This window comes from Rhineura floridana, chromosome 3 (genome assembly GCF_030035675.1).
Source record: "Rhineura floridana isolate rRhiFlo1 chromosome 3, rRhiFlo1.hap2, whole genome shotgun sequence".
In the NCBI taxonomy this organism is placed as follows: Eukaryota; Metazoa; Chordata; class Lepidosauria; order Squamata; family Rhineuridae; genus Rhineura; species Rhineura floridana.
In genome coordinates, this window is record NC_084482.1 from 25,622,338 (window position 1) to 25,694,426 (window position 72,089).

Here is a 72,089-nt window from a genome sequence, read left to right on the forward strand (position 1 = left end):
TTGGCGGATGACAATGAAGACAGAGTATGGAGGGTGAGGTTGGAAAAGGGTCTGCCTGATGGGCTTCTTGTTTGTTTGCATTTATGCATTTATTTTCAAATCTTAACTGATCGTTTTTAGTTTGTTTGGTTTCCGAATCCATAGGAGTCGGCTATGGAGCAGATCGGAGGAGGGGGCGTCAGATCTACTCGCGTTACCAGACCCTGGAGCTGGAGAAAGAGTTCCATTTCAATCGCTACTTGACGCGACGGAGGAGGATTGAGATCGCCAACGCTCTTTGCCTAACTGAACGCCAGATCAAGATCTGGTTCCAAAACAGGAGGATGAAATGGAAAAAAGAAAGCAATTTGGGTTCCACCCTGTCTGGGGGAGGTGGCGCTGGAGCAGCTGCGGATAGCTTGGGCGCAAAGGACGAGAAAAGGGAAGAAACAGAGGAGGAAAAAGCGAAGGATTGAAAACACTGACGGTGCTGCCAGCTCCTTGTCCCCTTTTCCAGCGCGCGCACGCGCGCGAGCGCGCGCGCACACACACACACACGGTCCCCCTTTCTTTTCCTTCTCTCTTCCTCTGCCCCCCCCATTTCTCCTTTCCATTCTCTAGTACCACTGGCACAATTTATACATTTGGCTGCATATACGAGAGAGAGAGAGAGAGAGAGAGAGGCGACTGTAGACATGGAAGACCTCTCCTCCCCCATCTCTCCAGCACTGATGGACCCAGTTTCACAACTTTCTTCCTAAGCAGACCATCAGCCCTCCTCGCCTCCAGCCCCGCCGACCCACCCCTTCTTTCTTGCACCCAAGCCAAATTATCTACCTGTGCATAAAGACTGTGTTTCATGCAAACCCCACCACCGCCATTCCTTCTTCCCCCTAGACAGACTCTCGTTTGCAAAAGGTAGAGCCCTCTGCAGGGGTTGCTTTGGGTTGTGTTAGGATCAACCACGACCAAATGCACTCTATGCAGTTTTGCTTCCAAAATGATTATCATTATTGTGATGGTGGTGGTGGTGGTGGTGGTGGTGGTGATGAAGGGAAAAAAACCCACCACTGAATTGCCCATCCCTGTGAAAATACTTCCCTCTATACCTTCCGTCTCCCAAACCTCCAAGCTATGTCTACCTTAATATAGCATTTTCCAGAGTAAACTAATTGTATTTAAATACTACCTGGGGTCATTATGCATACTACAAACTGTGACAGTTTCTGTGTGAATATTTTTAGCTGTATTTGTGGTCTCTGTATTTATATTTATGTTTAGCACTGTAATGTTCAAACAGTATAAAGTGAATGGAATTCCTTAGCAAGTAGGAGGCAAAAATAAATAAATCTTGTGTTACACTCTCTAACATCATGTATAAAGGTCACGTCCAGAGGACTATGGTTGAGTATTTAATAAAAACTGGATATTATTTTTAAAAGTTACTGAATGATTTCTGAAATTCAATTGGGAAAGATCTCAAGTTGAGGACTTTTGCGTCAGACACCACAGATTTGGTGCATGTGAATGCTCCTTTTCTACGTGTCTGTATTCATGATCGCCTGTCAGCAGGGCTCTCAACACATTTACTCTGAAGTAAACAGGATGGCGGTTGGAAAATAATTTACTTCCAGTTAGGTATCTTTAGGATCGTTTTTAAAAAAATTCTCGCATATGAATATTTACATCCTACCTTGCTCCATTTCCTTCCCGTTATCTCACCCTGAAAACTGAGGAAAACCCAATCTTCGGGTGTTAAAAGCTCAACAGATTTTATTCCCTAATTTCTGAGGTCAAATGATTACTTAAGAACAAATGTTTTTATTTATTCTTAAATTGAAGGTGTCGAAGAGCACGAAGCTCCTAGGGCACCCCTTCCTAGACTGATTTATTTCGAGGGGGGCAGAAATATCTTTTGCTTGTTTTAGATGCTTAGATAGCTCAACAGCACAATTGACAATAGCCTAGTGTGCCCTGTGCACATTACATTGTGTCTTAGGCTCAGGAATTGCCCTATGTTTTTATGTTTAACTCAGAGGCATCTTTCAACCAGGTACAAACACAGGGGAGCGAAGTCCTAGCTCCTGGAGCCATACATTTGCTTGAGAGCCTTAGCTGCTCTTTAACATTTTGTACTAAACCACCAGGATCCAGCTAAACAAAGCAAAAGACAAGTAGAATCTCTGCAAGCTCATAGTTAACTGATTCCTTATCTTTGCTTGTCCAGTGGAGTAGGAAAGGTCTGAAAATATATCTATTTCTATATGCTACAAAAGACTAAAACATGCACTTGAGAGATCACATAAAATTTAAATGCCAACACTTGCAATATGAAGGAAGGGATTATATGTGACAATATTTAAAAGATTTGGTCTGGGATTTCCAAATGTCCCTCTGCCCTGAGAGAACTAAATATTAACGTAAGTATATAATACAAGCAAAGGGTGATATAAGGGCTTTTAAAAGAATCCATGGAATTGAAATTATAAGATTACGAGGTTTTTTAAAGCCCCCACACAAAGAAGACCACGTAAAATTGAGGTGATAGAAGATAAAAAGATATTTGTAAGCCACACAGGTCTTCCAATGTTAAAAAAAAAAAGCTGAATAAAGGAGAAGTGAAATCTTCTCTGTTTCCAATTGTTTCACTAAATATCCAGGCAAGTAAGAAGGGAATGTATTTCTTAAAAGAACCCCACAGAGTCAACCTCATGTTTGCAAACAGGGAATTGCAATGAGGAAGGGGAGCGCTGGCATATACCTTCACCTGCATGGTTTTCCCCCAACCCCAGCTTTTTAAAGAGGCTTCTCACGTGCCCACAGACATACAGACATGCACACACCAAAACCAAGGTGAATGTTTATTCATTCATCCAAAGTACAAGGTTGATTTATGAGAAGGCCGAGCTGATTCATAACGTTGAGTGAATACACACACACACACTTTGAATGATACTGCACTACACAAACACATAGGCACACACACACCGAATGTTAATACAATGTAGGTTTCCATCTGCTGCACATGTCTGAGCTTAAAAGCAGTTCCATGCACCAGTTATTCATGCATCCATGTCAACAGAGCAGATGTATGCACGTACATAAAGCACATGATCTGATTATCCATACAGCACACAGACTTTATTTCCTGCAACATATCCCGTGTACATGTACATACGTATTCTCGGTGTATTGAGCAAAGCTAACCAAGAGAATTCAAAACCAGCACTTTGCCACCCTGGTAGCATTCAGTGCAGATGTCATGTCAATTGTCTTAATTGAGACTGTCTATCTATACTGAATCAAGTGAGTAGGCTCATATGGAGCTGATGTGTGGGCACACACCCATGTTCAACACAATCTTACTTCAACTGTATAGCTTCATGGTATAGAAGGAAATATTATTAGGAAGGAAATATGCATCTCAAGGCCATATTTCACACTATCCCACATCAAAGGCAGAAAAATTCCTATGAATCGCCGTAGACGGGAAATTAGCTGTTGTATTCCATGCCCGCGAAGACTTTGGGGCATTTGTATGCGTTATTTCACACCCATAAGCCTCGAGCGTTAGCGAAGGGGTAGTATTTTATGAGACGTCATACCCCAGACCCAGCACCAGGTGACGCTATAGTCTCATTGTCTCGGTGTTTTGAGTGTGGGGCTTTTTTCCCCCGTTATGCCAACATATCGCATACGTTTCACGGGCTTCCATCAATAACCTCCTGGGGTCATCAAGCCAAATTTATGACTGGCCAACACCGTCACGTGATTCTATTTAAACATCCCATATTTGGGCAGCGCACATAGAATAAAGAAAAGAAGAATCTCCACCTATAAATTCTGCACTTTGGAGAACAAAAAACCCTGAACTTCAAAAGGGCCACAAATCAAGCCTAATCAAAGGGGTGTGAGAGGGAGAGAGGGACAGACAGACAGACAGAAGTGGGGAGAATTTTTTTTAATTCCTGACATGAGTTCCTACGTAGCCAATTCTTTCTATAAGCAAAATCAAAATGTTCCTGCCTATTCAATGCAAAGTTATGGGAATTATGGATCTGTGTCTGAGGTTCAGCCATCCAGGTATTGCTACAGTGGGCTGGATCTGAGCATTACATTCCCTTCATCTGGGGCTTCCAACTCTCTGAACGGTGTGGACATGTCTTCAACCCCCAGATCTAACCCCGAGCGACCTTCCTGTACAGTCATGGGATCTTCAGGGCACACTTTAGGCAGAGACGACCAGACCTCTCTAAACCCAGGAATTTACAGTCAGAAAGCTTGTGGCCCCACTACCAGCAACAACAACAGTACTCCGTTGGAAGATAGATCTAAGAGCAGTGGGGAAATCAAGAGTGAACCGGTGCAAACAGCCCAGCAAAGCGGGCAGCCAATGCACCAACAGCAGCAGCACCAACAGCAGCAGCAGCAGCAGCAGCACCAACAGCCACCTCAAATATATCCGTGGATGACCAAACTACACATGAGCCACGGTAAACTTTCGCTTCTCGATTTTGTTTCACAGGATTTGCCTTGGTTTTATAGGCCATACGGGGCAAATAATAAGGGGGGAAAAAACGTGGGGTCGTAAATTTTACGACTAAGGCATCAATTGCTCGTAAAACTGTCCACTAAAAGGCTTAGAGGCTATATACGCCCAAATTTATGACGGCATAATTGATTCATAGAAACAAAACGGGTATAAAGGCAATATTCCATTTTTGGTTGGGGGGAAAGAAGGAAAGATTTTTAGGGGGAGGAATAACTTGGAGAGGCGCACGTTCTTGAAGAGAAGGGCTTCTGGTTTTTTCAAACCTTAACCACATCATTCGACAAGCCCTGAGTTTTGCCTCCTTTCCTAACCTAGGGAAATGGACGAGTTGAAATAATTTTTCCTGCTTCTACGCACTTCCTCGTGGTTGAAGTAGAAAGCATTTCACTAGGGACCAACCTTAGCTTAAAACTTTAATGAGAAAGTGTTGGGAAAATGTCACTCATCAATTTACCATTCAAAATAGACATTTTTTTAAAAAAGTGTTCTGAGAAGAACCAAGAAATCTCTGTTTTTCCTTGTCTTTACCATTGAATATAGACATTTTTTTAAAGAAAGTGTTCTGAGAAGAACCAAGAAATCTGTTTGATCTTTCTTGTTCTTTCTCTCTTTCATACATTTTGCTTTTCCCTTCCCTTCCCTTCAATATTATTATTATTATTATTATTATTATTATTATTATTATAGCTTTTTTTTTTAATCCGGTGTCTTCTATCTTACAGAAGCAGATGGCAAACGTTCCAGAACCAGCTACACACGCTACCAAACTCTGGAACTAGAAAAAGAATTTCATTTTAACAGATATCTTACCCGCCGGAGGCGCATAGAGATTGCCAACAACCTGTGTTTGAATGAGAGGCAAATCAAAATATGGTTTCAAAATCGGAGGATGAAATGGAAGAAAGATTCCAAATTGAAAAGCAAAGAGTCTCTCTAGGTAGAAGCCTGGGCTCAGGGTGGGGTGGGGAAGTCAGTTCATATTGACCCGGGTGGCTGTAGTTGTTGTAACCTACCTTGAGAAAAGTTTTCTTTGGGAGGTGGGGAGAGAAAAGGGGCGGGTGGGGGGAAGCGTGGCAGACTGGACTGAACTACATACGCTGGCAAATCTATTAGACAAAGGCGTTCTCATATTAGTATGCAAACAGACCCTTTAGCTTTCAAGCTAGAATTCAGTGTAAAGCTCTCCGGAGTTTTCAGCACACCCCTATCATCTAACCTGCGTCCCTTTACGTTGGGAGGAAATAACGTTGGTGTAATGAAAATCAAGCCTAGAGTCAATGGGCGACATTCGACAAGTCCTTTAAAAAAAAGATTACAATGAATATAGGAATTATCAGCTTAGGGAAAGAACTCGAAGCCCAACCTATGCAAAAAACAAAAAAAAACAGGGGATCATCAGTACTTTTTGCAACTCCTAAGGCCCCGATCCTAAACGCCAGTCTTGGAATGCGTGGTAGTTTATGTCTATGTCCAATGCGGTTGACGCTATAAACATGTGAGTACTTATTTGTGAGCAAGTCCCACTGAAGTCAATGGGTACTTCCTTCCGAGTAAACGTGCACAGAATCGGGCTGCACGATCTAGGTGTGTGAGAATGTTTACTTCTTGTGTGGATTGTGAATTTCCACACAACGTAGTTTCCTAGATGCACTTAACCTGAAATGTGGGAGGGAAATATGCTCGTTATGAGATGTGTTCTTCTCGGGAGGGGTTGTTTCATTGTATTATTCAACCCCCCTCCTCCCCATTGACTTATTTTTGTATTATTTGCATATGAAAGAAAGTGAATGGACTATGAGCAAATCTGCATTACCATCTCTCCTGTGAGATATTTGTGCAAAAATATTAAAGCACTGTTGGGTTGGGGGAGGGGGGGAAGTGTGGATTCTTCTGACTTAAATATTCCTGTGTATTTATTGGTTGCGTAATTAATGTAGCTTTGCAAAATAATAATAATAATAATAATAATAATAATAACTCTGAACTCTTATACAAATGTACACTTTTTGTTTACATGTAGTCCATTTTAGACACCTTTCCCCTTCCTTCCCCAAGATGTTGTATTCCACATATTTATTGGTTGTAATATCATATGTGAAAGGCCATGGAACATATATATTTTGTCATATTGAATAAACGCAAAAAAAAAAAAAACACCCTTCAGCAACTAAGGCCAATTTTGGATTGTGGGGCTGGGGGGGGGAGGAAAACGTATTTGAGGTGCCTTTTCTTCAATGCTATCCAAACTTCACTTCTAGCTCCCCACCCCTGTCAATTGCTTGTTAGTTTCCAAATTTATACAAGCAGAACAAATCCTGCTAAACTTTAGGCAGGATCTATTCAAAGTTCAGCATTTGTGAAGTCCTGCTGATTTCAGTGGGAGAGTTAAGCACAAATTTCTCCCACTGAAATAAATGGGACCTCAAAGTGCTAAATTATGGATGGAACAAGTCTTTAAAGTGAAGCCTAGAGTCCCATTCAAACCAAAGGGATTTATTTCAAACGCAAGTTGGAGGCAAGCCCCACTGATTGCAAGGGAATAATCTCAAGTAAGGGTCACAGTGGAAATCGCTCAAACCCTACTATTTTACCTCAAATGGACTAAGGTTTGGGATTTTATGTATCTTATGTTGCCCCTGCTGCGTCCCCAAGAAAAGAACTTTGGGTGATGTGTACTTGATTGCAGGTCTCTTCACAAGCTCTCTTGCATGAATGCCTTTTTCTGAACTGTTGAACAATTCTTGACTTGTCCTGGTATTTGCACAACATAGAGTATAGATCTTCAAAAGTCCTCCAAAGGTCTTCATATGTTTGCTTCATTTCCCTTCCTGATAGTTCCTTCCCTACCCATAGTTTACAAGAACTTAATAGTCCAGATACAAGCAAGACTGCATTTCTCAAGTACCTATTGATTACCTTTTAAATCCAGTTGCACAGAATCACTGGGACAGGCTCCCTCCTCCCCTTTCAGATAACTTTCCATCGACATTAAGTGAAAGTTAGGCAGAAACTGGGTGATTTGTGAAGGCAATAGATCTTTTTGAGATCCTCTGTATGAATGTGTGATTACTAGAACAAGTATGATCAGATCGAAGAGAATGGTACGATTTAATTCTAGGGTGGGTGAAACTTTAGTCTGGGTGGTTTTGGGACATTTCTCTGGTTAAGGTGTAATATAAGAAAGGAAATAGTCATCCACACTTTTGGAAACCTGTATATCTTTCTCAGTGTGTTTGAAGACATCCCTCTGTGCTGCTTCTTCTTCTTCTTCTTCTTCTTCTTCTTCTCCTCCTCCTCCTCCTCCTCCTCCTTATATGGTGGTGTTTTTGGATTCAATAGTGTAGAAGTTTGGGGCTATGCATATGCAGGCCTATGGAAATTTGATAGGGACAAAACTGTGCATATATGTTTCATGTAAGTGAGTGTTTCACCAGACATACACCAACCTTCTCTCTCTCTCTCTCTCTCTCTCTCTCACACACACACACACACACACACACGCACACGCGCGCGCGCGCGCACGCACACACACCGGAGGTCATGCCTGAGGTGTTTTCTGAGCTATTTACAGTACAAACGCTTGGGAGAGACCCTCAATGGCTCAATAAACCTTTACAGTATTTCCTTTACACATTTCAAACAATGGAGCAGTTTCCTGAACCTAGAAACAAAAAATATTTTTAACGATAGTGGAAGCTTTTAAGGGTAAACTGGCTCTGCCTCCTAAGGTTCCTAGCTTGGCGTGGAGCCTCTCCGACTTAAATAATGCTCTGTTCCTGTAGTTTATTGATATTATATTGTTGTAATTATTATTGAAAGTACTCTTTGATAAGATCAAATAATACTGTCAGTAAGGCGGTGACAATTTATGTTATGGCAATTTTACAGTCCACTTGAAAGTCCCCTTTTCCTCCCCTTTCCTCGCTTAACTTGTCATCTGATTTGATTTTACGCAAATATCAGTCAAATCACCTAAAGGAGATCAAAGTGCTGGGTTTTCTCCATTTCCTTTCTGTTTGATCTAAGTGGTGCTGTTTTTTATTGTCTTGTGGTGGCTTTGCAAATCACGCGTGGCTTCCAGAGAGGAATAACAACAGCAACAAACAAAAACCTGGAACATTCTATAGAAAGAAAGAGGGTTGATTTTTGAAAATAATTAGCTATCCGGTGCAAATCTATGGAGTGGTCACTGAGTCACCGAAACAGACTTGGAAGATCTGAGTAACTGTGCTATTAAACCGAAGGGGGTTGTTATTACATCTGCTTCATTCTTTCTGGTCTTAAGCTTTTCTGCTAAACCCTAAACCCTGGTGTTTCCTTTCTCTTTAATCGGGAGTCTGCCAAGGAATGATTGGGCTTGACAGGTTGGGGTTAACAAAATCAGATGCACTTTTGTTTTATCTTAAAAGAGGGGTGGAGGGAGGGAGGGAGAGAGAGAGAGAGAGAAGCCTTTACGCACATAGCAGTCCAAAACTTTTCCATTACCATAACGCGAACCAGCCGGGTATATATGCAGACTTATGATTAATTATTCGTTTATCCAGCGAACAACGTGGGTCTATTTGGGCCTCTTCCCTGTCTTTTTAAAAAGTAATTTTTCAGGACTGATTAATATTTGGTTGTTGGGCTTGTCGTTGACTTTTGCTATTCAATACCTAACAGCCCCCCCTTCCTCTTTTCAGTCCCTTCCTATACAGCTCTTGCAAAAACCAAGAAGGAAATGAAACATCGCTTACCTTTCACTGTCATCCGTGTCAACACAGTGGGGACTTTAAAAAGGCCTCCAAACAAGAAAGGAAGGGAGAGGGAAGGGGGAAAAAATGACAGACCCAAAGTTCCTCTGCGTGTCTGTGAGCTTTCAAAGAGAAGATGAAAATAATAATAATAATCCAGGAAATAAAAATAATAATCCAGGACTTTTTGAGCCAAAGCTTTTACTTTCCCTGAGAACATTAGCAGAAATACCCATGGCTTCTAAGTGAATTTAGTACTGTAGTTTAAAACTTTTGAAGGTTATTTATGTGGATAGCCCAAAGCAAAAGCCCTGAATGGCTCTCGGTGAGCACGTGATGTCATTAAACTAAGTTTTATGGTTTGGGGGAGCTGACATACCCACAATATATTTACATCATATATAATCTTAACTGTCCACCATCGCAGCTGCTAGAGCTGTTTAATGCTGGGACAGTGGGACAAGGCAGTTAGTGCGGATTACGACGTCTCGGGCTGCTGTTAGGGAAGGTACATCTTCCCAAATGGATCCCTGGCGAGATCAGTAAGTTCATTTCTTTCTTTCTTTCTTTCTTTCTTTCTTTCTTTCTTTCTTTCTTTCTTTCTTTCTTTCTTTCTTTCTTTCTTTCTTTCTTTCTTTCTTTCTTTTGCGCCTCCCCCACGCCACCCCTCCCCGCTTCTAACACAGTCTCTAGCTTTCTCGTGGAGGGGGCGGAGGGGAAGAGTAGGAATTCAGTTGCACCTTGGCTACAGAGTTTGGGGGAGGGGGGAGTGTGTTGTGCATAAGGCTTCCCCCCTCTGGTGTGGTGATGGTGGGGGAGCTTTCTGAGTGGGACGCCGAGTGGCGGTGATCAGGCAGCAAGATCAGAGCTTTGTTCCCCTTCCTGACTTCCTCGGGGCTTGGTGGAACGTCAGATAAGGACCCACACCTTCCTCGACTATTAGGCAGAGATTGGTTTGCTCCCTTCTCCTCCCACCCCCTTTCTACACCTCTCTGCAGACATTCAAGACTTGATGGGGGGCGGCGGGGTGGGTGGGTTCCCGGGTGGGTTCCCCCGTCTAAAGCAGAAACTGGTGTCAAGAAGTTTCAGCCGCGGATTGCTGTTGGATTGAGAGATACTGTTAAATGTCCCCATGTACATGAGTAGCTCCAAATGCAGAGGTAGAAGAAACAAAGAAGTGGGTGGGAGTAAGGTGCATGCGTGTTGGAGATAGGCTGGGAGGTCTCGGTGGTTTTGGCAGGTGGGGGTACAGGAAGGCAATAGGGAAAGGTTGGAGCTAGGCCGGAAAGTCTCGCCAGATCTGTGTGCTGGGGATAAACAAATGGAGAGAAAGTTGGGGGGGGGAGAGAGAGAGAGGAGGTGTCCCATCAGCATTGTATAAATCCGTGTTCAGAAGCTGGCCTCTATCTTCTCTTCTGTCTTGGCATCCTTCCCACGACCTCTGTTTGCCCAGGCGAAATATATGTATTATATATTGTGTGCTCGTGTGTGGGTCTCTTTAATGCAACTGCCACTGAGATTCAAGCGGCAGTTTTTTTACCCAGGGGTGTGTGTGCGTGTGTGTGTGTGTGTGTGCGTGTGTATGTGATGAATTGGCTGAGCTTGGAACTAGGATGATCGGGTTCATATCTGGCCTCTGTCAGAAACTACCTCGGTGGCCTTAGGTGAGGCACTATATCTCCCACTTCACCTGGGGGTAATAACGGATGCCTGAGATAATTCGAATGAAGCGCTTTGCACGCTCAGAAAGCGCCGTGGAAATGCTGTTATAATAATTTGATATATCCTTGCATTTGTCCTCAGTTTATTCCTGCATTTGTCCTTTCTCAGTTCCCTTGAGGCATTGATGGGATTCACTTAGGATGATACCCAGGAAAGCTCATCAAAATAAACCAATTATTCTCTTCAGAGTGCTACAGAACTTTGGATGGTTCACCATAATTCCACACTGAAAGGCCAGATTTTGCTGGGACTGTGTCTTTATGTATGGATTTGCTGGGAAAGTGCTAGCTTATATTGATAGCTCCTGAAGTGAGAATCAATTGCAAGTTGCTTAGGCCAGAGCCAGAGCGTGCAAGTGTCCTGCTCCTTTCCTACCCTTGCTTATTTGGACACCAAGTGTGAAACAGCTGCTCCTTGTGATCTGCTTCCCAAAGAACTATGCTTAAAATTCAGGCGCAACTGACACATTGATGCCATCCTCAGTGAGTGGAGAAATTACGGTAGGGATATCAACCAACCGATCCTTCCTCTGCCCCAACTACCATAGCACTGAAGGTAAAGGCAACAATTAGGGTAGGGCTGCGTATTCTTGTGTTTGGCGTCTTTGGCTCGTTGGTACGTGAGAGTCTGTCCCAGTTATTCCAACAACTTGAGACCAGTCAGAAGGCATCCTGCATTTTGTTTTGGTCGCCTTGCTTGGTTTCCAAAGGATTGGCATTGGTGACAGTCACCCGCAAAAGTTGATTTGGGAACAGGAATAGGAGGTTCAATTGGATGAGAGGAAGGTCAGAAAATGGGGGGAAGCGGTTTGCAAGATTCCATGACAGCTGAGGCTTGAGGACTTGAAAACAAGCTACCCAAAAGAACTTCATTGTCTTTCACTTAGGTAGTTGGCTGTAGCAACCTTCAGTAGGTTCAGTAGATTAGTGGGTAGACCTTCAGAAATGACTCTCAGAGGTTCTCAGTAGAAATATTCAAGGACATCGCCTTCTTCGCCTTCCAAATACATCTTTAGAGCAATGGGGAAGAAAGTATCTTCTGAACACATGAACTCTTGGGAATGAAAAAAGAAAATATCCCCTCCCCCTTTATTCGTTTTCCCATACAAACAAAAGAAGGACGTCCCAATTTCCTTAATTGGAAAAACAGCTATTTCTAAAATATCTCCCCGCGCCCCCCTTCAGTTTCCATCCTCCATCTTTCTTTAGGAAAGTGTGGAGATCAAATTTCACTCAGAAAGGTGCCCAATAGGATGTTGTTGAAGCGTTTACCTAAAGAGGACAGCTGTATTTTGTATAGGCCTACACTTCCCTCAAGAAAAGCTGGGCGGCGGGAAGGGAGGGCGGTGATAATCTAAAGGGATAAGATTCTGCTTTCCAGAAATATCATTGACAGCCTGGTTCTGATGATGGCTTTCTGGTGACTTTCTCAGATGGAAAAGTCCGACAGTAGCTGATTTTCCTTTCTTTGTGATTCTTCTAACTGAGGGGAGAGCAGTTTTTATGCTGGATTGATCTACTGTGGGGGGTTTTACTAGGAGCTCAGGATCCACCACCCAGAGCCAGATGCAAAATGTGCTCTTAACCATTAAGGACCAAGGTGCCTCTGAGCACATGCTCAATCCAAGTTTTTGCATTCAGGACCAGAACTGACCTTTCACACAGGAATCCATTCCTGGTTCCTCCCTTCTAAGCTTTCCATTTCAGCAACCTAATTTCGGGTTTTTTTTTTAAAAAAATGTTATTGTTAAACCATTGGGACTCAAAAATTCTTGCCGGTCTACTGCAAATCATCCTGGGATCCACCCACAGATCCTGAATTACCTCCTGCCTAACCCTGTTCTAACCAACTGATCTTCACCATGACCCCCTGGAAGATCCTCCCCATTCCAGTCTCCACCGTGTGCTTGCAATCTGGATAGGCTGGCTGGGAGAAATCAGAAAAGGGGAAGTTAGCACAAGTGTCCATATAAGCAGGCATAAGAGAGGGTCATTTTTAAAAATCAACTAACCCTTTGTTGGGTTCCCAAAGCCTCCATATTCTTCCATCAGTCTTAAGCACTTCCCTAGTCTTCAGTGACAGAGGTTTGGAATACCCACCATCATGAAATATCCTGCTTATTCTTGGGCCTAGGGAAAAGACAAGCACAAGGAGACCAATCAACATTTCAGAAGTTGCCCTGTTTGAGTTTAAAGGGACACAGTCCCGCTTCAGGGCATGGCTCTAAGGTTGCAAGTTCCAGGATATGTCTTTGGAAGGGAAACCCACTGAAATGAACAAGAGGGACTCGTGAATAAACACGTTTATTGGGATGTAAAGCTGTGTAAAAGCAATCACTTAAATGATACAAGGTTGTGGCCTAGGCTGATAGTAAAGGGGCAATAGTGTCCGAAAACAGAGCCATGGTCCAGATGAAGACTTAACATACCTCCCCCACTCCCATTCTTTCTCCAGCATTTTCTCAATGCAAAATCAGGCACACATTCTTTTTCTACACCTCCCCCTTTCTCATTCGCACACGTGCCTTTTGCCTTCAATCAGTCCGATGGAAATTCTACCTGCAGACTTTCTGGCTGACTCAGATGCACACACACCTCTCCTGGGGGCTAAATTCCGTTCTTGTTTCCACCGGATTTGATTTCCATTCCTTAGAGCAGGAGTGTGTGTGGGGGGGAAACCCACACGGGGATTCTCAGCATTGTGCAGCCATGCCTTCATAGCAAAAATATTGTCTGGTGACACCTTCAAGAATTAGGAGCCCTGGTTATTGGGACACCACTGGGATCAATGGGAACATAGGATCAGAGGCTGGAGCCCTTTTAGCCAGAAACCCAACGTTTTCTAAAGTGCCAAAAGACTCTTTGTTCCCCATGTTGCTTCTATATTGTTATCATTTATGGGTGTGCAGTGCCTTTCTTTTGGTGTGGCCATACATGGGCATGGGTGACCATGTTGCCTTCCACTATACAGGTCTGCAGGTTCTTGCATTTTAGTGTGGATATATGTGATCTCCTGTTGGCACAAAGTAGGTCTGTTCAAGGAACATCAAAGCTGATTATTTGCCCATCCAGTCCAGCATCGTCTATTCTGGCAGCAGCTCTCCAGGATCCCAGGCAGAGATCTTTCCCATTAATTGCTACTTGATCCCTTTCACTGAAGATACCAGAGACTGAAGCTGGGATAGTCTGCATACAACAATATGCATTGCCATTGACCTAGACTTCATTCTGTGAAAAAGGACATTAAGATTTCCAGGCAGGGGCTTCTACGGGGAAGAATTGGGTTCAATGTTGTTGGGTTGTTTTTTGCATATTGTGTATTGTGCAATCATAGAATTCAATAGAGCTAAATATTAGGACTTTCACTGGCTTATTATGTGGGGATCATTCCTTTATATATCAGTGGGATGATGTGCATAGGCCCATCCACTACTCTTACTCAGTATTTAGCCAGGGGAACCAAGGCAATTTTTTATTGCATCCAGATAAGCTAAACCTTCTGAAAGATCCTTTATAATTGCAATGGTTCTGTCTTGTGAAAGGAAAGCAGATTATTCCTCTTTAGAAACCTTTCAATCACCTAAGAAAAAGTGAAAGGTACCAAAATAAAAATAAAAATAAAAATTCTAGCTTAGTAGTTCCAGCCTTTACCAGTTTGGACCATACTAGCCACAGGGGGCACTCTTATCATCCTGACCTTCCACAATATCAGAGAGTAGTGATACTGGAAACAGAGATTTCTGAGTGAGCCTATATGTGTGTTTGAATCTTTGCTAAAGATTATACCTTCCCTGCAAATTAGTCTGACAGAGACTATTTTATTCTGGAAGTACATACTTGATAGGAAAGAGTCCTATATCTAACTAACTAGCTAAGTTGGAGCTGCAAACACGAGGCCTAGTGTTTGCCCTCATGCTTGGAGGAGAAGGAGAGACAAAGGGAATATGTCTGCTCTCCCTCACAAGAGAAAGAAGTAAGGAGGAGGGAAGGAATTGTGATCAACATCCTTTGCATATTAGTCTAGCAGGAAGGAAGAGACAGCAGGAGATCAAAGGACAGGTATAGCCTAGCAACCAGGAGGTTTCCTCTCTAGCTACCCTTTTTAACCCCATGCAGCTTCAACGCACAAGTTGGAGTTGAATCACATATTCCAACACCCCTTCTCAATGAGAACTTGGTTCATTCTACAAGGTGCATCTTGCCTCATAGTTTTTGGTGTCGGACTTTGCCCAATGGCTTGATCAAAGCATCAGCTGTCATCTCTTCTGTTGGACAGTAGATCACCTCTAGAAGTCCTTTCTCCCTTATGTGCTTTAGGTAGTGGAACTTCACATCAATGTGCTTCATTCAAGAACTTTGTCCTTCTGATTCTGTGAGTCTTATGCAAGCTTGATTGTCCTCAAATATTCTGATAGGCTCTGGTTCAGATATGCTCAAGTCTCGTAGAAGCTTGAGTAGCCACAGCATTTCCTTTCATGCCTCATCAGCTGATATGTACTCTGCCTCAGTAGATGAGTGTGCTACAGTCTCTTGCTTTTGACTTGTCCAGCAGATAAGTGACTGCCCATAGTAGAGCAAGTTTCCACTGGTTGACTTACGATCTTTGGTGTCTCCAGCCCAGTCAGCATCATTATATCCTAGAAGCTTAGGCTCTTGAGTAGCTGATAGCTTTGGTTTTAAGTTTGCAGTGCCTTTCAGATATCTTGCCACTCTCTTGACTGCTTCCCAGTCTTTCTTGTTTGGCAAGCTGGTTTTTCTGCATAGATATCCCACTACTACCACCACGTCTGGTCTGGTTATTGTGCTGATGTATAGGAGTTTCCCTATAGCTTGTCTGTACCTTTCATTGTCTTCCCAGGGTTGATTGTTCTGGTCTGGTTTCAAGTATCCTACTTCCATTGGTGTAGGTGCTGGATGTGCATCCTTCAGTCCTAGACTCTCAAGTAGGTCTTGAATCTTTTGTTTTTGATTTAGAAGAAAGGATCCATCGCCCTCTCTTTCAATTTGTACTCCAAGGTAGTATGTGATGTCGCCTAGACAATTCACTTCAACTTCCTCGTTTAGATTATTTACTAACTCTTGTTTGTCTTGTGGACTCTCATAAGTCAGTAGTAAATCATCTACATAAATCAAAATATAAGTCCATTTGTTGTTCTTGAATCTGCTGTACAGGCATTTGTCTGCTTCGCCTCTTTTATAGCCTTGTTTCAAGAGCATTTGGTTCAGTTTGTCATCCCATGCTCTTGCAGCTTGTTTCAGTCCATAGATGCTCTTTTGCAGTTTGCATACTAGAGTTTCCTTTCCTGGTATTCCAAAACCTGGTGGTTGTTGCATGTAGATTTCCTCTTCTATTTCTCCATACAAGAACGCTGTTTTTATATCCATGTGTTCCACCTGCATTTTCTTGTTAGCAGCGACACTCAGGAGTGTCCTGATTGTTGTATGCTTGACTACAGGAGCAAAAGTTTCATAGTAGTCTTGTCCATACTTTTGAGAGTATCCTTTGGCCACTAGTCTTGCCTTGTATCTCTCAATGTTTCCTTCAGCATTTGGCTTTTTCTTGAATACCCACTTGCAACCTACATCTTTCCTTCTTTGAGGAAGCTTGGTAAGTGTCCAAGTTTTGTTCTTGTGTAGAGCTTCCAGCTCTTCATTGGCTGGCTGCCTCCACCTCTCAGCTTCAGCTTTGGGTAAGGCTTCAATATCTTTCCAGGTCTCTGGCTCTGGAAGTTCATCAGCTCTTGCAAGGTAGGACAGTCTCAGTGGAGGTACACCTCTGTTGGTGCGGTTAGAGCGTCTTGGTACAGGATTCTCTGCTGCCCCTTCTGGCTGTGCAGGTTCCCCTTCTTGCTCTGATTCCTCACAGTCCTCCAGCGCTGGCATGTTGCTGTAATCTGTAGTACTGTATGGTATTTCTACTTTATCTTCTTCACCGTTGTGGTCTTGGAATGGTGCCCCTTCTGGTTGGAATGCACCTTGACCTTCATCAAAGTAGACAACTCTTTGGATTTCAATCCTTTCTGTTTTGGGATTTAGGATTCTGTATCCCTTTTGTTTTGAAGAATATCCAACGAAGATTCCTTCCTTTGTAGTGTTGTCCAATTTGGTTATCTTCTGGTGTGGAATGTGACCGTACACTTTTGATCCAAACACCTTTATATGAGCCAAACTGGGTATGTGTCCATACCATAATTTGAATGGAGTCTTGTTGCCATTCACCTTTGTTGGCAAATAATTCTGTAGATAGGTTGCCACTGCCTCTCCCCAATGTTTCTGTGGGAGATTGGCATCTTCTAGCATTGATCTCACCATCTCAATAAGAGTTCTGAATTTTCTCTCCGAGATGCCATTCTGTTCTGGGTTGTGGGGTACAGTGGTCTGATGTTCAATCCCATGTTCACGCAGAAACTACTGGGTAGCATGAGACATGTATTCCCCTCCATTGTCAGAACGTAGAATTTGTGGCTTTCTCTAAAATTTAGTGGTCACCATTGCAACATATTCTTTGGCTTTCTGAAGCATTTGCCCCTTCTCCTTCAGCATATAGATTACAGTGAATCTTGAATAGTCATCAATAAAACTGACAATGTATTTATTTCCACCATTTGAAGGAATTGGCATTTCACTAATGTCTCTGTGAATCAACTCTAGGGGGTGCTTAGTCTTCCTTTCACTCTGCTTAGGAAAACTTGGTCTTGTCCCTTTAGCCTTCTCACAGCATGTACATCTCCCCTTTTCTTGGCAGGGTTCAATTTTCATGCCTCTTACTAAATTATTATTTTGAAGAGTATTAATCTTTGCAATATCTTTGTGCCCAAGCCTTATGTGCCACAGGTGCAAACATGACTTGCTACAGCAGTCCTTTACAACATTAGCTTCTGGACTTTGCTGATCAATTTCATACATTCCCTTTCTCTTAGTAGCTGTTCATATAATTACACCATCTCAAGAAATTGCACAGGAATCTTGTTCAAATAGCACTGAACATTCTTTATTGGTTGCTTCACTGACTGAGATCAAATTATTAGAAATTCCTGGAGTCCAGAGTACATTTTTAAGGTAACTCTCTTTAGCGCCGCTTGGCATCTGGCAGACCAGCTTTGCATCCCCTTCGCCCTTTATGGGCACTTCCCGTGAGTCAGCAACTTTGACTGAGCCTCCACGTGGGGTTAGAGTTTCAAATAGGGTCTTTGCATTTATCAGATGATCACTTGCTCCTGAATCTACATAGACTTTATTATTACAACATTTTTCAACATGTATTACTTGTACACTGTTGGCATCTTTCTTGTCTGTCTTTTTAAATCCTTTATTTTGTCCCTCAGACTTCCCTTTCTGGTTGCACTGATTTTTAAGGTGGGTTTCTGAACCACATAAATAGCAGTGTTTAGATCTAGCATCTTTTTATTGCCTCTTTTGTTCTCCAAATCTTCATATGACTGGCAGTCGGCCAGGAGTTTGTTTACTAAGGAAAGAGGAGATGCAGCTCTTTCACTCTCTTGAAAGAATTGTTCCCTCACTTCTGATATAATTTCATTTAAAGTCATTTGCTGTTGTTGCAATATGAGGCAGAAAGTATTCATGGATTTTGGGAGGGAATCTAGAAACAAAGCAATCTGTATGGGCTGGTCCAGCCTCGTCCAGGCTTCTTCTATTCCCTGAATTAACACCATAAATTAGTGAGGTGTTCTTCAAATGAATCATCCCTCATTTGTAAGTTAATAAGACTTTGTAACATTGAAATTAAATGTCCTTGGCTTTTTGGCTGGTGGTTAGACTCCAGTGCAATCCACATCTCTCTGGCATTCTTGCAATTTATGATCAAAGGGATTTGTGAGTTACTCACACATTTGACTATGAGGTCCTGAGCTTTTTCGTCTTTCTCTGTCCAAACTCTCTTTACTTCCTGAGAGGCATCTGGTCCCGGTTCCGCATCTCTGATCACTTCCATTAACTTCTGTTGCTTTAAGTGACATCCCATCTGAAACTTCCAGTTTCCAGGTGAAAGCTTGTTGAGGCTTAGCTGTTGTTCCACAGTAGACATCCTTAAGAAAAAGGCTTAACTCTTTACTGACTAATCTCTGAAGGTCTTTACTAGCTTCTTTGATTCAAAACACAAAAGCTCCTTTAATTACTCAGATCTCCTTTTTGCATGCTTGGGCCACATAACCTGTCGGAGAGTAGCGATACTGGGAACAGAGATTTCTGAGTGAGCATATATGTGTGTTTGAATCTTTGCTAAAGATTATATCTTCTCTGCCAATTAGTCAGACAGAGACTTTAAGCTTTAAAATAAGAAATAACTACTTTATTCTGGAAGTACATACTTGATAGGAAAGAGTCCTATATCTAACTAACTAGCTAAGTTGGAGCTGCAAACACGAGGCCTAGTGTTTGCCCTCATGCTTGGAGGAGAAGGAGAGACAAAGGGAATATGTCTGCTCTCCCTCACAAGAGAAAGAAGTGAGGAGGAGGGAAGGAATTGTGATCAACATCCTTTGCATATTAGTCTAGCAGGAAAGAAGAGACAGCAGGAGATCAAAGGACAGGTATAGCCTAGCAATCTGGAGGTGTCCTCTCTAGCTACCCTTTTTAACCCCATGCAGCCTCAACCCACAAGTTGGAGTTGAACCACATATTCCAACACACAGTGCCTATGGGAAGCCTAGTCTGCTCTGCAGACATTGAGGTCTTCTTCTGAAGGGGGAATAGAGTGACTGATGTGGGCCTCTTTACCTTTCCTTCACCTGTGAGCAACATTGCATCATATCTGGCAACAGGAGAGTGAAGATGGAAACCTCTTAGGAAAAAGTTGACTGTAGAAGTAGCCTCCTGGAGAAAGACCACACACAACCTGAGTGACTCAGTGGAATGAGACTTGGATGCAAAAAAGAAAGAATGAATGAACGGGAAAAAAGAAAAAGGCAGGAAGGCAGGAAGGCAGGAAGGCAGGAAGGCAGGAAGGCAGGAAGGCAAGGAGGGAGGGAGGGAGGGAGGGAAGGAAGGAAGGAAGGAAGGAAGGAAACTAATATGGTTGTAGTAGAACATTCTGTCTCAAAATATTATTCCTTTGGAAGGAGTCCATTGGATGTTGGCCCTTCCTGAGATGTGCCTATACAGAAAAATGCTTCTTTAAATGGGGGCGGAGGTCTAAGACAGCAGCAGCAGTAGTAGTGGAGAAGAAGGAGAATGAGCCATAGTAGTAGTAGTAGTAGTAGTTGTTGTGCTGTGTGTAGTTGTGTTGCTTAATTTCATTTAAAAGCAGCACCACAGCAGCAGAGAGTAACAGCAGATGTTGAAATGTGAGTGTGCCAGCGTGTGTGTGCATTTGCCTAAGAAAGCAGGCTTTTACCCTGCATCAGCATCACTGAGACTGGAGACTTAGTAAAATAAGAAAAGCTACTTTATTTAGAGAAATACATAGTAGATAGAAAAGGCATACCTAGTTCTAACTAACTAGCTAAGTTGGAGGCATAACTCCCACGTGTAGGAGTCAGCCCCATGCTTAGAGAGAGAGAGACAAAGGGAGTCTCCTCTCTCCTGGACAGCCGGAGGACAAAGGAGTGGAAAGGGTGGAAGGAGGAGCGGCAGGTAAGCTTCCCTAAAGGTGTCACAGTCTAGCTACAGTAGGAAGCCAGTCAGAGCATCACAGGTAAAAGGTAAACAAGCCTATCCATCTGGAGGACCCTAGCCCTATCTTCCCTCTGGAGCTTAAACAAAAGAACAAAACAGGAGTTGCTCTTGCCCCACTTCCAACGGTGGTAGTAGTAGTAGTAGTAGTAGTAGTAGTAGTAGTAGTAGTTTGGTACTTTTCAGCTCTTTGGCACAAGAACTTGGAGGAGATGATAGCAAAAACAGCTCATTGGAGAATCAAATGGTTCCCATTTGAGGGTAACTAGTTAAAAACAAAGCAAAAGGGCTTGGCATTCCAAACATGCACAGCTGAAGGGTTGGAAATCTGCCTCAAGTCATGGAGCTCTTGTGCAAAGGAACTCCAGCACTGCCCCAGGGCACTTACATAGGCAACAGATTGCCACTCTGGGCTCCTGCTGGGAGGAAGGGCAGGATATAACTCAAATAATAAACAAATAAACAAATAAATTAAAATATAAAAACAGATGAGCTCCTTGAACATTAGTTGAACTGGGCATTTCTCCTATTTGATATGGTGCTATTAGGAGATGTGCAAAGCTCCCCCCCACACACACTTTATCTCTAGACTGAATACAAAAAGAGATGGTTGCTGGTGCCCTGTTGTCTCATGTCCAGCCATATCTGAAGAATGATGCAGCATTTGGGCATCCCACAATCGCTGTTCTTCAATCTTGGGTCCCCAGATGTTGATGGACTACAACTCCCATCAACCACAGGCAGTTTAGCCAATGGCCAAGGATTATGGGAATTGTAGTCCAACAACATCTGGGGAGCCAAGGTGGAAGAACAGTGCACACACCTGGACCTTCAACACAGTTTTCTCCCATACTCCCTTAAGAACTATATGGGATGCACACATGTAGGTGAGGAAAGATGTTTGCTGTTGCCAGTTGATAGAAAGCTTGTGCTGCAAAGGGAGTTTCTTACCTGGGAGGGGAGAAATCAGACAGTTGCAAGAGGTCAGCCTAAGGTTTAGATTGCAGTCAGAGCTTTGTCACAGTTTATTTTCCCACAGCTTTAAACTATGTCTTCCTTTGGCAAAACCATGAGGAAAAACTCTGGTCCCAATAAATAATGAGATATAATTGGACTGGATTCTCGTTCTCACTCATAGGCAGGGTGTGGCATTCACTTCTGCCAGAAGATGTAGTGGTAATGGTTACTCTTTTAGACTGCTTTTTAGAGGAATTCAGTTCATTCAGGAGAGAGATCTGTTGATTGCTCTTAGCTACTATTGCTAAATGGTACCTCCATGGACACTGGTAAGTGTACCTCCCTCAGCCCCAAGTACTGGACAGCAAACTGCAGGAGATAACCATAGCCTCTGTCCAATGCTTATGCTGCTGCCACTGTTGGAAACAGGATGGTGACCTACATAGGCATTGGTCAGATCCATTAAGAAAGGGATGAGGAGCATGTGGCCTTCCAGACATTCTTGGAATACAACTCCCATCAGCCAGAGTTGTTGGGACAATTCCCATCAGCTTCAGCTAGCATGGCCAATGGCCTGGAATAATGGGTGTTGTAGTCGAATGATGTCTGAAGGGCCACAGGTTCACCATCCTTGGATAATTATTATGTTATAATATATTATTGTTGACTGACAGACAGACAGACAGACAGACAGACAGACAGACAGACAGACACCTGTATATTAGATTTATTTATCATATTTATATCCTGTCTTGCCTCCAAGGAGCTCAAGGTGGCATTTATTGTTCACCCCCTTGATCGTTCAAAGCTAGGCTGAGAGTTGGTGACTGGCTCAAAGTCTCCGTGTCAGTTTCAAGGCCCTGTGGGGATTAGAACATGGCTCTCTGCCCTGTCCAACACTTATACCACTAAACAGATATGCTGTCTACATCCATATTTATCTGTAATTACAGACTTTCAGTTTGGATTCCAATTCATATATCTAAATTATTGTTATACTGTAATATACCTGGATCTTCTCACCTCTGCACCTACAGAAAAGTGAGGGTGAAGGAGAGAGAGAGAAGTTCAACACCCCAACTCAGAGAAGCATTCACAAAGTACTTCATCTATATAATGGGGGAATTAGAGTTATGATTACAGAAAGCCATCTCCATCAATTCCCTTGTTTCTTTCCTGGTTTTGTTTTCTTTCCCCATAATTGATATTTAGGGGTGGCTGATACTTTCAAGCAGACCTTTCTACTCCTGAAAGATGGAAAGGTAGCTAGAAGATTTGTTCCCTTCTGTGAAATCAAAACTATTTCCAGAATGACAAGGAGCATACCTGGTATGGGAGCACGTGATTCCTGCTCTCCATTCAAGAAGAGGAAATAACACATAGGTGATTATATGTGTGTGAAAGCGAAACAGAAGAAAGCATATTGTGACTGACAGAGGCAATGTGACATTCACACATGCCTGCCACATTCCCATTCTTTCTTCCTTTCTCTCTCCCGTCTTCCCCCACCACTACTTCCAGTAATTCAGTCAAACTTCACTAGTCAGAGCTTTATATTTTATTTTGAGTCAGAAATTATGTTTCATTGTGGGAACTTTTTTAAAAAGAATATAAATATAAGTATAGACCATGTTCTCCCACAGGTAGAGAGGATAGATCACAAATGCTTAACTATTAATCTTGGGCCCTCTCATTTGAAAATAGTTGTAACTCATGGGTATTCACCTTGATATTCTTTCTGAATGACTGGGAATAAAAATTGAACTCCATAGAAAATGACCTTTAAAAAAAACCTCTTGAGTTTGTGCTGTATGCAATAAAATAAAGGTTGGAATGATCTGGGAGGAGGGAGGTGCTATTGTTAGAACCATAGAGATGTCCTACACTGGGATGGACTAGGCACCTTTTTCTTTTCTTTTTTAATGGGGACGCTTTCTCTGTCTACTATGAGTCTCAGCCAGGACACCTTATGATTTGATTTGAAAGAAAGAAAGAAAGAAAGAAAGAAAGAAAGAAAGAAAGAAAGAAAGAAAGAAAGAAAGAAAGAAAGAAAGAAAGAAAGGGAGGGAGGGAGGGAGGGAGGGATTATTAATTTGTTTAGACAGGTATCTCTCCGTATCCCATGGCCTCAGGTCGAGGCACACTGTCAGTCAAAGACTAGACTGCAATTAGAAGCCAAGGCCCCTGGAGTTTCCTTGCAAGCTGACTTGCGGAAATACAACCCTATGTCGATGTCTGAATAGCTGAGCAAAGCTGGCCGGGGAGGGATCAGCGGACTGTGTCCAGTTTGTAAGGCTGGAGGTCTTCCTAAATGCTTATTCTGAGGGTCCCAATAAGGAAATGATGGCGGGGTTCAGCACCTAGCCAAAAGTGTCAGAAAGACCTAGCAGAACGCAGCTTTCAGGCCACCATAGTGAAAAAGATGGGCGGGGGGAGTAACAATCAGAAGATAAAGGACATTGACCAGATAGAGGGTTTGCTTTGACAAGGCATCCAGAAGGTTGAAACGTCACGTTTTAGCAACAAGGACAGCCCGGTTCCATTCCCCCACCTCCTTCCCAGATGTACGCAAGTGTGTAGGAAGAATAACAATTCTCAGGGTTTAGAAGGGAAGCGAATTCCCAGCGAAACCCAATAGGATCCACTTGGGTGTGAATAAATCAGACAATGCAGTCCTATGCGTGTCTTCTCAGAAAGTAAACCGCATTGAGTTCAATGAGACCTACTCCTAGGTCCGTGTGTGCATAGGACTTCAGCCCTAGTATCTTTGCTTTAAAAGTGGGGGGGGGGAGTTTTGCAAACATACTGCCAGCACATCCCGTGCAAATATTTGCATGGAACAAAGTTTTAGTTCCATCTCCATTTCTTAAAGGGTTCTCCCGCTCATTCGCGAAAAGAGTACCTAGATGAATTTTCTTGCCTTCGGATGCTTATCCATAATGGGGACTTGCATGTAGTTCTTTCGTTTGGACATTATTCGTCACACCCACGTACTCCGTTTATCGCCACTTCCCCTCCTCTCCCGTCAAGCCTTTGGTTTCAATCTGAGGGTATTGTGAATGGAGTTATAGTTATATATCTCCCATGGGTGCTTTGTAAATTAGAACCCTTTAAAGCGGCTAACAGCAAAGAACAAGAAACCCATCGAGAATATTAATTAATCTGAGGGAGAGTGCTTGGGAAAAATATATATTCTCTTTGAGAATATTGCAATACCTTGAGCAATCCAGCAGAGAGGTGGGGGTGGGGCTTTGTAGTCTTCAGGAAAGTATTCCGAATATAGGGCTTCTGCTGACAAGACATGCTCCCTAAAGTTCCCTCGCTTCAGTCAGTTCGGCATTACCTACGGTGTGCGTGCTTGCTGCGCGCAGGGTGGGGGAGGCTGTTGAATAAATTATCATTTTGTGTTTGTCGCCCTCATATATTTTTTAAAAAAAATAAATGAAAGCGAGAAAGCGTCTATCTTGCGTCCATGCAAATAGCATTGATTGACTGATTTGTTGCTTGTATTGATTTATGATCTGGTTCTGAAAGAGCTTTCCTATCAAATGGCGTATTCATTCGGTCAAGAGTTGAATTCCCAGTTATCGATTTTTGTGTGCGATTGTGGTTTGCTTGCCTTGCAATTCCTGTCTTTCCTGCCAGTTACCCATATTAGCCGACACCTTATACTCCGGCATGATGGCAAATACCATTTTGTCGCTGTCGCGGTTGTAGTCAGTGTGGTGTGGGTGGGTTGATCTCCGTTTCAGAGAGTAAAATCCTTCCCCATGAAAAGGAATATGAACAATCCAGCGCTTACACAATACCCAACAGTACAAACAACAGAACGGAGATTTGTGAAGTTTTGATAAGGATAGATGAGGATCTATTTGTCTGTCCTTCTACATCTCTATCTAAAGTCCCTGGTTGTTGTTTTTGGGGGAGCCTAGAAAACAGGAAACAGTAACTTGCAGCAGCCAAACACTAACAACCGATATCCAGTTCATTATCGTTTGTTCTGCAATGTTTCTTCACATTTAGCCATCTATTAACATTCATATTATATTATGTTATACTATATTACATTATGTAAAGCCATGCATAAACATCATCGTCATGCACCCACAGGAACACGTGTGGATAACATCTACACCTTACACACACACACAAACATACACGCGCGCACACACAACATGTAGATGTGGACAGAAGTAGATTCATATAGCTATTAATCTGTCTCTGCATGGAATTTCTTGACAAATACAGATTTCTCCTGAGTCGTGACCCAAAAGGTGGAACAATCACCTGAGGAGAAGGGAGGAAAGCGAATTACTACTGTTGACCTTTCTATTTATTTTCTGTCCAAAGCAGGATTAGAGTTTGCTTGAGTCTGTAACATAAACAGTCACAGTAACATGAACTGTAATGTAATCTGTAAGCATTTGCAGGAGATTTGCGAAGCCTTTCAAGCAGCATGCCTGCGGTTAAAAAAAAAAAAAAAAAGCTCCTCTTTGCTGTATCAGTCTTCTGAAAGCAGGAAAATTTCTTTTCCTTTCTTCTCTCTCTTCTTCATGGCAAAAGATGGAGAGAGAGACCTATTAAGTAGAAGAACCCTTATTTCAACCTCAACAATTGCAGCGGTCTCTCTGCCACCACCTTGCCTCACCAGGTGGCCTAGAATAATATATACAACCCCTCCTCCTCTCAAAGAAAAACAATGTGTGGCTAGACTTTTATTACAGGACCCTTTTCCACTCAGGAAAGGGAGGGGGTCGTAAACGCAGGTAGGTGTCCGGTTTGATCTGCCTATTCACAGGAAGTGGGGGCTGAGAGATGGGTGACTTCGAAGCTGTAAATCCCACCGATCTGCCAGCCCCTTTGCTTTCCCTTCCTTCCTCAGAGGTGCCTGTGAAAAGATGAAACGAGCAACCAGGACGGCAGGGCGGGGGTGGGTGCAATAAACCCCCTCTTAACTCTGGCGCAGGGGAGATGATATACACCCAACGCAACGGAACGCCTTCTTCCTCTTTGCAACAGCGTTTAAAACAAACACTTGTATCTCCTGCCTGGGATCCCAGACAAGTTATTTGTAGTTTTGACTTCTCTTAAGGCGACGGGTAATAAGGTTTAAGACCGTCGGTAGTTAAGATGGATGCGCTATGGAGCTCTGCAGGCACTGGAGCTCTCCCTTGGATGGGAACTTCATTTGCGCTAAACAGGGCGCATCAAGCGGAGAGACAGTAAAGCAGAGCCTTTAAAACAAGTGGTCAGACTAATACCTCCTGCGGGAGCAGAAAGCGCCTCCCAAGCACGAGGCATCGCTTGAAATAGTACCCTCCCCCTTTTCCTAGGCTGAGGTGCACGATATAGCCTACTGAGGTGAACATCGAGGAAGGGCTCTCCAGCTTCCCGCTCCTCTTCTTCTCAGTGGCAGTGAAGAGGTTCCCAACCCGGGGGAGGAGGGGGGGCGTAAAGACCATACTTTACCAAAACGACTTTGAATCCAGACCTTACGAGGTTCGCTGCCATCAGAATAACCCCCCTTCTCTTTCATGTATGTACGCATGCAGGCATGCACGCACACACTACACACGCAGGCTTCGTGCGTATCAGCTTCCTGCCTGGGGATGCTGGGAGCCAAACCTCCATGGGCGCGTGCTCCGAAAAGAGCGGAGGCTGTTGATGAAGGGCTATTAGCTCACCTGATTAGAACGCTTTAAAGGAAGAAAACAAAGAGATGAAAGGAATCTCCTTTATTCAGGACTACTGATTTATGGGCGTGGGTGGTGGACTGCTCTGTGTGGTAGGAAGCAACCTCTTTCTATGAACCTTGACTGCCTTCTAGTAGATAGCTAATATCTATCCTTATTCCATCCATCCATCCATCCATCCAATCAAATCAACTAGCTAGGTGGCCTGATAACAATAACAACAACCCCCCCCCCCGGATAAAATATCATCCCCATATATTTGGGAGGATGCTCCTCTTAACAGCTTTTGAACAAAAGGCACAAAATACCAGTGCCTCAGTAACGGTAGGATATGACTTAGTCCCTGACAGGCATTTCCAGACTATGGTGACAGGAAATAACAACAGTTTTATATCCTGTTGTTGTGTTGCTGCTGCTGTTCCTGCCACTTAAAAGACCCTCCCTGGTAAATATATGGAAATATGAGTTCCCTGTCACCAACACCCTGGTACTTTACATCTGGGTTTGTTAGTTTCGTAGGATGATGGTCTGCCAAATGAATTCCCCAGTGAGGCTGCTGAGAAATGTGAAGGGGTGGAGGATCCTAGGCCATTCTCAAAGTTGCTGGGTCATCCTTACCCGGAGAAATGTAGTATGAACTATCTTGTTAGATTCCTACCAGAATGCAATGCCACTCAAAACTGCAGAGAATATATGCGTGTATGAATGTATGTATGCATGTAGTATACATGTGGATATATAAATATATATACTCTGTGTGTTTTAAGGAGAAACAATAAAGTTGACTGTTATTAGAAGTACCTGCTGTCCTATTTATCCTTCCACTCAACAACAATTCTTCTTTTTCTTCTTCTGTTCCCACCCATCACTGTTGTCCCATAACTGATGCATCTTGATATGCTGGGTACCTATATTTCCCAATTCACTAGAAAAGACCACAATGCTGGGGAAAACAGAAGGGAGTAGAAAAAGAGGAAGACCAAACAAGAGATGGATTGATTCCATACAGAAAGCCACAGACCTGAACTTACAAGATCTGAACAGGGTGGTTTATAACAGATGCTATTGGAGGTCACTGATTCATAGGGTCGCCATAACTCATAATCCACTTGGAGGCACATAGCAACAACAACAAATATTTTCCAAGATTGCCCATTCAGACCAAAGTTGGGGCTGCCCTTGTATTTGGAGAAGCCCAAAATTCATGACATTTGATGGGAACGAGAATATGAAGGTGCTGAGTATTTCTTCTTCTCTCTTCCACACCCCCAAATAAGGCAGCCGATTATTTTTCTTTTCCTTAAATCAGGTCTGAACTGATGCTTCAGAGGCCTGGTTGTGTATATCATTCCTGAGATTTCTCTTGTCCTACTCCACAGTAGCTTCTGTAGGCTTGACTAATGACAGCTGCAATTGACAAAGCCTGCAGAATTATAATCGCCAGCCTCAGCTGGGAGATAGTTATAGACCCTCCTACATTTATTTAACAACAAAACATATCTCCAACCCCTATCAGCCCAAGTTTCTCTTAAGTTCCGCCGGCTGCGCTGTACTTACAGTTTACAGCCTTCTCTGAATTGCAGGAACTAATAAACGTTTTATTAAAAGGTTTTGATGGATTCACCTTTGGGATTAACTAAGATAATAGTTTATTACACTGTGAAAGATTAAACTGAGAGTACCCTGGTGGGAGAAAAATAAACATTACAAATAACAAAGCTCCTCTTCAAGCATAATGCACCATTGTTGCCAGACTCAAAACATAACTCACAAGATTATTTTTCCCCAAGACTTCAAATAGCATTTGATATTAAATGGTGATTAGAGATTCTTCCTATACAGCTTTTATATATGTATGTATATATGTATATATAATATATGCAGAAAAATCATGGATGGTCTTCCTGTACATGGAAAGGGGAAGGTTAATAGACTAAAGGGATCCTAGAGTGATTTTTCTGTAAAAGGGTTCAATTTCTCCCTTGCAAAGTAGATTCTCTCACACATCCAGTTCTCCAAACACTTGCACGTCTATAGATCTCGATAGAACCTATTCCCCTACAATTAGGTGGAGGAAAGTAGCCTGGATCTCCTTAAAACACGCATAGACACATTTGTATGTACGGTCAGATTTTTCTCTCTCTCTTTCTTTCATGCTGTCCATACTATCAGAAATAATTAGAAAATTTGAACTTAACCAGTAAAATCTGATGTGAGAAATACGTTTACACTAATCTCTACCAAAACATCTGGAGCCTTAAGTTGATGTTTTTTTGATGTTATTTTGTAAGTGCCTAAATATACATATTTTCAAAACTGCATAAGTGTGCATGTACAGTCTATGCATTCAATACATTTAAATCTATAGCCCTTTCCAGTGTGTACACACACACACACACACACAGAGAGAGAGAGAGAGAGAGAGTAATTGTATACGTATCCATCCCGGAAAGTACCCTATGGCACTAAATGTACCCTATGTGTCTAAACTGGAAAACGCATGAAATCAGACAACAGCCATGCATAAGCATTACAGAGTATTAATCTGAAGAAGATAGGTGCCTACTTTCTTGAGGAAAGTAGCATTCCTTAAGGAAACAGAAATCATAGGTTTTTAGTAGGGGGTGGAGATCCAATCCACCCCTAACTTCAGAGCAAAGTCCTGAAGGTCCTGCCCATTTAGACTGTGCACGCCCACACAGGTTTGCAGAAGACCATCGGGGTCTAACATTTTCTCTGACCTTTAATTGCGGGGAAGTGACCAGTGCCCATCGGCCCCTATCCCTGCGTGATTTCCTCCAGCACCACCCGCCCATCATACCTTATTGCTGGGTACTTACTAAAGGGTATCAATGACCATGCAGTTCCCAGATATTTCTATATCTTTCTAATCAGAATGAGCTAAGTGGAGACTATACCTTAGTTTCCTGTTTGTATAGACACCATCACACTCCCAAGTGGAACAAAGTGGCCTATATACCACCACCCCAGTCACACTGGGTTCTTTATGTTCTTTGGAGAGAAAAGTCTGTATGATGAGTTCTACCCCTACCACGACACACACAGGACAACGCTTAAAGGAAGATCAGATAGCATTAAAAGGCCCCAGACATTGACATCAAGGTTATGGTAGAATCTGGGTGAGGTGGAGATTCTGAATTTTATTTTCTTACATTTATATTCTGCTTTTCTTCTGCCATGAAACTGATGGCAGCATGGCATACATGTGGTTTTCAGGAGGTCACCCATCCAAGCACAGACCAGACCCAGACTGCTTGGCTTCAGCAAGCTGGTGGCCTCAAGTGTCTTCACAATATATACCCTGTAATTACTGTCAGGCCACAGCCAGAGAGTTGTTTTCTCCAAAGACTGCCTCTCGTGTAGGTCCTGGTGAGCCCATAAATGGATGTTCAGCACTGGACAACTGCAGCATCAGGAGATGATTTGCATAGACCAACTGAGACCAAGCTCTAGAGACAGAGTTTTCATATCATCTGCCAGTGTCTTAGAAAACGCAATACGTTTTCGATGGAGGCAGTGCAGGCGTGCAGATGCAGTTCATCGCAACAGGAGACAGGGAATGAGGTGCATGCCTGAATGAATCAGCTTCAAGTCTTCTCCAGCAACATAAAGTAGAGACCCTCGAATTCCACTTTCCAGCATCCCTTAACATGTAAGAAAACACTACTTTACAGTGCAATCCTATCCATGCCTACTCAGAAGTAAGTCACGTTGTGTCCAATGGGACTTACTCCCAGGTAACTGAGTGTAGGATTGCATTGTTATTCTTTGTGCTGCTCTTACTGCTACCATTTTCCCACCACCATTAGTGCTATTATATGTTCATTTAGTACCAGCATTGCGCTGGATAGATATCACCAACCTATCACTCTAAGCATTTTTTAAAGTAGCAAATATTCTATTTATTTTTAAAAAAACAACCTACAGTGTGTTGAGCCTTAGACCTTGTAAAACAAAGTTCTCTTTCCCACCCCCACCCATGAATATTATAGCTGAGCCAAGAAACAAAGAATTCTAAATCCCGACAAGTTAATTTATTAAAGCTATTCACAGCATCATACATAGCAAGAACAGCCTAAAATTGTTTATGTTTACACAATAGAGGTCAGCTCCCACAATGATTTTTTTAATGGACAACTAAGAAGTCCTTTCCTTTCCTCTCCTCTTCTTTTAAGAGCACTGTTTCCCTTATAAGCTACTCTGCAGGTCTTGCAACAGGGTGATAAGATATGCAATCACAGGTATTTATCAGGAAGAAATAAGGGAATTCACTGTTTCTATAATAGCTCGGTTTTGAAATCCTTATTTCAGTTCTCAAAAGAAAAATCCCTCCCAGGTTTTCATTCTCCAGTGGTTAGGGGATCATCCACCAGAACTACCAGAACCTACTACATACTATGGAACTTCAAATTTGGACTAAAAGTTAATATTTTTTCAATGATATAAAACCAACAAACAGCTCCTAAAGGAGGTTCAGACTGCAATCTTGTACCCATTTACCTGGGAGTAATTATCACTGAATTCAATGGCACTTACTTCCGAGTAAACATGTGCAGTCTTGCTCTGCTAAGTTATCGACAGAAATGCAAACTATTCACAGCGAAAGTGTACAACACAGAAAAATTAAAGTATCCAATCTCTTTCTTAGTTTCTTTAAAATCCCCCTCCCAGTGATAACCCTAACATTAACATTTGAATATATGTGGATGAATTGCCCAATATTTTATGTAAAAGATGGAATCATGAGGAATTTGGTGCCCCCTTTGCTTTTTTAAAAAATCGCTCATCAGGCTTAACTGGATAAAACGTTCTGCTAACTATATGTATGGCTTATAAAATTCTTACTAAAAACAATCAACCAACCAAAAAATTCTCCCCAGCCAATAAAGCAAATATGATTCCTACCTAGCTGAAAAGTATTGTTTGGACTCTCGAGGTCAGTCTTGAAGAGTTCATGAACAGAGGCTCCTCGGTTAGCCCCCAAATAAATAAATAAATAAATAAATAAATAAATAAATAAATGGATTTGCAATATAGATTCGGATCTGGCTTCAACTACAAGGGTGATGGGGGGGGGAGAGAAGGCGGGTGGGGCGACGCTTTCACCCAAATCAGATTTTGTTGTTGTTTTGAGTGGGTGAAAATGGTGGCGTGGCGTGGCGAGTAAGGAAGAGGAAGAAAAACCAACAATTTCTCCAGCATAAAAATGAAACCTCATATTCGTTTGCCTTTGGGCTTCATTTTTCCCCTTCTACATTATAACTAGTTATTGAACTCGCTAGAAGATCTAAAGGCCATTTGCGAGGAGATAGATTTCAATGGTGGTTCCCCATCAATAACTCCTTGGCAGTGACCTATTGGATCAAGTCAAACAGTTGAGGTGAAATTCAGGTCACGCCGTCTAAGCAATATTAAAATGCGTCCACTTTTTAAAAAGCCACTTTCAACGAGATTTGAAGAAAATTGAATTCCTGGGAGAGGGAGGGAGGGGGCAAACGGAGGTTGGGGTGCTTGGGGAAGAGAGAAAGAGAACATGGTTTGCATAGATGTGCTTTTTTGGAACAAACAGGAAGAGTTCGTCTTTAAGGTTTTAAAACGGAGGAATAAATATTTACACGGCCTTTCCTTGTTGGAGAACTTAAAGGGTGGTGGTGGCGATGTGTACGTGCTTTTTTTTTTTAACTTCTGGTGACATGCTTTGGTTATTCAAATCGGTTTGCACCGACTCATTACTTTTAGTGACAACAGATTTAAAGAAAAATCAATTGAACATTTGCATATTTCTTTGCATACATTAGACCTGTCTCTTCGTATTGCGGGGAAAGGGGGGTGGAGAACACGGATCGATTTCGTGGCACTTGCTGCTTACACTAAGTGTTTTTTTAAGAAAGTGTAATGAATTTTTTAGTGATACCTAGTGTCGTAAGACTAACTTTATAGATATTTCCCCCTCTCCCCAGGAAAAAAAATATATAGCTGTCTTTTGACTCCCTTTTCCAAATACACACTTTTCAAATCCACTCTTTGAACTTCTTAGAGGATGGCAATCTTTTCTAGGAGAGGGCACAATTCACTCATTTAAGTCAATGGTAAAATTCCTTCTTAATTTAGAGGGAGCCCAATTTCAGGTTGGGGGGGAGGGGAGGAAGTGTCCAAAGCAGAAAATTCATTCTTGGACCTGGATCTTTAGTGAGAGGAGAATACATCTTCGGATACATCACCCTCCTCCTCCAGCAGCTGTATTTTAAGATAACTTTTTTAAAAAAGCTTTATAATAAACCAAATTATGTGAGTAATACAAGTGGTCTGAAACACTGGGGTGAGGGCCACCCTCGCTGCATGGCCCCAATGAATTTTAGCAGGTCTGCAGTTGATTTTTAGAACTGATCATTGTGTATGTATCTCCAATTGGGAGGGGCCGGTTGTGTGTCTAACCTTAACTAGGATATGGCTTTCATGGCAATGGGCTTTGTATGATGATTATTAGCAGTATTATGATTATTACGATTACTAAACGATGAAATAGCAAACCTCAGTGGCTAGGCTCTCGCTCTCTCTGCCCCCCCCGCCCCTACAAGATGCACAGATTGCAAATGGCTAGAGGTGTAGGTTACCAAGCGGTCAGTATGGTAATGGCTTGCACAATGAATCCGCGGGGACAATGAACACTTATTTTTCTTCAGTACTGTCAAGGAGGTGCTTTGTACTCAGAAATGGTCCTGAAAATGTTAACCAGATAGATACACGTTCTGCAGCCCGATTCCTGGGTAGGATAGGAATTAATTGCCAGGGATTATTTAATCGAGGTGTTATATTTCTCTTAGTTGTTGTCACTCAAAATAACAATAACAATACGGTTTTGCCGACATTGTTCTGCCGGTTGGGAGAAACTGAGGCCAATGTGAGAGGAGTGGGAGGGGTGCTATAGAGACAAAAGAGGTTTGTGCCCCACTAATTTTTTTCCCTCCACACATCTTTGGAGCCTTCTTTGATAAAGACAATAAAAAGGAAACTCTTCTAAACAGTTAAGAAAGCAAGGCTTTTTTTAAAAAAGCTTATAGAAAAATATAAACTTAAGGGACTAAAGCATATCTTAACAAGGAAAACCGGGTGTCGATTTAAAAAAAGAGATGGAAATGAAGTGAAATGACCAAGAAAGTGCAGCAATCATGCTCATTTGGGGAAAATAAACAACTAGGAAACTGTATGATTAAAAATGCAATCCTATGTTTGCTTACTTGGGAGTAAACCCTGGGGGGTTTACTCCCGAGTAAACATGCAGAAGATCTGGATGCATTCTTCCTCTGGATGTACATTTGTTCGGAAATAAGCTTCACGGAGTTCAAAGAGACTTACTCCCGAGTAACTGTGCATATATCCTACAGCCTGTTCTATACATATTTTCTTACTCGAGAGATAAGTGTCACTGCATCAGATTGCTGTGCGAGTTGGAAGGAAGGGAATTCCATTGATATTAAAGGCTACTTAACTTGCAAAGGATAGTATTCAGGAATGGAGAAGTTGCCCTTCCATTCATGGGCATCAAAAAGAATAATTCAAAATGCAATCATCAGAATGTAGGTTTGTGGCTGGCAGATGTTTATTAGGATGACCCACAAAACCCAGAAATGTTGAAATACATGAGAAGCTGATTGTTCCAATTTTCTAGCACATTCTTACAGTAGGCAATAAGGCTGCCTTCTCCGGATCCCTTTTGAGTTCAGTGGGAAGTAAGAGCCAATGGGGTTGGCTCCCTAGTAAGTGTGCCTCTCCTTGTAGATCTTTCCCTTTTCCTCCCTTTCTTCTTCTCATAGAATTTAAATTCTGCTAATATTCATAAGGGGCACAATCCTTCCAATGTCCAGGACTTTTAAGTCCCACCTAATTTAATTGCAGAGAGCGAAGTAGATGCTTAAGTGAGATAACGAACCTACCGAAAGAGTGTATGCAAAGTGCTTTGACTTCTCAGGGAAAGGCTGTATCAATGCTACCCACTGCTGCTGCCATTGCTGCTGCTGCTACTACAGCTATTACCAGCAGTAGTAACAACACCAGAGCAACACAAGGGGAGCTCATGTTAATAAAATCACGGCTATACCTTTCATGGAATGAAGAAATAGCAGCTATGGCAAAACAATCTCTCTCTCTCTCTCTCTCTCTCTCTCTCACACACACACACACACACACACACACACACAGAGTCCAGAGTTGAGTGGTAGTAGTAGTTATAGTAGTAGCAGTAGTATTTGCAGCAGCCAGCAGGACATTCTGCGTACTGTTGGAAACAATTAGTGCTATCATTTTCCTGAACTCTGCAAAATGATTTTTTAAAGGCAAAACAGAAAAAGAAAGGAAACTGCTTCAGATATCCACTCTCTTTAGTCAGTATTATTCCTGTTAAATATGCATGCCAGTTTAGACTACACCACTACCCCCAAGTCAAAATTTCTCCCCCTACGCAGAATGAGTGGAATGGTCAGAGCTAGGTCAACAGAGATAACATGGACAGAAGTTGTAGATCTTGTCTGGAAAATGCCAAAAGAATACATTGTCATGCATTTCTCTAGTCTTGGACAGAACCATCCTCTTCCTCTTCAGGGATCAAATGATCAGTAAGCAAGCAGGTTGGCAGTTCCCCATAGATGGACTGAACGCTATCCATGTATTGTCTTTATCTAGTGATTGGAGGTGGGCAGAATAAAGCAGTAAGGATGGACTTGTCCATGTACTTAGCTGAAGGCACTAAAAATAACAACACAGCCAACAGAAACTATCCATGTTAAGTAGTCATCAAAACAGAAAGTTGAAGGATGTCTTCCATGGCGATGAAAGCGTGGGTCCCACATCATGATAAAGTAGAGATCCCTCAGAAATATGCATGCCCCACCTGGAAACAGCTCAACTTGCTAAACGATTTTTTAGAAAGTCTTGACAGCTGTTCTCTTCTCCCTCACACAACATCCATAAAAAAAAGACAATCTGGAAGATGTCACTGGGGGAGGGGAATACCCTCTCCATGTTCTCACAGAACCACAAAGGCCACCTTCTCCAGTCTTTCAAATGTACCCTGTAGAATTGAAGTTGTGTGAGCACCTCAATCACAAATTCGTCTCTAGGGGAGTATAGGGACGATGCCAGAGCCTTATCAATGTCCTGTTTCTTTTATTTCCCCTTAATTGCAAGAGTTGTAATTAAAATCTCAGCTATCTAGGGTAATGTGTGTCTGAGCTTCTTTAAAATGCACGTGCATTTTGAGGAAGGACAGACAGATCCAGCGGGGGACCTTGTTAAAGCTAGAGCTTGACTATATAGTTAAAATCACAGGGAAGGTAAAGCATCCTCCTGATAATAAAAACCACAATTCTTCTTCTTCTTTTTCTTGGAAAGAAGGAACAGCCGTCACCGCAAACACAAGCTCACACAAGCTCTTGCGAGAGAGAGAGAGAGACCTAACCATTTCAAGTGACTGATTTATGGCGTTTTACAGCCCCATAAAAACTGTTACAACCAGCCCAGAGCCTCCGACACCGCTGGCACATTTAGTCTAATAAATAAAACATAAACAGTTAACTTTATGTGTCACTTTTATTGTTATCAAGTAAAATATTGCAATGCCCTGCAAGCTATGATTTTCAACTATAATTGTTATCAAGCCGTACAAGGGATTAATCCAACTCTCTGTGCCCCGTCTTCTAATGTAAGCTATAGATAAAGCCCTTAACTGTAATAACTGCACTCTTTAAAATGTTTGCATCACGGCTTAGATTCTTTAACCTACCCAGGGGTCTATTTATATATTGGCACGTTGGGAGAGGGAGGGGATTTAATCGTGCCCTACTTTTTTTCTGTTCACCACCCCAGCTCCACAAGGAAGTCAGGTGTTTTGAATGGACTTTACGTGCTTTCCCATTCATCTGGATTTAGGAAGGGGAAGTTATACCTACATCTTGTGTAGGGATACAGAACCATATTCCTACCTTCTTACCTACTTATCTACCTATCTTCAGACGGGATGGGAAAGTTCGTGTGTGTGTGTGTGTGTGTGTGTGTGTGTGTGTGTGTGTGTGTGTGTGTGTGTGTGTGTGTGTGTGTGTGTGTGTGTGTGTGTGTGTGTGTGTGTGTGTGTGTGTGTGTGTGTGTGTGTGTGTGTGTGTGTGTGTGTGTGTGTGTGTTCTTTGCTATAATTATAACAAAGCAGAGCCCTGCAGTACTTAAAACCTCGCAGAAATTTAAAATCACATCTCTACTAGCTTCCCCACCGCCATCTATGAAACTGTTGTCCTCCCCAAAATGGCCAGCCTTGGGTGGCTGGTGGTCCTGCCATCTGGACGGCTGGAACTTCTCCTTCCTTCAGTTCACAGGCATATCATTTTCCCTTGCAACCAAACCAAATCGCCCTAAAGCAAAGGTTGATGAGCCTTTCTAGAGAACTCCAAATGACGCAAAGATGATTTGCATATTCCCTCCCCCATCTCCTTCCCTCCCAGGTAACCTGCCTCCTCCTTTGTGTCTCTTCTACAAACAATTGGATTACAAATATTGAACTACCTTCTAGTTTTCGAGTTGTGTGTAACGTGTAGTGTGGGGGTGGGGAGAACATATCTGCAGACAATGACACTAACCAAGTCCTGGGGGGGGAGGGAGGTGGGGGCACCTTTCTTCCCCATAGCTTTTCTATAAGGTGAAGCAAGGAGAAGAATTTCGAGCCTGCTTCAATCTCTGCAGTGTAAAATGTTAGTTGCTCTTCCCGATTAAGGCTCATTTAGTTCTTGGATCCCTACAAGAGAGGACTTGCTGTGTACCTGGAAAAAAGGGGCTGGGCGGAGAATAATACAGAAGCTTTTCCTGCACACTGTCTCTCTGCCAAATAAATGAGTTTACTTCCATTATTATTCCATTCATTTGCGTTGCCTTTTTAAGAAAAAAACATTGTTTGACTGCAATATCACTCCCCTTCCTCTCTCTCTCTCTCTCTCTCTCTCTCTCTCTCTCTCTCTCTCTCTCACACACACACACACACACACACACACACACACACACACACACACACACACATCTTTTGCCCTGAGCTTAAGGGGACCACACAAACAACAACAAGAACACACACACAGAGGCACACACACTCGCGCACACACAAATTGGATACATTTTGAATAAGCTTTTGGTTCCTTATCCGGGGACTAGCGCGGCTGGCGTGATTGGCGCAAATAGTCACATGGTGAAACTAACTTTACGGGGTCGCCAGCTAGTAGGAGGGTTTTATGGAGCAGAAAAACGACAAAGCGAGAAAAATTATTTTCCACTCCAGAAATTAATGATCATGAGCTCGTATTTGATGGACTCTAACTACATCGATCCGAAATTTCCTCCATGCGAAGAATATTCGCAAAATAATTACATCCCAGACCACAGTCCGGAATATTACACCCGGACTAGGGAGTCCAGTTTTCAGCATCATCACCAGGAATTGTACCCTCCACCTCCTCCACAGCGACCCAGCTACCCCGAGCGGCAGTACAGCTGTGCCAGCCTCCAAGGTCCCGGCAACCCCCCAGCGCATCCCAGGGGCCATGGACCACCACCCGGAGGCCACCATCTCCCCGAGAAACCACAGCAGCTCTGTGACCAAACGGCTCTCTCCAGCGCAGCCACCTCGCCAGCCCCGGCCCCTCCAGCCTGCAATCAGCAAAACCCCGAGCATCCCAGCAGCACGGCCACTAAGCAGCCCATAGTCTATCCATGGATGAAAAAAATCCACGTCAGTACTGGTAGGCAACTTTTTTTTCTCCTGTCCTCCCTTTCTCTCTGATGTGTGTGTGTGTGAGAGAGAGAGAGTGAGAGTGTGTTTTTCTCCCCTTCTCACCATGCTTGCGAGCTCTCTCTCTCCTCTCTCACTCACTCACTCTTCTCTCGCTCCTTTCCCACCCATCTCCTCCTTTGCCTTCGACGAGAGTCTTTGGGTTAGCACAATTGAGCTGGATTTACGACTCCGAGTGGGTAATTACACCCACCATAAATTTTATAGCCAAGCTAGTCTGGGCAGCCCCAGCCATGTGGTTCGTTCTGTTATGTATGTGTGAAACTCCAAAGGCTTTGCGAGGGGTGCATAAATAATTCAGGCTCTTTCCAAGCCAGGGAAACCCCTTCTTATTAGAAGAGAAAGTCTTGGGTTCTTTATAACCCATTTAGCTGATGACTTTTCCCTCTCTACCCTCCCCCCCCTCTCTGGCGTTCTCTATCTCCCCCTCTCTTTCCCCTGAGCCACTGGAGATCTGACTGTCTCTCTTCCTGCATCTCTCCCCGCTCTCCTTCTCTTGCCTTTCTCTCTTCCCCACACTGCATTCATGCTCATCTTTGGTTTTTCCAGTGAACCCCAATTACAATGGAGGCGAGCCCAAGCGATCCAGGACTGCCTACACCAGACAGCAGGTCTTGGAATTAGAAAAAGAGTTCCACTATAATAGATACCTGACAAGGCGGAGGCGCATCGAGATCGCCCACTCCCTGTGTCTCTCGGAGAGACAGATCAAGATCTGGTTTCAGAACAGGCGGATGAAATGGAAAAAAGACCACAGGCTGCCCAATACCAAAGTGAGATCTACGGCTCCTACCAATTCTTCCACCAGCTCCATTCCTGCTTCTGCCAACGCGGTTGCTAGCGAAGAACATTCGCAAACCTCATCTCAGGACCAACGAGCAGAGGATATTACAAGGTTATAAACTAAACTAAACAAACAAAACAAACAAACAAACAAATACTCCCCATAAAAATGACTCTGATTATTTATAGAATCTAATATATATCTATATATTTTGGTTCTTTCCCCCCCTCGTAGTTTTTCCCGTGCTTATATATATATTAAGTAATAAAAAAGAGGAAAAAAATAACCCCCACACACACAAAAGAATGAGGTCTTCTGTCAGACCTCAGGCTTTAGGTGCATGTATTATTAGCATGAGAGGTCAGGTGAAATACCTGCTGGATTTTTTTTTAAAAAAGCCATTTTCAGGGTTTTAATTTATTTTTTAAAAAGGGAAGGAGTGGAAGGATGGGCTATGTGTGTGTCTGTGCGCGTGTGTTGGGGTGGGGAACTAAATGTTCTGTTTTAGATGAAAATTCGAGGCATATGCTAATAATTACACAGGCAAGGGAAGAATGTAGTTATTTTGCTCTGTGCGTTTACAAATGGAGAACAAAAAAGAAATTATGAACCATTGAAGGCTTCCCCCCTCCCTTTTTTTTTGGTATAAATGTAGGAAAAGATTTTTTTTAAAAAGGGGAAAAGGCAACACACGAGTTAATAGTAGCTGATCAACTTATGGTCTATTTCAATGTGAAGGAGGAATCAAAGGAAGAAGGAGCGGGGGAGCTAGCAAGTTGAAAGGAAAAAGTCAGTAGGTAGATTTTTGTTTTCGTTTCGTGGTGGTTCTTTGTGTTTTTTGGACCGATTTGACATGAACATTGTAAACTTGCAATAAAAAGAGTTTTAGTGTATATGTGAAAGTCCCCTTGTTCAATAAAAACCAATGAGTGTGACACAGATTTACTTTGGAATGTCTGGTGAGTTATTTTTCTTCTTTACTTCCTACTAAATGGGAGGGGGGATGCTGGGGGGGAATATATGTGGCACTAATTTCCTGAGCAGTGGGTGCTTTCTCAGCTAAGTTTAAAAATCTTGATTTATATATATATATATATTGTGGAGCCATTGTATATGTCACTAAAGTCAATGGCAAATCTTCAGTTGATTGTAGGGATTGTGGCTTGCACCTTCTGTACCCTGTGACATCACAACATATTTGACCTCAGATTCTCTGAGGAAGTCTTAGCCTTGGAGATGCAAATGTGCATTTTAATAGAAATAGATGTGCCCCTGTGTATCCTACATTGAAATCAGGATGTGTGTGTTTGTGTGTTGCTGTTGTGCCTTTTATAAACAATGCATCCCTTCTTTGTTATAATTGAGTTCCTATCCATTTCTTTAGTAATAATAATATTAGTAATTAAAAATACTGGTACTCCTTCTTTCAGTGCCTGTATAACTAACTGGCATCCCTATTCCTGTACTTTGAATAAATAGTTAACATGGGCATTCTTGTAGATATTATAGAGATGCATCATAGAGAAGCAGGATTTGTTTACTTCCCTGAGGGAAGCAGAAGAGTGGCTGGGAAGAGTCTAGTACAGATGTGCTTGCACAGTGAGCATTCTTTAGTGAGTATGTTTTTATGTGTGGATATATAGAAAGAAAGAAAGATTAGCAAGTTCCTTTTAAAATGCACATATTATTCTACTGTCCTTCCCTGAAACTAGCAGTGCATGTGATTGAACTGTGCTTTTGTTTATACCCCTTCCCCTTAGAGGTTTGTTTAATGACGTTTGGTTGTATTCTGTAAATATTCTTACACCCCAAATCAGTTAGGCTGGAGTAGAAGGATCTAATCCAATTTATTTGTCTTGATTTCAATGAGCTTTCAGTCATCTTAAATAGTCTTCAGTATTTCTAAATTGTGGGTTGAACTGTTAGATATCCAGTAATATGAATGTTAGTATTAGTAGGCAGCCAGACAACTGTGTTCTGGAAGTAGAGCAGGAGTTATGAAAATGGGGGTGGGGTGGGGGTAAAATAGAGGAGCTTTTCTGTCACTTTATATCTGCCCCCGTGATCAAGACATCTATTAAGCAAATCCTCTCAGCATCCGTGGTAGATGGAAGAAGCAGGGACGTATGAAGTGACTGACAAGTTACAGATTGTGGGAGCGATCTGCATCTCATTCAAGTTAATGCAGAACTTCTATTGATTTTTAAACGGGTCAGAATTACACATAGTGGCTGTAATCCACATCATTTTAGAAGCCAATGGCCAAAGAATCAAGTGTAGTAACCAATCAGGACAACTCCTCTCCACCTGTTAGTTGTATTACTTTGAATGAGCTCAATCTTCTAATCCTACTTTTGCATAGTGTAAAATCAAGAAATTCATTAACATAATAACTAGGCATAAAACGTTGGTAGTGTTTTCACAGTTCCAGATTTCCAAAGCCAGGGAGGTGAGGTGAATGCTGAGTATGTGTGTTAGCAATGTTTTCTTATCACTATCAGGCCTCCTTGTTCACCCTACTTCGTTAGGTCAAGTGGGGGGGGGGAGGACAGGAACCTCATTCAGACTGCTGCATGCTTACTTTAGGGTAAACACTACTGAACGTGGTAGAATTTACTTCCGAGTAAGTATGCATAAGATAGGGTTGCAAGTTGAATCTATCAGGTGTGTGTTGGTTTATCTGTACTGTTAGCCAAACCTATCCTTCTTACTCTTTTGCTAGGGGGAGACAAAAAAGGAAACAAAGCACAAGCAACCAGTCTTTCCCCAAGATTTTTACACACACACACACACACACACACACACACACACACACACACACACACTGTGCATATAAATGGTAAAGGGAACAAAGGGTAAAAAAAGTCCTAACCTTGGAATAATGGTGCTGCCAACCGAATGGCCATATGTTGCAAAGCTGATCTTCAAACTCTGACACACACACACACACACACACACACACACACACACACACACACACTGAGACCCCAAACTGAAATTTCCAAGACCTCCTACTGCAAGTGACTTGATAAACTCTCTCTCTCTGTGTCTCTCTGTCACTGTACTGGACTTTTAAAAAGTCTCTCTCTCTCTCACACACACACACAGAGAGAGAGAGAGAGAGAGAGAGAGAGAGAGAGAGGCCGCCTGCAGGATTTGATAAATTATAACCAACTGCCTGTGAGAGAATCAGGATGAATATGATAGGACTTTGTGTTGTGTGTATTCTCTGTGCCCGCCTAGGAAGCCCGGAAAAAAGAGGGGGGGGGACGACGACGCATCAATCACATTTGCAACTGTATAGTCTGCATATTCAATTAAAAATACCAACACCCTTTCAGTAGCATCATGTTTAAATATATGGCTATATATTCCTTTCAGCGGTTCTCTAACCCCTCAACATTTCATTAATTTTCTTCTTGGAATTCACTTCAGTGTTTACCTTCTGCAATCCAGTCCCCCTCCTGTTTTTTTAAAAAATAATTATTATTCTTTAGCATCTGATTTAGCCTTTAGACTTGGCCATGACACCATTCTTCCAGGGTAGAGAGATTATGAATGAGTTATAAAGGCAGGCAGCAGGGGGGGGGAAGGGGGGGAATGCCATGAGATACAAATAGCCTGCCCCTACCATCTCTCTTTCCCCATTTTGCTCTCTCTTTCTCTCCCTTCTCTCTCTTTTTGAGCTTTTTGACACCTCCATGTTGAGAGCCTGAAAGCTACTTTATTGAAGTTCGGGAAAAAAGGGAGGGTGGAAAGTGGGTTCACCCAGAGGACAACTTTTCTACGCCAGCAGTTTTATTTTAGCCACTCAGGCTGACCTCGGAGCCCCCAGTGACCTGAGCTAAGTCTCCCAACGTGTACCTTCTGTGAGCCCTACACACATTTAAAGGCATTGCCAGTGTTTGGACTTTTTGGGTCCCCCCCCCACATTACCATAGTAATAGAGAGCCGGGTGGGTGGGGAGGGGGGCAGGGAGAGTGAGGTTTGAGCAGATTCAATGCGTGTTATCTCATTGTGTTGTCACCAAAATAACCCCAGAAAAAAGAAGGCAGGGTGAAGTTTCGGCCAAGCCTCCCTTCCCATTTTCCCGCCTCCCCATAGCTTGGAAGCTTTCCCAGCTGGCTATCCTATGGCAAGAGCGAAGTTTGCAACGCCAAGTAAGTTTCCTTTTAAAGATTTTAAAATAACGCTCAGCTACGGTGGTGATGATTTTTTTTTTAAAAAAAGCTTCTCTTTCAATGCCAAGGTGCAAGCTGAAGAACTCTTGTTAGTCCATTCAGGTGCTAGAAGGCTCTGGATAGTTTCTGCAGCGACAGACCAACAGGGCTTTGAAACCTAGGAACTAGAAAAGGGAGGTTCTGGGGACAACGTTCTTTGATGCTGGCTGGTCTATATTTTACCCTGGCAGATGTAACGGGCCGGGAGGGAGGGAGTTAGAAAAAAGGGACTGTGACACTATCGCCACCGCCACCAGCATGGTTTAGTTCTTCAATGGGTTCCTCTTTCAAAGTTCATGGATTTGATGCTCAATGTTCCTGTATCTCCTGGGGAGATCAGCCTCAGTCCTGGCAGGGCTTTCCATTAAATTGCTCACCGCTCCGACGAATGGATGGATCTCCTCTTGATGCCAATGTCTGTGCTCCTTTTCTTGGCCCGTCAAGATGGTTATGGCACCAAGTGGAGGCTTCTCTCCAACGGTATCGATTGCATTGTTGGATGCCTGGACTGTTTTTCCCTTTCACTTACCTTCTTGAGCTAAAAAGTCAAGAGCACGGTGAGAATGTTGGGGGGGGATCATAAGCACCTGAAGCCCAGGGACTTGATCAGGAGAGCGCCCGCACACTGGAGTGAACGCCTGACGCCAAGTTTGTTATTCAGTTTCCTTCCTTCCTTCCTTCCTTCCTTCCTTCCTTCCTTCCTTCCTTCCTTCCTTCCTTCCTTCCTTCCTTCCTTTCAAAGAGTTGGTGATGGAAACCATCGCTTGTTCTAACAGTCCTGTTGGGTTCACAGGGGCTTCCATGACCATAAAAGAAGGTGTTAGAAGAAGTCCCCCATGTAACTAAGCAGTCAAATTGGGCAATGGCACCTCTGTTTCCAAACGGAAGTTTCCAAGAGGCCAAGGGTAATAGTGGGGGGTGGGGAACCTTATAATCTCAACGCCTTCATATAATGCTCTCTCGAAAGGGGCAGGTGCAAAAACCTAAATGGGATACTTCCACCTTAAAATGACCATTACATATATGCTCTTTAAACACACAAACACACATCCAACCCATCCCTTCTTCCTCTCAACAACCTCCCTGCCCATCCAGAGCTGGAGGAGAAGGTAGCATGGTTTAGCTCCTTAAACTGCCAGTTAGCAAATTATGTCCCAGGATTTTTCTAATCTCTTAGGTTCTCAAGTTACTCTCTCTCTCTCTCTCTCTCTCTCTCTCTCTCTCTCTCTCTCTCTCTCTGAAGTTCAGGGGGGAGAGAGAGAAAATGTTCAAGTACGCTGTTTAATTGTAATTAAAAGACAAACATTCCGCCAGGGTTAAATGAATGAGTTACGGGTTTCCAACCATAACTGCCAGCAGCTCCAACATGCAACTTATATTTATTGTGGTCTCGTATATCATTATCCAGAGATATAGTTCTATGTACTTCCTAATCTGTCGCCTTGATTTATTGTGATGGGCAAGGTACCAAACCAAACATTTTGGGACTTTAGTGAAAGGCTTGTATTTCCTTGCAAACAGCTAACAACCCTTATTTTAATGGCATTAACAATTTCTGGCAAATGCTGGCCTCTTTATTTTCTTTCTTTCCTCTTCTTTTTCTGTATCTTAAAAAAAAAAACTCAGCAACGGACCAAGAGCCAGACACTGGTACATATTGGTTTCCTTTGTGGAAAAGTATATAACTTAGCACTGAGAACCTATGTAAGAATGAACCTTGACAAAACAAAGCAAGGCATTTATTTAGGAGACTCAATGCAGCGATGCAAAAAGGAAGCATTCTGTATTTCAAAACCGCTATATTTTGTCAGATATATGCACACATTTTTAATATTCTTTTTGGTGTCATAGTTTGCTTTCTATATAATGCTTTTGTTTTTCAATGGAAGGCAATCATAGCTGAAATTCTGTCTTAATTTACCCTCTTGTTTATATTTTGGGTTCTCCCTTTACTCCCTCTTTAAGAAAGCAGGAAGGAAAGAAGGAAAGTTTGCTGCTCGATTGTCAAAAAACATCCTTGTCCAGTAATATTTGTCCTTCTTTAAAAAATGAGCAAGACCAAATATAGGGTGTCATTCATATCCCCTGTCGGGAATGCAGGGGGTTGGACTCGATGGCCTTGTAGGCCCCTTCCAACTCTACTATTCTATGATTCTAACTCAATGGGAAAACTCGCCTTGGCTGGTGTAGATTGCACCCACTACTTAGTCAACCAGTTTGGATGATATATCTTCAAAGGTAAAGGTTGGATGACACAATATACAATGCTGTGTTTATATTTTTCATATAGGTTGCTGCAGTACGCTTAGGGCCATAATGATATGCCTTCAAAGAACCTAGTCCAGCAGGTGCAGAGAGAGCACAAACCTTTTTAGCACTGTTAGAGCATGCAATGAAGAAATAAAGTTTATGGCTATCCCAGTTATGTGTGCCTGCCAGAAATATGGGTGCCTCACAATACCAGAGTTGTCTAGAGAAGTAGTGGGCAGACTTTAGGCTTGTTGGACCTGCTTTATTTTTTCTAACTTGAGTCCCAAGATCTAGCTAGCAGAGCCATGTGCAAAATACATGTAGTTAGAATTAAGGAGAAGGGTGCCTCTGAGCACATTGTGAGCCTAGGAATGTGTTTTCTGATTCAGAACTCAACTGAGATCACAGTCCTTTCACACAAAAGCAGAATCCTGGTTAGCTTTCTTCAATTCAGCGGCCTAATTTAGGTGGCAGAAGTAGTTTTGTTGCTGCTATTGAGAATCACAAACCCATGCTGAGCTAGACAGGTCACCCAGAAATCTACCAGTAGATCTGGATCTAGAAAACCAGGGGCTCAAACAAGAGAACCATCAGAACATAATAATTGCCCTACTGGATCAGGCCATAATGCATCTAAAACAGAGACCAGCCAGATGCCTCTGGGAAGTGTGGAAATGACATTTCTGAGGGGTAATTGTTATTTGGTGTAGGACCATAGCTCAGTGGTAGAGCACATGCTTTTCCTGTAGAAAGTCCCAGGTTCAGTCCTTGGCCTCTCCATGTAGGGCTGGGAGAGACCCTTGCCTGATACTCTGGGGAACCACTGCCAGTAGGTGTAGACAATACTGAGCTAGATAGACCAACTGCATTGACAGTATAAGGCAGCTTCCTATGTTTCTAGCAGACATCATTCAGAGATATACTCCTTCTGTTCATGGAGGTTCCCCATTAACTACATCATGACCAATAGGTATTAATACATGTCCTCTCCAGAAATTTGTCCCATCTTCTTAAAGAGCCATCTAAGCTAGTGGCTGTCACCACATCTTGCAGAGGACTGAGTTCCATAAGACATGTTCTTTAGACTGTTCTGAACTGACCATAAGTCCACTTCATTGGGTTCCAGTATAAGGAAAGAATATAGTTGCTATACCCACACTTTAGGCACTGTTTATAAACCTTATAAACCTGTAAATTATGAAAGGCCTGAATTTATTCCCTCCCTCTCATGCCAGGAACAGTAAGGTACTAAAGGGAGGCAGGGGGGTTAGGAAAAGCCACACTTTAAGTGGCATGGGTTCTTTTCTATCCCACATTTGGAGGTATGTTACTCTGAATTCTCAGATATGACCTTTTCCTTGAACTTCTAAGGTGAATTCCTTCAACAGTAAAGAGCCACAACCACTACCACCACCACCAAAAAAGCAAAACCCTTGCATTTACTTCATCTTCAGATGAGCAATCCCTCTTTTGTCTAAGAGGAAGACAATTCTGAGGGGGGGGAGAGTATAATTATTCATTATTCTTTGAATATAGATTCCATCTCTTTCCCCCTTCCCCCATCTACCAGTTTGCTCATTCTTTTATCGGTGTGATCATTTTTCTTTGGGTACACACAAACACACACACACACACAATGTCAGTATTATGATGACAGCTTAGTAGTATGAACATTTATTTATTCTGGAGTCTCTTGCCAAACTCTCCAGGCTAACGCTATTAACTGTATACCTTGCTATTATAACTCAATATCCAGAGTCATGTGGCTGATGGCCAGTGCAAGTGAAACTAGAATGCTGGACTTTGGTGTACTCTCGGTCTTGGCAGCAAGATGGCCATTTGTATGGTCACCCTTCACAAACCATTTATGGCGAGGTTTCCTGGATATTAGCAGACAAATCCTGAAACAATACCTACTACCCTGTGCATTTAGGATACAGGTGTGCCCCCTGCCACTCACCCCATCCCTATGATGGGACCAGCCATAAAGGCAGATAGGGCTCTGATGGCCGCATGCTATGCCCACATTCATTAGGCAGGGACATGAAATGACAGAGGACAAAGGCATTGCTGAAAACAACCACAGCTAACATTTGAAGCAAACCCCACTAGAGATTTTTGTAAATAAAGAGGAGGTAAGGTGGGCGATTACTAGAATTTTAGATGAAGTGCTTCTTAGCGTGCCAGAACCAAATATTATATGTTCAAGGAGGCCATTGATGTCAAGTTCCCAAAATGTAGGCAAGGCAAACATCTTCCCCTCCTCCTTTTTATTTTCTTCTTCCCTTTCTTTTCAGTAGCCTGGGGTATTTTTACCTACACCCCATGCTGGCACTGACCCCCACCTCCCACAAAGGGTCCCCGTACCCCAGTTTTTTCTCCACCCATTTTGGATTGCTAAGGAGCATAGTGCCCAAAACAAACTAGGCAGGCCTAAATCCTACCCTCACCCTCCCCATCTCCTATATAACAATACCGGAGCTTTTAGATTCCATCACACAGCATAACAAGTATTAAGGAGATAGGCCACAGTTTGATGTCCATACTTATAGGATAGCACGGAAAGACGGAAAGTACTGGAGCCTACTAAATGTCCACATTTGTGGAATCTTTCTCTCTCTCTCTCCTCTTCCTATGTATGTGTGTGTGTATCTGGATTTACTAGTCAACCAACCCCTAAGTTTGCCTGCTATGTATGTGTGCGTGTATGTATCTCCACATGACTGTAAGTGAAGTTAAACACGGAGATTTATGTTTCCAAACATCTAAAAGTGTTTTCTTCAGTTCACACACGCCCACTTTAAAAAAGCAAGAATGTATGACCATTGTATACAAGCTGATATGCTTCCCTGTATATCTAGCCATCCACCCAGGGCCCTTTGCTTAACACGTCAAAAAAAGGGGGGGTCCATAAAGAGAGACACCCTCGTCAACCTTTCCTCCAGCCAGCCAAAACCACCCAACGCTGGTATACTCTCCATCTAGACGGCCGCAGCAGGCAAGCATACCATCTGGCCGAGTTTACTGGCCCTACAAAGAGGTTGGAAGAGAGATGTTTCGGAGCCTGGCATCCTCCTAAAATCCTCCCGAACGGGTTTCCTCGGAGCACCTCTAGTCAATATTGAAAGAAGCCCTCCTAAAATGTTTACTCGCGGGTTCGTTTTTTTGCTCAAAGCTAGGTCACGACCCCAAATTTGGACAGCCGAACAAAGGGAGAGTTGACGAGGGAACGTGAAGTCTTGTTGTTGGGGAGCGACATCATCTCGGAGCGATTGTTTGGAGCAGCAGGTTAATTTACTTGTTTGGCAAGAGCTTTAAAGTCTGGAGGCAGAACTTTAGCCAGGGTCTGTCCTGATGGAGGGATGCCTGCAAATCCCTCCCCAGCCTCCCTCTGATATTATTGGGAAGGCACTGCTTATGTGTTATGTGTTAGGTAGTTAGATAGGATTTAAAAAAAGAAAGAAGGAAGGGAAGGAAGGAAGAAGGAAAAGAAGAAAGACTTAAGTTAATTAATTAGCAGTTCTGTCTTCAAGTGACAAAACTCTCACATGCAATAAGAGAGTCACTGGACATTTCTTTCACGAGCCTTTTAGATAAAAGTCACATTCACTAAAGCCATTGGGACTTACTTCTAACAGTGTTTAGGGAAGGGGCTTTGGTCCAATTTGGGGGGTGCGGAGGAATCCGCGGGACTACCTCCTGCGTAAACATAGATAGGATCGGGTTGTACATGCGTTTACTTGAGAGTAATACCCCGATATACCTCGAAGATGGTTCGGCTGATAGCAAGGGCGACTGGCTCGGAAATAAGATGTGGGCAGGGAATCACTTCAAGACTGCTCAGCCGGCGGAACTTTGGATTGGAGTATTACCCCCTAGATCATAGTTAGGTGCAAGCGGGTATGGACCTGGCGATTCTGCAGTTCTCCGAAAAGCCTGCTCTAGCTTAAAATAAATGTCCCTTAGGTATCTGACTGGATGTACTCTCATGAAAGTGTGTGGAAAATTGCCGTTTGCATTCCCATTTAATTTACAGGAGACAGTAGCAGCCATTTTAGGGGGGGGCATTCTACACCCCCTGCTTATGATTTAAATAACGGTTGATTGCATCCTTCACCGCATCTTGGGGTAAAATAAGCCTACAAACCTATGCACGCGAACGTGAGAGTCAGTAAGCCCTATTGAACTGAGCGGGACTTATTTCCGAGAAAACATGGTTAGGATCCAGCTACGACTACCCTGGAATTTACTTCCAAGGAAGCGTAGCAGGGGATACAATTTACAATTCTTGACTTTTAGTAATGAGAAATCTCGCATGATTTCAAGTGGGTAAGAATGGCCTCTCTCTACTCAGACTGTTCTGTAGTCCTTCTTGAGGTTAGATTTTGCTTTATTGACATTGTGTCGTCTTTGAAGGCTTCAGTCCTAAGCACACTTAATTGGGGAGCAATTCCTGCTGAACTGTTTGGATGAGCTTCCATAGGATAGGGCTGCAGGAGCACAAATTCAGGGCCATTCCATGTGTTTTCTGTAGCACCTGGAATATATGACGGTGACTTATTTAGGGTGGATCCCTACAAAATAGCTCATGGTAATCTGTCAGCGTGCTATGGACAGTTATTTCCAACTTGTGTCCTCAGTTTAAGAAACTGCATCTTTCAGGCGATTCCTGCCCCTGCCCCATCCACCTGGTAGTCATCGCTGAAATACAACGGCATTTTGTTACCATTTGGCTTCATTACATTTTCTAAAGTTTTGCGTTTGGGATTTTGCTTCCGTGAAAACTTCCCAAGGAACGGATCCAAAAGCTGACTTCAAAGGAGTATAAACTTTACTCAGCACCTTCGAAAGTGCCAAGTAACGGCCCTTTCTGCACGGGCCCTGGCCAGCGACTGTATATCTTCCTCCTGTCTCTTGAAAGCGATCTTTGGGGTTGAAGTTGACTGGATCCGCCCCTGGGTCTGCGGGGAGTAGGCGCTTGCTTTGAGGAAGCAGACGGAGACGTGCTAAGCGGTTCAGGTCCTGGGGTTGAAAAAGAGGCTTCGTTTGGACACGTTTTTAATGGCTGGCAGTGTTTATCTCCAGAAAAACTGCTGATAAGGGGGCGATGAAAGAGAGGCGCAGAAAGTAGGAGAGGAAGAAATTAAAGTCAGGCTGCGGTTCCAAGCGGAAACGTATATTTTCGGCAGAAAAAATTGCTCTGAAAAAACAACCGAGGGGCAAACACACTTCTTCGAGGAAGTGATGCCCTGTCGATTGATCTCAATGGGACGTAACTTCCCATAAAGGGGGGGCATGATCCCGCCAGAGGTGCGGCTGTTACTAGGCACGTTTACTCGGAAGTAAGTCCCGCAGACTTCAGTTGGACTCAACCCACTCACCAAGAACAATTGTTCCTATGCATACCTACTCAGAGGTGAGCCCCACTGAGCTCAGCGGAGCTTACTCCCGGGAATGTGGGTGTAGGATTGTCCCCTTACCGATTTTTAAACCCCAGTGGTTTCAGTAGGGGAGTTTAGGAAGTGCACCAGTTTCTCCTGTTAGACCCCCCCACCTTAAACGTGTTTAAATTTGGCTCTTGAGATGCTTGGGACCGCGTTGAAGGATATAGATAACGATAGATATAAAGGTGTTTGACAAGCGGATCCATAATCCAGTGAAACCTAAAAGCTCCCTCCCTCTTCCTGGTCGTGGACCTGAAACTAAGGAACAACTGAGTTAAGGTTGGAGGGAGGGTTGAGGGGGAGTAATATTTGTCTTAATAGAAAAGCTTAAATTCACATTTTGAGGCTTAGCTGGATTGTGGATCGAGCCGTAGATCGCTCCGCCACCACATCTTTGGGGCCGAAGGGAAGGTTTAATCCTCCCCCCCCCAGACACACACGTACACTTTAAATTTTAGCGTGAATCTTTAGAAAGCGATATATTGAATCGCTAAGCGCAAGCTGTTCTGAAGAGTATATATACATCGCTGTTCTCCCTCGCCCCTTTTACATGCTTTCGGGTGAAGAAAGCGCCTTGTCGGCTTCTTCCACGAGACATTCCCCAACCACACCCGAAGAAATACCGCGTACGGGGGAGGGGGGGTGGAGTATGTTTATTCTCCGAGGGCAAAAAGTACAGAGGCACTTTTCTGAAACGTAAGCATTTATTTTCTATCTGGAAATCATCTTGCTGGGCACGAGACAACTTCTTCCTAAAATGGGTAGAAAAATAAAAATCTTGGGATCAGCATCAGGAAAGCTCTGGGGAAGATAAATCACAAGAGGTTTGTGTATTTGTGTGGGGCCGTGTGTAGTATATGTTTACCTGTCTGTATCCATGGGTGTATTATCTCCTAAGCGTGGATAAGAGGGCGAATCGGATTTCAGGCGTTTTACACCCCAGTCCTCTGAACAAGCAACTCCATTTCTTGCCATAGAACTTCCTTCCAAGTAAGCGTGCTCAGGCGCCCATCTCAAAACGTGGAAAACCATCCATTTGGTTTCAAATGCGACGGGCTACAGTCCTACACCCGCCTACCTAGGAGTAAGCTGCATTGCACTCAATGGGACTTCTGAATAGCTCTTAGTTTCAATGCATTTGGCTAGCCCCGAGGCAGCCCTGCTCCTACTGAAGTCAATTGGAAGACTAACCTATTGCAAAACTAACCTTGATTTGAATGGAGCAGGATTGATGCCCTCCACTTCCATGAGACTGAAAGTCCAGATCCATTATCTGGTTATTAGGTTACACTGAAACCTATTATGATCTATGGTGTTTAGGATAGGGGTGTAAAGAAGCAAGTACTTGCACTTCGAGTGTTGTGGATCAGGCCGTGCGTATCTGGGACATCTTCAAGTGCTCGGGACGCGATCCATACAGAGTTAAGCACTTTTAAGTCCCCTTGATGTCTATCGGAGAGGGAAACTAATGCTTCATTTTTCCGGACTGAGATCAGTGGATATTCAAAGCTACTGTTATGGTTTTAAACTGGATTCTGCCCTATATTTTTCAGTCAGGCCTTCTCACCCGCCCCCCAAGAAGGTGAAAGTGTGAGGCCATTTGCGGTTTTAATGTGACATTGGTTTTCATCACAAACCTAGGGTACCTGGACTTGGCTCACTGAAAGTTTTTTTTTTAATTTGCTTGAATCCAAAAATTTCGGCTTAGATATAGTCGATTCGTGTGCCTCATATTGCTCAAGGATTATTGTGTATCTGTGTGGGCACTATAATTCTGTGTTGTTGCACCTGGTTGGCCACTGTGAGAACAGGATGCTGGACTAGATGGGCCACTGGCCTGATCCAGCAGGCTCATCTTATGTTCTTATGTTCTTATGTAGTTATCTATACATATGTCTAAAGTGTATAGCTACGTTTATATATCATGTTTCTGTAATAGTGCCTGTCTCAATGTATCTATAAAGACCTATTTGTGTGTGTATGTGAGAGTGCATGTCATTTCTGCACATGTGTCTTCTTTCTAGGAGGGTATGTTGGAGAGTGTAATCCTGCTCAGTTAAAATAAATGGAGGGCTGCAATTGATCTTTACACTATGAGTTCCCTAACCTGTGTGTGCTTTTCCTTCCTGTTAAATATTTGGTTGATTTGTTTGTCTTACATGCCACCCCTTGTGCGGGCATTTCAATGTGGTGCACAGTAGTATAGTAAAATGCTATATACAATTAAAATCAAGTCCAATCAAGTATTCAGTAAGAATATTTGGAATTCTACAGTGGCTAACTAAAGAAAGACCGCAGCCAGCAAGAGGGTTTTTAGCTTGCACCAAAACTGTATCAGAGTTAGCCCATGCTTAGTTCTGGGGACAGGCCACTCCAGAGTATGGGCACCACCACCGAAAAGGCCTTCTTGATGGTTGTTGCCAGATGAACATCAGCAAGCTGTGTCACAGTTTGGAGGACTTTTGATGATGATTTCACTAACTAGGCAGGCCTGTATGGGAGAAAGGTATTTCCTTAGGTAACCTAGTCCCAAGCAGTTTAGGGTCTTATAAGTTAATATCAAAACCTTAAATCTGACCTGGTAGCAAACAGGCAGTGTGTATGTCCATCTGAGACGTTCATGCATGGTATGCATATATAATTTGAATTGTGCCTGTTTTGTCTCTGTCAGTTGGTTGTCATTACAACCTTAAATATCCCTACTTGACATTAAGTCCTGTTGTGAAAATTTCAGTAAAGCATCCCTTCAAATGTCGCCTGTCACTCAGATCCCGATCATGCTTACTTGGAAGTAAGGCTTGGTTGCTACAAGCACTGCATTGGCTGATATCTCTGCATTTTATTAGAGTACATTTTTTATGACCAGCAGGTGAACGTGTGGACTGATTTTAATGAATGGCATTGTGTTTGAAGTGGCCTGAGGAAAAAGGGAAAAGTTCTGTCTCTGGTGTTATATCTGTTGCAGTCTTTGTGCGATTATAATGAATGTGTATGAAGGAGCCCTAAGGCCCATCCACGTAGGTTCGGTGTCTTATACACGTGTTTGTCCTCCTGTTTGGGGCTTGGCATGCAAACTGCAATTCGCATCTTATTGAAGTCCAGGACAAAATAATCCATCTGTGTGGAAGGGCTAGGGTTGGTCCTTAAACTCCCCACACCAAGCTTTTTTAAAAAAACAAAACGAAAACAAAACTACGAGGAAGTAAGATCCATTGGAATCAGCGGGACTTTTATCCAAGTACAACCGTTCCAGCGTCGACCGTTTTCCCCTTTGAAGGTCCCTCTAAACGAGTGTCTTCGAAGGCACTGGGTTAGGGTTGACCCTATAGCCGCTTCTTCTCAAAGAGTGCTCATTGACTTCACAAGGAACTGCAGCACGTGTATAAGAAAACTTCCTGGGCCAGTTCATGTTCTAGAAGAATAGCGTGAAGTTCCCGGGAAGTATGGCTTAGTCCGCGTTGTTGCGGAGAGGGAATTCCTTGCAAGACTCCTCGGGAGCGTCTGGCAGAGTCGAGTTCTAAAAATCAAACGCCTGGCTGCAGATGTTTTCTGGAAGAGAGTCGCTCCCTCCCCTCCTCACCCCTCCTCAGCTCCGGGGCCTGCGATCTTATGGCCTGTACATGCTTCCTTCCTTCCCGTGGATTGCTATTAAATCTCTCTCTGTGTGTATTATATCTATAGATCGGGCACTGGGGGGTTGGGACACACATACACGCTTTCTTCTTGCTAAAGCAGCTGGTCAGTGAGGATCTCCCTCCACAATCTTACTACCACCACCACCACCACCAAGACAGACCCAGAGTGGGTGTTATCAGATCAGGCCGTCCGGGGAAACAAGAAGAGACGGGGGGGGGGGCATTCCTGAAATGCTCCTTCTTCATTCCTAAAATCCCATTAGTCTCTACGGGTCAAGCAGCCACGTCTGACGTTTGTTACGAAACAGCTTGTCCGTGTTCCGCCTGGATCTTTCAAAAGCCATTCATCCTTCTCTGGCTCCCTGACCCTTTTGTCCGGATGAGTCCCGCATACTTCTAGCAAAGAGGACAGCGAGAAGGGCGGGCGAGGGGGGTGATACTGACCTGGCGACACCTATGCAAGCTACATCTGGCCTGGTTTTAGGTCCAAGAGTGCACAATGTCTCTCACTACACCAGATAAAGAGAACAACCCCCACTTTTTAGTCCTGTTTAAGAAGCCCTTCCAGTCTGTCTCTCTCTCTCTCTTTCCGCCCCCCTCCCCTGCTTGGCTATTGTATCCTCTTCCTGCTTCCTCTCTTGGACGTGGTTGTCTCTCTCTCTCTCCCCGGTCTCAGGCTGGTTACTTGCTGCAGAGATTAGCCGGCAGCGATGCTCTTTAACAACCTGCCCGAGAGACGTTTTAAAAAAGAAGGCAACAGAAAATAAGAGCCCTCCCTGAGCAATCTCCGAGCTGACTTTTCCGTTTTCGCCGATTTGGTGAACGGTGATCCCCTGCAGGAGTTTGAGAGCGCTTGCCCTCTCCTGCCCTCGCCACGCCGTTTCGGCCAGGAAGCTGCAAGGAAGGGCGATAAAAGCCAACAGACGAACCTATCCGTTTCAGCTGAATCTCGATAGCCCCCAAAGAAATTCTCTTCCCCACCCTGAAGTGCGTGTCCCCTGTAACCTTGATGATTCCGTCCATACGTATATGCTGCTGACGCAGACCTTTCCATGACACTCAAGACTGCACCTTAGCAGATGGTCGTGGAAGAGAACGAGGGGCTGTCATCAAACGGTGAAGGCTTAAAACAACAACAATCGCTTTATGATTCCGATGGCAGTCAATACTCCATGACAGTCGTGGACGTCATGACAGTGATTTTGCTCGGCTTTCAAGTAGTAGGCTGTGCTACACCCGAATCTCCTACATGTTCACGCGAAATAAACCCTACTCATTTCAAGGGGACTTCCGAGGGTTTGGAATCCCATTCTGAGACCGGAAGATCGGTGAGCTTGCCTGGAAGAAATTAATCGACACCACACAGCTATATTTAAAGAAGACTTGAGTGGCGTTCTGACCGTGTATAGCACACGTAAATAATGCTCTTTTAGAGGCAATGGGAGCAATCCAGGCTTAGTTTAGCCGTGCAACATTTAAAAACCCTTGAAATAAATGGCATTTTCACATCACTTTTAGCATGTGGGAAAGCATGCCATTAAAAGATGATGCCGAACAATGCGTTTCAAATTGTTGTGTCCAGAGCATAAGGTTGTGCTTATGCATCACTGAGTTTAATAGGATTTAGACTTCCTCTTTAGTTGCTTTGAGTAGCCCCTCTTTGGTTGTATCATAAGATACAAGCACAAGGCGGATGCTGGAACCACACATAAAAATGACAATTCCTTTCAGTCTAAGAGATTTAAGAATGTGCTTGACTTTTCCATTGAAATCAATGGGACTTAAAAAGTGATTTGCTGGATCAACCTTAGGTCTGAAGCATGAGCACGCTGAGGGCTAACTTCATCTGACAGCACTGAGACTTACTTCCAGATAAATGTGCTCATCTTTGTGTGTGTTTGAGGGTCGAGGCCAATGCATTCATCAGCTAACATCCATAGGAAGAAGCGGTATATCTACATACCAATCCTAACAGCCTGAAAGTGATTTCATTATTGAAGATTCCTCCCAAAGAATCACAGGAACTGTACTGTTGTAGGTCCTATGAATCCAATCATTAGCCTCTCCAAAAACATAATTTCGAAGGACCTTTAATTTGAAGAACTATTCTAAACAGGTTTTAAACTGGTTTGAATCTGCAATGTGAATGTACATGACTACATTCAAATTAATACACTGGTCAACCAATGGCAGGAATTCATCCATTCATGTTTTGAGGCCTATCTATATCTAATCTACACACACGAAACATTGTTGGTATATTTGGTTCACCTTGAACTGGTGGGTTGGGTCTGCATGGGATTTAAAAAGGGTAGATAGAGAGGAGACCTCCTGGTTTCTAGGTTGCACCTGTCCTTTGATCTCCTGCTAACTCTTCCTTCCTGTGTAAACTGATATACTTAGGATGCTGACCACATCTTCCAGCTTCTTGCTCCTTCTCTTGCTCCTTCTCTTGCTCCTTCTCGAGAGAGAGAGAGAGAGAGAGAGAGAGAGGAGAGAGAGAGAGAGAGAGAGAGGAGAGAGAGGAGAGAGAGGAGAGAGAGAGAGAGAGAGAGAGAGGAGAAGGAGAGGAGAGGAGAGGAGAGGAGAGGAGAGGAGAGGAGAGAGAGAGAGAGAGAGAGAGAGAGGAGAGGAGAGAGAGAGAGAGAGAGAGAGAGAGAGAGAGAGAGAGAGAGAGAGAGAGAGAGAGAGAGAGACGAACATCTTCCCTTTGCCTCTTTCCTCACAGCATGAGGGCAAACACTAGTCTTAGTGTTTGCATCCCCAGCTTAGCTAGATAGCTGGATGTAGAACTCTTTCCTATCAAGTATGTTCTTCCAGAATAAAGTAGTTTTCTTATTTTGAAGCTTAAAGTCTCAGTGTGACTAATTCCATGGAAGGGGAGCTGTTGAGCAAGGATTCAGTCACACACAAAGCTCACCCAGGTGCTTTTTGCTACTCTGCAATACACACCACCAGGCAACCTTACTGTTAACACTATGTAAATAATGTAGATAGCTTCACAATAAGATATTTACCAGTTTTCATGTGTCAGTGACTTATCTTAGCCATTGACTGATTGTTATGTGAAAAACCTAGTAGTTGATCATTTACTGGTACAGAGATTCCCAGTTGCCACTTTTAAGCCAAGTATCTCTGCATGAGATCTTGGTCAAAGACAGCTGGATTGAACACATGGCCTCATGGACAATACTGAGCTAATGCACCACAGGTGATCCATACTACAGAACTTCTCTGCATACTTATTTCACCACTAAACAATTTGGTTTTTTAATGAATTGCACAGGCTTATTGGACTGAGACGCAATGTCAATTTCTATGGAGGGTCATGCCAAGGGCAAGTGAGATCCAACTGGGATTTGGGACTAGTCTGGTGACAAGGGAGGGTCAGTGTGGGGCAACCTAAAGAGGGCTTGCTTCACCATTGTACAATGAATTAGTAGCAGCTGATTGTGACTCCACTGGAAGTTCTGTTCGAGGTGCTTGAACACTCATGGCTCTTTCACACATGCACCTATCCTCTTAATGCTGCAGATGAATTGTGAACTAGCCCAGACGATTGGGGTCATAAAATAGCATCAGATTCCTGACTGAGCAGGAAGATCTCTGGAGGGGTCATGGGAAAGTCTTTACTTTGACTATTAGCATAATTAATTAATTAATTGGCTTAGGGCAACGTATATAGTCATCCTCTTTGATCTCATACTTGCCATATCAAGTAGGTTAGAATGACACAAGGCCACTGGATAAGCTTTCCAAAAGAGTCTTGTAAATTTTGTGGTTGCTTGAGGATTTGAACCCAAGTCTCCCCAATCTTAATTGTCAACACACTAAAACTTAGTAGTGTCCAAACTATCTCACTGAGAAACAGGATTCCGCCTCTTTCTTAGAATTTTCCAGTATTTTAGGGAGAGGGTTCTACATTTAATCCTGCTGCCTTTTGTGTGTGTGTGTGAGAGAGAGGAGGTGTCAAATGGAATTAAAATCAACCAGCGATTCATTGAGAAGTAGCATGAGTTGAAAAGGATCTATCATAACACTGGAATCAGTTATAATCAAAGAAGCAGCCTCCTTTCTAGGAATGTCCAAAAGTGAAAGGAAGTGTGTGTGTTGAAACATACTGTAGATCTCCATGCTGCAATGACTGCAACTGTAAATATTTGTTTTGGTCATTAAAGGGCAGGATATTTTCCCTCAGCTTCATTTATCCTATTAAAGACTTGAGAGATAATAGAAAAAGAAGAAAAGAAAACAGGGTGTGGAGCAGCACGCTGAGACAGGCGACCCATATTGATTTCTGACACCCAACCTTGACTTCACAGTAGAATATAATCTTGTCTAAAAATGGTGTCCTATGTCAAATTGTCCCTTTTCTCCAAGGTAAAACAGGATGTTAACAACATTAAAATATCATCCCTTACATTTACTGATTCCTAGGCTGCATGCGTAAGTTAGGTTATTCCCCTCCCCCATCTTATATCATACATCTGCAAGCCTTTCACTGTATCAGGTGCCAACAATAAAAAGAACATTGTTTACCAAAGCACCTACAAGCTCAACCCAACTGCAGGCCCATATAAGTGGCAGGGCGGGGGCACACACCCCAATTTCTGCCTCCTATTTTATTTTAATAAGTAATAAATTTATTACAGGAAAAAATCTGCCCCAATTATTCTTAACCCCCCCCCCCAACTTTTAGGCTGGCTAGGGGCCTGCACAAAGATAACCTATAAACTGATCTGGGGAGGGAGAGGGGGAGGGGGAGGGGGAAAGAGAAGCTGAATCTTCCAGCCAATTGTATGTTATAAATTAATGGCTATACTTCAGAAATTAAACCTTCTATAGCAACGAGGAGGTTTCTGACACCAGGAATGGTCACAATGATTGTGGGGTTAAACTCTGGATATCTTGCAATAGGAACTCTGCCTCCTGAGTGTTAGAAGTGTGGCAAGAGCAACTCCTGTTTGGTTATCTTTGCATTCCTAAGGGGAGAGAGCGAGTGTCCTGCTGGTTAGGCTGCCTATCTTTATCTGTGTTCCTCTACCTGTCCTCCTCTGTTGTCAGCTGATACTCTTAGGGAGGTGACCTCACCTCCATCCTCTTCTTCCATCTTCTCAGACCAGTCAGGTATCAGACATCTTTGTCCTTGTCTCTCTCCTCTAGCATGGGGGCAATGACCAAACCTAATTTTGCTAATACTCTTAACACTGAGGAAATTTGCCTTCTGAGAGTATTAGTGTAAACAAACTCCTGAGAAATGAGAGTATTACAGGTCTCAGGATTCTAGTTTCACTCAAGGAAGTAAGTTCACTACAAGCTGTGTAAAACACTTACCTATGCACACTTACCTGGAAGGCAAGATTGTGCTTTGTAAGGGACAGACAGAAAGATCATGATTATTCTGCACATATTTAGAAAGTGGATTGTACAGAAAATATGGTGATCATCTAGCTATGGCATTGCTCTTTTTTTTAAATGAGGGGATTAATTTGTGGTCTCAGCCTCCATAAGCTGTTTTTAGTACTGGCACTCAGCCCTGGAACATATGAATAAAGGAATTGTTGTGTCTGAACATGTGCAGAACTCACATCGTTCATTGCTGAGTAACCAGTCAGCAGTATTGTGTTCCAAATATGGATGAGATTGTCATCCATGGACTTTCAGGGGAGCAAGTATGACATCCAGACAAGACTCTGAACCCTGGGGACATTTTTTATTTTAAGGAAATGGGTCATTACTTAAAACATCTTCAGAACTCCCACATTTTCAGTTTCTTGAGGCTCAGCATCATCCACTAAACCCCAGAAGGAACCCCATAGCCAAAGGCCTTTTTAAGAAAAAAAAATGTGGAGGACTGTTGTGGTGGGGAAGACGGCAGACTCATTTCATCTGAGGGCTATGTTCCAGACTGATGAATACTCCTCTGGAGAGGCCACATTTTCTTTCGTCAGAACCTTGCAGCCTGAGTATGCAAGAGAGGATGAAAAAGGCTCTAGGAGCCACTTTGCCCCCTCCAAACCACACATTGTGCCTCATTGGATCTTTATGATTGATTGTATTTACATTTTTTTCATCAATAAAAACAGGGAAGACTTGGCCCTTCCTTTGAACCCCCTCTTTCTTCTACCAGGGATGCAATTCTGGGGTGGAAATTTGGGGGTAAGATCAAGCGCTCTAAAATGCATCCAAGATTAAGGAGCATGTGCTGCCAAATAACCATATGTGTTTACAAAAAGGGCATAAGATCCATGTAGGTAGAGTGTGAGAGGATTGCCTTTTCATCCACTTTGTGAGCATTCTTTGTCATTTAAGTCGCTTTATTGACTGTGGATCCTAACAAAATAAACATGAATGTTCTTTGGATAAAAGATGGCCTCACTTCCCAGGCTTAAATCTACTAAAGATGGAAAAATACAGGTTAAAACAGTATGTGCAACAAAGAGTCTTATAGAACCTTAAAAGGCTAACAAATGTATTATGGCATAAGTTTTCATGGGCCAGTGGACAAGCTCTATCAGATGCAAGGTGCAAATAAGACTTTTTGTTGTTTTGGATGCAGGAGACTAACAGTGTGTGTGTGTGTATATTTTGAAAATAATACGTAGCTTGAAATCCAACTGGAGTAGAAGCGCAGGGAGGAGGGATTTGCCTTCCTTAAATGGCGCCCTGCTTGCTGTCCTTCTCTGTTGATTCTATTACTGAGAATTGTGAAATAGGGATTTGATTACTAAGGCCTGCCGATTTGTGGTAGGACAAAGGTTGAGAATGAATGATGTCTTGGAGTAAGCCAGCAGAAGACGGCACAATGGTATTGCATCTTCTCTGGAGTCATTCGCATTCATCCAGAGTAATTCCATCCTTAGCTCCAATGTTAGCAAGCCTTCTCTCTCTCTCTCTCTCCCTCAGTTGGCCTGGGCTTACTCTAGTAAAAGCTCTGGCCAATCTCCTTAACTGTTACACATCAGGTCAGTTGTGCTGAGCCCCCACCACACACACTCCCAAGTCTGTGGCTTTGTCTATCTGAATTCGTTAAGTGAGGGCACTCAGAGGTCACTGGCTAGTGGAGCAACCTCTCTCCTCTCATCATGGTTCCCTTTTCTATAGTGCTCCCCTAAGAGATTCAGTTTTAACAGTGGGAACCCTTCATTATGGATTGACCCTGCAGTTAGGCTGCCTATTATTCACACAGACACACACAAACACAAGCACGGAGATTTGACAAGAGTCCAGCCTGTGGTTACAGAGTGTGGTCATAGAGCATGTCTTGATAACCAGAATGGAGGAAAGAAAATGTGTGCACATGTCTTATCTAGGGCTCCCCAGGCAGGTTCCAGCTCAACAGCCTGCTTTCAGTCCCAGATCCTAATCCCTGAATATGTTTAGTAATAAAGATATTCCTCTGAGGACGTGCAGAATACCATTCCTTCTTTGACAAGTATGTTACCTACAGATCCCTCCCTCTGACTGAATCTACACTATGGAAGTGCAGGGCTTATCTCATTTGGATTTCTGTGATTTTAACATTTGACACAGCTTCCCCACAACATTTCTTGTAGGTGAGGTTGCTTGGAATTGTTTGTCCCAACCCTGTCTCTCACAACTACAGTTTTCTGGGGAAAGGGGAAAGATATGCTTCCCTTCCCCTTCCACATATAAGGCTATCAAGTCAAGACTCCTGAGATGGGCTGCTAAGAATGTAAGAAGAGCTCTGCTGCATCAGACTAAAGGCCCATCTAGTCATAGAATCATAGAATAGTAGAGTCGGAAGGGGCATATAAGGCCATTGAGTCCAACCCCTTGTTCAATGCAAGAATCCAAATTAAAGCATACCCAACAGGTGCCTGTCCAGCTGCCTCTTGCAGGCCTCCAGTGTTGGAGAGCCCACCACCTCCCTAGGTAATTGGTTTCATTGTCATACTGCTCTAACAGTTAGGAAGATTTTCCTGATGTTCAGCCAAAATCTGGCTTTCTGCAACTTGAGCCTATTATTCTGTGTCCTGCACTTTCGGATGGTTGAGAAGAGATCCTGGCTCTCCTCTGTGTGACAACCTTTCCAGTACTTAAAGAGTGCTATCATATCTCCGTTCAGTCTTCTCTTCTGAAGGCTAAACATACCCAGTTCTTTCAGCTTCTCTTCATAGGGGTTTCTCTCTAGTCCTCTGATCATCCTTGTTGCCCTTCTCTGAACCCATTCCGATTTGTCTGCATCCTTCTTAAAAGTGTGGTATCCAGAATTTGATGCAGTACTGAAGATGGGACCTAACCAGTGCCAAATAGAGGGGAACTAGTACTTCACACAATCTAGAAACTATACATCTGTTAATGGATTCTAAAATAGCATTTGGCTGTTTTGCAGCCACATCACACTGTTGGCTCATATTCAGCTTGTGAGCAACAACAATTCCAAGATTCTTCTGGCATGTAGTATTGCTGAGCCAAGTATCCCTCATCTTATAACTGTACATTTGGTTTCTTTTTTCTAGGTGTAGAACTTTCCACTTATCCTTGTTAAATTTCATTCTGTTGTTTTTAGCCCAGTGCTCCCACCTATCAAGATCACTTTGAATTTTGTTTCTGTCTTTCAGGGTATTAGCTATCCCTCCCAATTTTGTGTCATCTGCAAGTATGATAAACATTTCTTGTACCTTCTCTTCCAACTCATTAATAAAAATGTTGCAATGGGTCTAGGACTGAGCCCTGCGGTACCCTGCAAGTTACCTCCCCCAGTTTGGGAAGGAACCATTGATAAGCACTCTTTGAGCATGATTCTGTAGCCAACTGTGGATCCACCTGATCCATCCAGCCCACATTTAGCTAGCTTGCTAATCAGAATATCATGGGGCACTTTTTCAAAAACTTTGCTGAAATCAAGATATTTTATGTCCACAGAATATATAGTCCAGCATCCTGTTCTCACAGTGGCCAACTAGATGGCTTTGTGAAGCCCACAAGCAGGACATGAGTGCCTAATATACTCTAGTGTGTGATGCCCAGCAACTGGTATTCATAGTGATGGTTGTGGTGGATAGGGTTGTCAACTAGCCCTGCTTTTGTGCCTTTAACAGTTTAATACAGAGGAAAGAAACAAGTGAGGTATTTTCCTCACTAGAGGAAAAGCTTTATGTGCTAAATTTCTGTGTGTCAGGCTTCTGTTACGATATAGGAACAGACCTTTTGCATCCCAGAACCTTGGAAACCCTGTTTAAAGGGCCATTTGACCAGGTTCACTCTATAAAATATTTGATCTATCACAAAGGAAGTCATTAGGAAGCAAAGTTTTGACAGTCTGTGAGAAAGGAGGGTACTGACTGAAATGTGATGCCCCCCTGTCATATGTTTGTTTATTACTTTAGTACAATAATCTAGTGCATCTTTATTCAAAATCAGAAGCTTCCTCTGTCTTCTCCCATCCAGTCCCCCCCCTCCCTTTCACCCTGGCTTGGTTCACATCATACAATGCCATGTGTGGTTTTTCAGGATACAGTGCAATACTCATTGAGGATCTCTCTTTATCAGATACAATCAAATCCAAAAATATGAAGAAAACCCTTGTAGTGTAGTCCAACAAAGAAGCATAAAGAAAAGAGCATTGTCCTTATTGTTGATTGGCTCTGATGTATGATTTCTCTATGCTTAACTGCTGGATATTAGATGACTAGCAGTTGAATGCATGAACTGACTCCATTGAAAAGCATTGTATCAAAGGTGATGGGAAAGATCTGTGGCATTATATATGTGATCTCCCTTTCAGACATGCAGCTATCATTTGAAGTTTTAATCATCAAGTGATGGGTGTGCATATGGAAACAAGCCTTTAATCTTTGCATTTTCTAATCTACATCCCCTTTCTGCACATCTCACATCCTGGTTATGTGCCTCTTTGCTCCCATTTGTCCCCAAGATTCTCCCATCTCTCTCCTCATCCTCTGCCCCCACTATATAATATGAAGATATCCAAAAACAAACTCACACATCTTTCCTAGGAATAATGCCTATTTTTAAAATTCAGATTTCAGAGGGCTTGGAAAATATACAAATTTGTTTAATTATTCATTTTCTGTGAATTTTCTAGGCCTGGAAAAGAAAGTCAGTGTAGGGTCATGGTTAGAGTGTTAGACTATGACATGGGAGGCCAGGGTTCAAATCCCCACTCAGCCATGAGCTCAGCTCACAAAACCACTTTGAGGTTTCTTGAAATATCAGGTGGTATATTCATATTTGTATGTACTTGAGTTTCCCACATTTGGGGAAATTGCAAACATCAGCACACCTGGAAGGCAATAAATGTTATCTATCTATCTATCTATCTATCTATCTATCTATCTATCTATCTATCTATCTATCTATCTATCTATCTATCTATCTATCTATCTATCTATCTATCTATCTATCTATCTATCTATCTATCTATCTATCTATCTATCTATCTATCTATCTATCTATCTATCTATCTATCTATCTATCTATCTATCTATCTATCTATCTATCTATCTATCTATCTCTATACCAATTAAGTTTCTAAATAGTGTACATAAAAATTGCCATGAGGATAAAGTGGGGAGGAGAAAAGCAATGTACAAGACCTTGAGGTCCTTGGAGGAAAGATGAGATATAAATGTAACAAACAATCAAACCCCATGCCTTACATATAGGAATTGGAGTTATACACTGTAGGCATTGAAGGTGGGGAGCACTATAGTGCACATGACATAACAGCATAAGAAGAATGCTGTTGGATCAGGCCAAAGGCCCATATAGTACAGCATTATGTTCTCATAGTGAGCAACCAGATGTCCCTATGGGATGCCCAGAAATATACTTTGAGGCAAATGTGGAAAGATGCAGGAGACCCATAGTACCTTACACATTCATAATGGCATAAGCTTCACTTTTGTCAGATGTAACAACTGCGTAACTCAGTTGCTCCTCTAGAATTTGTACTAGAGTGAGAAATCTTGACAAAGAGGAGGAAAGGTGAAGAAAGGTTCTTTAGCACATGAAATACTTTATAAATTGACATTTCTGTTGCTTCTTCGAAGTTCTTACACTGCTTTGTAGGTTTTATGTGTACTCTAAAGAGGAAGTATGGTAGGTGAAAATAGTTCAGCCAAGGCCAGGAAGTAAAACAATGGGCATGAGAAAGATTGCATAGAATTTTTCATTCCCCCAACATGGATTGTCGTTTATTTTACTTTATTTTTTGCCAATGGTCCTACGCCTTTAATGCTCACATAATAACATATTACTAGCATGCATTCTATGTGGGGCTGCCTTTAAAGAAAGTTCAAACACTGCAGCTTGTGCAGAGTTTCCCAGCTTACCAGATGACTAGAATGAGGTTCGTTTGGTGAAAAGAATATTTCACCAAATTCATTCATTTATTTATGTTCTTACATTATATTCCACCTTTCTCCCATCATGGAACCTGGTGGTATACGTGATCAGACCTGCTTAGCTTCAGCAAGGTGGTGGCCTCATGTGCCTTCAGTCCATACCCTGTGAGTGCTCGATTTTAGTTCAACTGCACTAGCTGTCTATTAACTTCTGGGTCCAATTCAAAGCACTGGTAAGTTCTATTTTAATGGTCTGGTGTGCCTGAGTAAATGCTTTCCTTCCCTTTTTGATGTTTATTAAGAACCAAATATGAGTCCTTGCTAGGTATACTGACAATTAGACAGGTCTGTTCTGCAGGCAAAAGGGCAGGACATTCTCTGCTGTTGCACCCACACTCTAGAATGCTATCCCCAGTGAGACTTGTGTGATGCAACTACACTGTTTTCCTTTGGGCAACAAGTTCAGATCTTTTATGTGCAGGAAGGATTTTTTCTAAACTGTTGAGTTATTAAGGACTGGGTGTTGATCTGATGTTGATTGATATGTCTGTGATTTTGTTTTATTCGTTTTTAAGTGCTGTTGGTCGGTCTTTATTCTTTATTATCAGTTAGCCACTTTGGGTGCCATTGGTGGCAGTGAAAGTAGTATATAAACATTATTAACAACCAAGCAGGCAGAGGATTGACAGGGAAAGGTTTTCCCAGCAATGGATATACAGCAACAGGAAATGTTAAATTTGATCTGTTAAATTTTTTGCCTGGCATGCAGCTATGAAAGACACAGGATCCCCCTTGGGATGGGGGGGTTACACACCCTCCACCATTCATAAATGAGTTTTAAATGTAAATGTACAATTGAGAATGGTTACACAATCACAAAGTTTAGAAGACCCATTTGATAGCATGGAGGGTACCATGGTAGGAAAGGGTGACATCCCGGATGGTTCAGGTTAGGGTCACCCATGCTCTTCAGATCAAATGAACAGTATCTCCCAAGGAAATCAGTGCAGAGACAATTGCATCATTGCTATCATTCATTAAATATAAAGAGTATTATCTCTATGTGTGGTGTTTGCAGAGCTATGCGGGAGACAGGCCTCCATTTCAAAGAGTTTACAATAAGAACTATGGCAAAGCTCAGTGTATAGGGTGAGCATGGTTTAGAGCAGCCATTCTTAACAGTGCTACACTTTTCTACTCAAAAGTAACTCTCATTATTTTCAATGGAACTTAGCCTAAGCCTGGTAAAAGTATAGGATTCTAGTCTAAGTTCCTATCCTCATAGAAACTTTCCCACATATGTTTGCCTTCCTATTAACCTTCTGCATGTCCATCCCAGGATCACTGTTTCTTGCAGAAAATTCTGGGGTATGGTTCTCAAAGTGCCCCACATAATTTGACAATGCATCCTGGGACCTGACCTGCCTACAGGGTGGCCATGTGCCCTACTTTATAGTCCTCTCTTTGAAGGACTGTCCAGTCAGAGCCTGTTTTAAAGATTAAGAACCCAAAGAAGGTAAAGAAGGATGGAGGCCTTGAAGTTGTCTAATACCAGTTAGCACCTGGACAAGAGTGATCAGGTACACAGGTCACCTGACCAGTGTTCCCCATTATAGTGAGAGGTACTGTGGTTCTTTTTCAATTGTAGTAGTTATTTCTAAATGTACATCTAAATATATAAATTAGCACATGCAGATTTTATGTAAATCTATGCTATCTTTTGTCCTCTTTTTTGGCAATGTGCAATGGCCACTCTACTTGTCTGACATTTTCCTGGAGCTGAATTTTGCAGGGGAAGAGCAATGTGGTGGACAAGTTATTCAGCTGTTGTCAGTATTGAACTTCTCACTGGCAAACTTTGGATAAGCTTCTGAGGAACTTGGTTTGACAACATCTGGCCTAAAGAAATGGGGGGAATGATCTCAGAAACAAGGGAGTGGGAGATAATGCTTTCCCTTGTCTGTTAAGATATGGGAGGGGAGGCTAAGAGGTTAAACAACAGAAGCAGGAATTGCATTGGGTAAAGAAATATGCTTTCTTTTCTTTTCTTTTTTGGTCAATATTTCTGAACTATCTTGGGAAGAAGTGAAAATGTCCATTTTCATAATGTTAGATAGGTGTCCTTCAGGTATGATTTTAATCAGCGGTATGGAACATGTGGCCCTTCAGAATGTTGTTTGGCTCCAATTCCCATCAGCCATAGCCAGCATGGCCAATGGCCAGGGATGATGGGAGTTATTGTCCAACAACATCTGGAAGGCTTCAGGTTCCCCATCCCTGCTTTAAAAGAAGATCAGATGTATTCATAGAGGGTAGGTATCAATTTGTTGGCCATGATATCTAAATAGAACCTCCATGGATACAGGCAGGGGTGCAGTCTTCCAGGGTCTAGGGGGGTGGTGGTCTTAGACCCTTTACTTTTTTGGGAGCAGGGTCCCAGCAGGGACTGTATGTTTCCAACATCCTACAAGACAATCAGCATGAAAGGGGAGTATGTTGGTCATTGAGAAGAGTCTTCTAATATGTTTCCTTGTCCTTTCCTGATGATTGGAGCTGATCAGAGTGAAAGGAGGTGTCAGCCACTGCAAAGACTCTTTTCAGTAGCTAATACTCCCCCATTTCATGCTGATTGGCTCCTACAGACATCTGCTGTTGTGGGAGAAGGCTACAACTCAGTAGCCAAAAAGGGTGTGTGCAGCTGTGACTATCATGAAGGGACCCTGCACTTCTAAATTTGCTACTACACTACTGGATACAGGCAATATACGTCTCTGAATACCAAAAGTTGGTATACCCAACAAGGAATGACCCTAACCTTCATGTCCTCCTTGTGAGCTCCCAGAGGCAGCAGGCTGGCCTAGAAAGAGAATGCTGAACTAGATGGACCTTGATCTTCCAATCCAGCAAGCTTTCAAAATGTTCTTATCTTTTTATATTTAAAGTGTATTATTATATGTGATGATTCTACATGTATTAGTATGAGATGAATTTGTGTGATGCATTCTTTGCGGGTGTATCTTGTGCCAGCCAGGGAAGAGGGTGGGAGGTGTTTCCTCCCACTACTTTTGCTATGCCAGCTCCAGGCTGCCATAGCTGAGGGCCCAAGGATCAGGCTCTTTGGAGGATCCATGGGGCTTTGGATTCTGTGGATCCAAAATCACCAGTGGCCTGTTTCCAGAAGCACTGTTTCATGGATTTACAACCCATCTTGGTGAAGTTGGGCCATCTGTCATAACAGAGCCACCATCAGCAGACAGAGATGCTCCTCTTTGCTGATAAAGGCTGGCAAAGATGCAACTACACACCATCCTATATAGGAAGCTGCCTTATATTGAAACAGGCCATTGATCTATCTAGCTCAGTATTGTCTATGCTGACTGGTAGCAGTTCTCCAGGGTGTCAGGCAGGGAACATTCCCAGCCCTACCTGGAGATACCAAGGATTAAAACTGGGACCTTCTGCATGCCAAGCAGATGTTCTACCACTGAGCTATGGCCCTTCCAGACATACATGGGGCTGGCATAGGATTGCTCTATGAGGCAGCAGTCCTATGTACACTTACCTCTGAATCATAGGCACTTACTTTTGAGCAGACATGCAGAGGATAACAAGAAATCCCTGTTTAAAATATGACATCCTAGGTAGCAACAATCCATTATCTCTCCCCACACCAATTTGTACTGTGGGAATAATACTAGCAAACTCCTAACAGGGAAAGAACCATATTATTGGAGAGGGCCTTATGGGGCCATATAATCCAATATTCTGCTCAGTGCAGAAAATCCAGAGCTAGAGCATCCCCAAGAGGTGTTTGTCAAGTCTTTGCTAGAAGACCTGCAGTGTGAAAGACCACCTCCCATGGTAATTGGTTCCATTGCCAAACTGCTCTTGCTATCATTAGAGGATGTGGCCAGACGCACACCACACTCCATCCTCAATCCATCTAGGCAAGCAAGAGGCAGTGTCACAATTCAAAGACACATTCCAGCCAAGTAAAATTGTTACAGGAGGATGGAAAGCAGGATGAGTGAAAAGTGTGGTCTGGGCAGAGACCCTAGGGCCAGATTGAGAGGCCTAGAAGGCTGCATTTTGCCTCTGGGCCTGTGGTTACCAACCCCTGTTGCAAGAACAACTGACTTTATGTATGCAAAGAACTTTAAACACTAAATCAGGGATGGGCAACCTGTGACCCTCCAGATGTTGTTGAGCTCCTGCTCCTCTAGCTATACCCAGAATGGCCAATGTTGAAGGATGATGGGAATTGGAGTCCAAGAACATCTGGAAGGCTGCAGTTTCCCCATCCCTGCTCTAAAGAATTACATATGCATTATTATGTATAGTACAGTGATGTATAAGCTGGATGACTGGAATGGTTTCCATATTCTTCCCTAAAAATGATTAAACAGCCCAAACAATTATGATGACATATATGAACCAAGAACTAAAATGCTGCACACTTTCAGAGCACTAAAGACTATAACTCTTCTTTGTATGGTTGTTGTTGTTTTGTGTGTGTGTGCGTGCGTGCGTGCGTGCATGCGTGCGTGCGTGCGTGCATGCGTGTGTGTGTGTTTGGCTGAAGTTCAGAATTTGCATCTGGGTATCATCTCCCAACAGATGTGCAAATTTTCTATTTAGATGCTGTTTGGAGGCTATTGCTTTGAAAAAGAGCTATGCTACCTCTTGAGTGTTTAAAATGCTACAAGGCTTTTTCACACAGTCCAAGATCTGAAGGTCAGAATGGACCACTGAAATCACTTTGGCTGACTTCTGAGATAGGATATGCCACTCAATGGCCTATTGCCGTTACTTACAGTTCAAGGCCATGAAATCCTCTCTCTCTCTCTCTCTCTCTCTCTCTCTCACACACACACACACACACACACACACACACACACACACACACACGCACACACACAAGTATGGCTCCTCTTGATTTTGCCTTGAGAGATATGGGGTAGGGGGTGAGCTACCTTCTGTTGAGCCCTTTAAACTAAATGATTGAATCATTTTATAGGTATCAATTCGTGCTTTCTTTCTAATTATACAGCCGTGAGAGTGGCTGTATACTATCGTCAGCATAGATTTTTCACATTCCGCAATGTTAAATTGAAAATACTCCCCAATGCCATTCTGATGCTTCCCATATGCTCATTTCAAAACAAAACCTTATAATTCCTGTAGTCCTGAACTCAGAAATGCTTGCTTAACATCTCTTTAAATGTTCATGGCAATACACAAAACAGCCAGAGAGAACTGAGAGTTCAATATGTAAAAGGAGAGAGAGAAAAACAGGACACCTTTTGACCTTCTTTCTGT

At 42.9% G+C, this 72,089-nt stretch overlaps 3 protein-coding genes across 4 annotated transcripts in view; all 3 read left to right on the forward strand.

Annotated features, from left to right (window-relative positions):
• HOXC6 (homeobox C6) overlaps positions 1-1,383 on the forward strand; it is a 2,800-nt gene extending 1,417 nt beyond the window's left edge. Inside the window, exon 2 of one of the 2 annotated variants that reach the window (XM_061615093.1) lies at positions 121-1,383. In XM_061615093.1, the coding sequence (XP_061471077.1) occupies positions 121-455 (335 nt within the window). In that variant the 3' untranslated portion in view covers positions 456-1,383. The remainder of the gene's footprint in view (positions 1-120) is intronic. The other variant, XM_061615094.1, reaches the window with a different exon arrangement.
• A 2,569-nt stretch (positions 1,384-3,952) lies between these two features.
• HOXC5 (homeobox C5) lies at positions 3,953-5,468 on the forward strand. The gene is made up of 2 exons (XM_061615095.1): positions 3,953-4,472; positions 5,254-5,468. Exons 1-2 carry the CDS (start codon positions 3,953-3,955, stop codon positions 5,466-5,468), a joined length of 735 nt encoding a protein of 244 aa, XP_061471079.1.
• Positions 5,469-38,278: 32,810 nt separating this feature from the next.
• Positions 38,279-40,823, forward strand: HOXC4 (homeobox C4). Its single transcript, XM_061615088.1, has 2 exons — positions 38,279-39,054; positions 39,654-40,823. Exons 1-2 carry the CDS (start codon positions 38,502-38,504, stop codon positions 40,004-40,006), a joined length of 906 nt encoding a protein of 301 aa, XP_061471072.1. The 5' UTR covers positions 38,279-38,501; the 3' UTR covers positions 40,007-40,823.
• The last annotated feature ends 31,266 nt before the right edge of the window (positions 40,824-72,089 follow it).

Coding starts and splice junctions, on each gene's coding strand:
- HOXC5 (XM_061615095.1), top strand. CDS start 3,953: ATGAGTTCCTACGTAGCCAATTCTTTCTATAAGCAAAATCAAAATGTT. Junction 4,473..5,253: donor CAAACTACACATGAGCCACG/GTAAACTTTCGC, acceptor TCTATCTTACAG/AAGCAGATGGCAAACGTTCC.
- HOXC4 (XM_061615088.1), top strand. CDS start 38,502: ATGGTGAAACTAACTTTACGGGGTCGCCAGCTAGTAGGAGGGTTTTAT. Junction 39,055..39,653: donor AAAAATCCACGTCAGTACTG/GTAGGCAACTTT, acceptor TGGTTTTTCCAG/TGAACCCCAATTACAATGGA.